The sequence below is a fragment of the Poecile atricapillus genome, chromosome 3 (assembly GCF_030490865.1).
Source record: "Poecile atricapillus isolate bPoeAtr1 chromosome 3, bPoeAtr1.hap1, whole genome shotgun sequence".
NCBI lineage: Eukaryota > Metazoa > Chordata > Aves > Passeriformes > Paridae > Poecile > Poecile atricapillus.
The window spans coordinates 50,621,610-50,693,698 of NC_081251.1; positions in this window are offsets into that span (position 1 = coordinate 50,621,610).

Here is a 72,089-nt window from a genome sequence, read left to right on the forward strand (position 1 = left end):
CTTGTAGTACTGGTGGTGGATTCCTTATTTCCTTTATTTGGCACAGTCAATAAAACCTTTCTAATATTTAAAATCACTCAGAATTCCCAAAGACATACCTAAGCATGGAGAGTGGTTGAGGGATAGCTAAATTTTAAAACTCACTCTAAGTTGTGCAATTTAATATAATTTTTTTTATGTACTTTTAACATCTACTCCTTGAATTCTTCATTTTAGTAGCCACTGTGTTATTTTACAAAACACTGCTTCATAGATTCTCACAAAATTCCCTACATTAGTAATCCATCAAGAGAAGTAGGCTATGTATAAACTCAGCATACAATGCACAGCTTGTGTTTCATTGTGTATGCAAACAAGACCCTGTGGTGCCTGAAAGGCTTTAGGTGTAGAAGTGAAACCATACCTTTTTATGTTTTTTTGTAGGATCAATGCTTTCAAATTATTTAGGAGAAGAGCTCTGTCTTTGAAGACATGGAATACATCTGGGCTGGATCATCAGTCTGGGTAAGGAGGAAAAAAAGATGGTTGGTGGAACTATTTTTTCCTGTTTGATAGAATTTATCATGCTTTCTCATTACAAAGTCAAATGGAAGTAAACTATTATTAAATTTAAATGCTATTTTCCTATTTAATTTTCAGATAAAGTTTAATTCTTAAAAGAATATTTTATTGTATGGCAAAAAAATGCATATGTTTACAAGAACATTTGAGTATTTAACAGGCTTTAACAGTTAATCAATTTCATAATTAATTAATATATTTAAATATTTGCAAGTGGGCCTCGGGTTTTCATGGAATACTGAGTAAAGACTCTCTGCAAAAACAGTTTTGATAGAAACTATCAAAAGAAGAAGAGTGTAGACATCTATAAAGAATGTGCGTAGTTAAGGCACCTGGAAGAATTAGGGACGGAAGTAAGAATATTTCAGCTCCTCAGAGGACAAAAGTTTTGAAGAGCAAGAAAACACTCAAAATAAAAAAAGGCCGAGTCTTAGGTAGATTCAACATGTCAGGGAAATGACAACCTGAAGAAATAATACTGGAAGAGAAGGAAGAAAGAAGTTTCTGCTGGTGTATTTTGAGTAATGAAGGTGAGGGAAGTTAGAAGACAAGAAAATATGTGTGCATCTCTTTCTTGAATCATTTCCTAGTGTGTTTTTGAAGGTGAGTTTCTAACAGTGACTTTATAAAAGCCAAATGTAAAATTATTAAAGGAACAGATGATAAATGTAATCTAACTGGGTCAGCAAAAGCAAGGTTAGTTAATACACATTTTGTTTAAAAACTATTTAGGAGGAAAACTCTGCAAAAGTTTTCTAGAAAATAATTAAACTAAGGATATTTATTACAAGGGTTCCACCAGGACTGCTGATAAATGATTCAAAATGTCTGAGTGAACACCTCTGCCCTCAGGCCCTTAGGGTTAATGCTATCCCAACCCATAGACTTGTGGATGTCTGAGTGGTGCAGCAGGTTGCTGATCATTTCCCTTTGGATTATTGGGGCTTTATTCTGATCCACATCCCATCTTCCAATCCAGGGGCCTAAATACTCAGACAACTACTGGTCTTATGAAGGCACTAAGGCACTCTGCCTTTTCATTATCCTTTGCCACTCTGTTTCTCCATGAATCCAACAAACCACTGAGAACCTCCTTTTATTGCTAATGCATTTATAAAAATGGTTTCATTATCTTTTGCAGCAGTAACCAGACTAAGTTTAAGTCAGTCTTTAGTCTTCTTTTTTTTCGCTGCATAACTTCCCAATATCCTAAATTACCTCCCCCTCTTCCAAAGATCATAACTCTCCTTTTTTCCTCTGAGATCCAGTAAAATCTTTCTGGTCAGCCTGGCAGTTTTCTTCCTTGATGCATTGTCTTTCGCAACATGAGGACAGATGCTCCTGCTCCTTCAGGATTTCCTTCTTGAGGAACATCCAGACTTCCTGGATACCTTAGGAGTCCATAGAATTTAGTCCCTAGCAGATAGTTTTGCTTTGCATGGGTGGTGGGAAAGGGCAATCAGTCCAACTACTGGTTTTAGCAACTTCCGACTGTACATTTTCAATATGAAAAACATTAAGATTTCAACATGTTCAAATCCTTCCCAGGACTCTACAAACCATGGGCACAAAACAGGAATGTCTTCCTCTGAGAGTGTTTGAACTACTGAACTATCAGAGAATAGCGGCAAATATCACCAATTGCTACTTTTAACAAACCGACTTTGAACGCATGCCTCTCACTTGATAGGACTGGGTGAAATTCAAGTAAAACTTGAAAAATGTTTGAGATGACAGAAGCCAAATTTCTTCTGAAATTTCCATTCTTTAAAATTCTTTGCCCAGTTAAAGGATAGCTGGAGGAGGTTAATTAAAAATTGACAGAAGAGTTGCATATGCAATTTACAAAATATTAGATCTCTCAACATTGCATATTGTCAGAAATCAGGATACAAAACATTTTAAAGTATGGAAAATTTTATTGTTTTGTTTTTTTTTTAAATTTTGGTAAGCATGGTTTTGGTGTTTTTTCCATGTTTCAAGGTCTGGTAGGTACTTTGCCTATCAAAATTTTGAAAAGCTAGGATTGACTGACAGTTGGGTAGCTAAAAAAAAAATATTCACTTGGAAGGAAACAGTGCAGTTAAGTCAGGTTTATGTGATTTGGATTAATTTAGAATTATGGGTTTTTTTAACAAAAATTGTGTATTCCTGACATGCCTTGCTTGTACTGGGCAAAATTCTTTCAAGATTAACAAGCTACTGTTTTGCTTGCTTACGGTCTTCCATTTCCTCCCAGGTTTCTCTACATTTATGAAGTGTCAAGTTAGCTAATTTTATTTAACAATTTAAATAGACTCTTTCCTCTTGACATATTCACACACTTCAATTCCTAAAAAGGAAAATAATAGCAACTATAGCACCTGGACAGTGATTGCTTACAGGTGGTATTGTATGATGACCTTTTTGAAGAAGGACACAGTAAGTCTATATAGTGAAACAATGAAGTTTGTGGGCCTAAAACTCAGGAGAAATAAGTGCTGCCTTTATTACAGTCATTCTGGGCTCCTAGGAAACAATTAGCAAGCAAGTAACAGATCCAAATAGGGAGAAAGCAGCAGCTAGTAAAGTAGCACAAATTTCTGAATTCATTTTGGAAATAAAAGACTTTCTACAATGACTCACTGCCTCTTCTAAATAGTTAGTATTTTTTTTTTTTTTTTGACAAACACTTTGCAGGAGATAGAGACTCTTGAAATAGAGGGTTTTCATACATAACTTAGCTGACAGATAGGAAGAAAGACACAAAGTAGATGAAAGCAAGTAAGGACAGCCCAGTAGAGAGTTACAGGTGTGGCAGACTGAACCACAATCTGTGGGGGACCTGGATGCTGGACTTTGTTTAAGGACTGGAAAGAGCTTTTACTATGTTGCTTTCCAGTTCCCTTCTCTTTCCTGAGACCACTTCTTTTTGGCACCAGCTCTTCTTTCTGGGTCCCCAAGTCTCCCATTTTTCCAGTCTAAATACCTTATTTGTGTAAGAGCCACACATGATTGTCCTTCTAATTGGTGATTCTGCCTCATAATTTCTTATTAACTGGAGGATTCAGGATATGTCACTTTGTTCAGTCTGAATATCATCAAAATTTGCAACTAGCCACATGAGCTGCATCTACCAAGTAGCAGTTGTCTGCTTGAAACTTGAAGAGTTTCAAAAATTCAGTTTCAGACACCCCAGCAGGCATACACACAAGTAGGTGCTGCTAATTAGCATTCAAAATTAAAGCTGGTTTTTTTCACATACAAATAAATAGTTTGTTTTCTAGTTGTACCTTAAAGAACCTTGAATATTGCTATTATCTATCCCTGGTGGGGATTTTTATCTCTAGGCATTAGAGATGATGAGAATGCTGAAATATCATTGAATATCTCAGGCTAGTTGGATACAAAATGAGAACAAATGCACAAAACCTTGAATCCCCAAATAGAATTTTGATTGTTTTTTTTTCTTTAGTCCATGCAGAGATCTCTGAAAGACAGCCTGTTTTCCTATAACAAATTCTGAAAAATGAAAGCACTTAATATTGAGAAAGTAAGCTTCCATCAGTTTGGATGACTTGGAAGGCGTGCCAGTGTTTCCTTCTCTCCTTCTAGTGAGTACACTCAAATAGAAGTGAAGACAGCTAAGTGTGAATTCATGGTCAGCCAAAGCAATCTGCACAAAGACTGAGGACACTGAAGGCATACTGCATTTTGTTATGCTCTGATTGAGATGGACTGCCTGGGTATGTTACAGGCAAGAAAAGAAATTGCAAAATGATCCTATGGATTAGATTGCCATCAGCTTTTGACTGACAACAAACCTCTCACATGACCAAAAAATAACAAGAATATGTTCTAGTGAGAAGTCAGATGATTTTTATACAATTGGTAGGCAATGCATGATTATGGAAGAGCCTTGGCTCAGTAATTGCTTGTACCTTGTCTAGACACTCTCTGAATACTATCATTATTTCAGATTCACTTTACAGAAATGTCCAGAAACAATGACTGGAAAAGTATAAATAAGCAGTCTGTTCCAGAGAGCTTGAAATATAAAAGAAGCAAAGGCAGCTCTTGAGTACAATGAGAGACAGAGAAGAAATGTGGGTGATAATGAAGATGAGCTCCTGCAGTGATATTAGAGAGCTGTGTGCATTGGTTCAGCTGCACATGTGTACTTATGAAATAACTCTACTGGAGTCTTTGTAACTACAATAAAGTGAAATTGATACAAGGTCAAAATTAGAATTCTATTGTTTCAGGTGTGACACATAGATCAGCGAGCCAGTCCACTTAACTGTGCAGAGGGCACATATTTGTAAAGTGATAGAGGATTTTGTAAATTCTGAGAGACTTTTCCAACTCTCAGTGATGTACTGCTTAGCCTTCTGGGTCACTGACCATTTATGACTTCCTGGGCACTCACTGTTGGCATTCCACACTGAAATTTATCTTTTTAATGTACTTAAATATTTTCTATTAATGGGAAAAGAAAAAAAGAAAGAATTAATTTCGCACAGGTTTTTTTATTCATTTGTTAGAAAAAAGATAAATGTAGCCTAGTGATAGTGTCAGCTAGACTAAGGATGCGTTCATGCACAGTACAGAACTGTTTTCACATCTCATTTCCTTAACAGCTGAGATGTAAAATTAATTTAGAAACAAAATCAAATAAAAATATAGGCTTATTTTCTGTGTTAAAAAAAAAAAAAGAAAAGAAAAAATAAAAAAGAGAAATAAAGAAAATAAGTACTGACATTGCTGGTAAACTAAAGGTTTTATGGCCTAGGCCATATCACCAATCAACATTCCTGGTTAGGTAAGTGTAGTGTTCATTTTAGCCTATCCTACTCTATTATTTTAAGACTAACTAGAATATAATTAGTAACAGGTCTGTTTGTTATTTGCCATGAAGAAGTCTATAAGGAATATAATTGCCCTGAGTGATTTACTTACAATTTGATTTCTTTTGTACTAGGAACTATGGCACAAAGTCTTATATCTAGATGAGCAAAGACATTTGGGAAAAACATTTAAAAACTCTTATCAACAAAACTGTGTTTTAACACGAGTAAAAGAACAATTATGCAGAGCTGAGGTTTCTGTTAAGGCACAGTTTTTTGTCTCCTGATTTAAAAAATCTGTTTTTCACTTGATCATAGGCTATTAAACAGCAGCATATGTGCCACAGGTGGTGTGTTAATCCCCCTGAAGTGATCAGACACACTGATGGGGTCTGCCTCCACCAGCAGCATTACCTGCTGCTTACACTGTTCATGTTCACGGGCCTGTAGTACTTATCTCTGCTAGATCCCTCTTTGTCACGGATTCCTGCATCCGGTGATAAGACCCAATCTAGGTTTTAAAGAGTATTAGAAATTATTTTAATATAAACTGTAGTGGAACTATAGTCAAATGTATTTTTCACGTTATATTTATTTTCTCTAAGAAATAATTGGTGATAGACTGTGACTTTACTTCTCCTTTCAGCCCATCAGCCTCTGCTCTTCTCCTAGATTACTTTGTCCTCTCAGATATTCAAAAGGTCTCTTGCCTGCTTTCCTCTTCTAAGGTCCCCACCCTCTCTCTTTGCAATGGCACCAATTCCTGTACTTGGACAGATCATATCTTGTACAGGCAGATGTCACACTTTTAACTCCATACAGAGATGTTAATTAAGCTGGAGAACAGGTAATCTTCAAAATAAATTATTTTTATGAAAGCCTTCAGTTATACATGCAAGTTTATCAGCAAGGAGCCTTTGGAAGAGTTCATGAAAAATCCACAAAACCTAGAAAACATATGAAGAAATAGTGCTGATTAAGTTTGGAAATAAGATATCTAATTTTGAAATAAAATCAGAATTTTCTCATGTGAATTTCAATTATTCAAGTATTCAAGCATTTAAGTGCTACTGCATGATGGAACTTCTGTCACCTTGTCATAGGTTGTTTCTCTTCAGCATGGGAGCCCAAAGCAGGCCACTGACTGAGAAGTCAAAGAGATTAGGCAGGTACTTGGATCTTTCCAGAACTGAATTTTCTGGATCCAGCCCACTGCATCTACTGGAGCTGGTGTGACCCAATGTAGCTTGTGCATAGCTTGTCCCGGAAACTGGAAGACAGGAAGGATGTATTCCCCTCTTGTTCAAAGATCTCAATTTAAAACTAAACCTAAAGAAAATGGGAAATGCAAAGCTGGAAATGGCTGGAAACAAGAAGACAAAGCTATTAAAATCAATGCATCTGGTTTCAGTCTGTGGTTCATTAAATCCCCTAGGTCTTTGATTGCTGGAAGGCAACAGGATACACTAGGGGATATAACACTCTGTACCTTTCCTGTTTTTCAAATGCTTTCCCTAAACATTTTCTATTTCCCATTGCCTTAGACAAGCTATTGGACTGGCTCAATCCTATGGTTACATTTACCAAGTTTAAAAACAGCAACAAAAACCCAATCCAGGACAGTTCTTTGTGTCCAGCTGGCATTATATGGACCATGTCCAAACCACTAATGCTCTTCCCCACCTAAAAAGGATGGCATTATTCAGGCAGCCTGTTGGAAACAGCCCATACAAACCCTTGACGTCCAGGATTTGTTTGAGAAATCTCTAGTTGAAACGTGGTTCCTAGTAACAGTTTCATGTTTAGGCAGTCCTCAGGCAGGAGACTGTGTGCTTTTTATTGTGCTACGATAGAGGTAGGCAATGCGTCACTATAAATGGAGGGGGGATGAGGGACGGGGGAAGCTCTTCTCCTTCTCTGTTGGCTTTTAAAGCTCTCCAGTTGCTTGTTTATATCTTTTTCACGACCCTTGAAAATCATCTAAAAGGATTCCTATCAGTGTGTTAGATGGGAAATATCCCAAGAGCCTTCTGCCTTTGCATCACAAAGTTTGGGACATTTATTGCAGGACTGGACTTCTTTACCAGGGAACAAATCTGCTTTGAGCAATCAAAATAGACAAACACATGGCACAGAGCAATGAGGGGCAGTCAACCTCTTCATGCTCTGTCGATACGTTACAGTATCCACTTGCACTGCTATTTATATGTTGGCATATGCATGGCAGTTCCCCTGACCTCACTGTCATTTTCATCTGTCAGTGTCACATTTTCCTTCTGGTCTTTTTCTGCTAGATGTATGGTCCTTTTCATTTTCATTTCCTTGCAGTACTTTCGAATAAAATACATGACTTCTGGTTTTGCAATAGAAGTAGGTCAAATCTCTAAAGACTGGGATTGTCAGTGATCCATGTTTACTTAAAGTTAGTAGGAAAATATTGCCTATGTTGCTTGGAATTAGAAAAATAAGTTATTCTACATAAGGATTAACATGACCAGGTGTCTTGTAACCTTTCCAAGAGAGATTGAAATCTCCATATATTAGATGGGGTTTTCACAGAAATGCAATTTCTGTTGCTAACTGATCTATTTCAGTAAAGATCAAGGAATGATTCAAAAGTCACTCACACCAGGTGCAGCCTTAAAAATAATTCAGATTGGTATACAAAATCATCAGTATACTCAATCCTGTTGACCTTTAAAATGGCTGTAGACATTAATTTTGAGAACCTGTAAAGGTGAAGTCTAAATAAAAATATAAATTGGTGCTACACATATTCCATCATACAGGAGCTGTGACTCTTACATAAACCCTGACTCATTAGTTTTTCACATTTTCAGCTCTTTGACTGATTAATTATTTAGTTTTCAGCTTTTGTAAATGCCTGATTATCTAGTGAAAAATAATGAAAGGAATCTGGACTGAATCATTCTTTAGAGGAGGTGTCAAGTTAACCTTCCCTTGAACAGCCGTGCAATGAAATGAGGCAAAGCTGACCCATAACTAAATTGTCAATCAGAAGAAACCTCTGAAGATACTTTAATAACTAGTGAAACTTTGAGAATAGATGATTCCCAGAATTGAAATTAACTACAGAATAGCAAATAAAGAAGTTTTTCAGTTTAGGCTGAAAATAAGTTTTTATTTTTTTCATCTGATATACATAAGCCACTTGTTTCTTGGTATTTAGGGCATGTTGCTTGAATTTTGCACATTAAAATAAAAATGTCTAACTTGCACCTTTCATTTATGCATGTCAATAATGAATATATATGAGTGCCTAGTTTTTATCCTATGTTTCCACATCATCTTTTGTCGCATAAATTGCATTCACAGCATGTGATGTCAGTGGGCTGACCTTAAGCTGCATAATAGGTCTGAAATTTATTTTTTAAATCCCAATATTATATTTTCCCAATTTTCTCTGATCATTAGTTAAATTTTCTATTTTTAATTTCATTTTCATTAATGAAAATCAGAAACTATTTTCTCAAAGTGTAAAATAAAAACTGGTTTTTTATGGCACAGGAATGCACACTCTGCTAGGAATTATCTTGTCTGGTGGCAAAGGGGAAATATGGTGTATTTGGGCATAGAGGTCTCAATTTCTAAAAGTGAAAAGTACCTTAAAAACTAGCCACAGTGCTGTGTAAGAAACATCATGACTCCCAAGTTTTAGGATACAGTTCTGTGCCAGTAATTTTCCACTTTGCACTTGTATAGCACACCTTTTCCTGTGTTAAATGGTATTAAAGGAAAATTCTGTCAATGCTTGTAGCACTAGCCTGTTCTCAAGTGGGAGTACATGGCTTCAGGGGCATGAATGAATACACGTCGTGGAAAATCCTTAGAGAATTTATTTAAAGAGTAGTTAGACTGTCTTTGATAAATACGTAGTTCATGTCACCATATGATAATCTAAAATACTGATATATTGTATTTTTGTCTGCTGAGACAAAATTATTTTTCTGTATCTTTTGGTTCTAAATTTGTTTTGTTTTGTTTTCTCACAGCTGGTTAGTTTTTCCTCACAGCCAGTTACTGAAGTGATAATCTATAGAACTGTCAATTTTTTTGAATGCTGAACTCGGTAGTCCATTATGTGTTTATTCTGATAGTTGAAGAGTCTTATCTCACCTATTTGTACTGTGTAATTTATAGTAATGTGTTTTCCAGAAAATTAGAGAATCTTTTAGTACCTACATCATCATTTCAAGACTTTTACTTCTGAGTTATCTGTAAATGTATGTATCCATGACTAAAATACATACAAGAGAGTTTTGTGAGATTTTAAAAATAAGTGTATGAAGCTCCAAAGGTAGATACCTGGACTTTGGGATCTAGAAATTCTAGGTGACAGTCATCCTACCTACCATAGTTGTCTGGGATTTAGGTATTTAAACTAATTATCTTGCTTTTCTCCATAGTGTATAAGAGGTAATAGAATCTTTTGAAATCCTGTTCAACTAGACTATTTCTGACGCTTTTTACTTTGGAATAAACTGCTCCTGGGAAATGCATATATTCCAATAAGTGAGGAGTTTATTTGCCAACTTTTTGACTAACTGTTAATTATCTTTTGTTTGGTAAGTGGCAGAGCCTGTATATTACCTTTGCTTTTTTCCACTGCACTATCTTGTATCACATAATGTACTTCAGTGTATCACGCATTTCTTACAAGTTTTAATTTGATAGAATGCTGAGGAAAAAATAGGGTCTGAAAAGGTTTCACTTTTGACAATAATTACACTGTTCAATCAAGCAAGATTTTTCTTATATAATTTATTAATGGAGATGTTAAATTCCAATCATTTCTACAAAATTATTTGAAGTGATCACCTTGAAAGACTTTAATGAATGCACAGTAAATATGTAATAGTTGCACACATTTTTTCTAGGTAAGTTTTTTGATACCATTAGTTATTCATTAAAATTCTCCTGAACTTTGAATCTTTCACATAGTGTTGAATTTCTTTTAATATTTCAAGAAAGGCTCAAAGAAATCAAAAGCAAGTAAAAGTATGGCACCCATTTATGTGTGCTTCTTCCCTTAATTTCTCCATAATGATAGCAACACCTTTTATGTGTGCAATTGCCAAATAATTAAGGTGCTGTAGAAAACAATGTTAAAAGTGTTAAAAGACCAGCCCTAAGGATTTTAGAAGCAAAAAATATTATCTGCAGGTTGAACTGGATAAGCTGTACACATCTGATGCAAATGGACTCAGTTTCCCTGCATCTCAGAAAGATGGATTAATTCAGGGCACGGTGCTCAGCAGTGTTGAATGAGGCATTGGCCATAAGGAAAGGCCTTTCAGGATCTTGCAATAAAAATGGATTTTAGATGGGTGGCTCTTGTCTTGGGAGTATAGAGGTACATTCTGACCAGTAGACTTCCTGAGTCTTTTCCATCCTATTATCCTATCCTATATCCTATTATAATATCCTATGGATATTCCTGCTGTCAGTGAGCTTAACACTGCAGGATGTGTTGCTCTCTGGCAATAACCCTTTATGGAGATTTACTTGGCTTCTCCCAAAGCTGCCAAAGCATGGGCTGAGCCACAGTCCAGGCGCGAGATGTGGGGGAGTGATGTTTTTCTTTAACACAAACTGCAGCTTCTTCTTCCCCCTCTCTTGCTCTCAGAGCCAGTCTTAAAGGTGCAGAACTTAATATATAACATAAACCAGACGATTGGGGATACCAGTATCATAAAGTCACCCCAGGACAGTGTCCCATAAGGCAGAATGAGAGAGTCACAACTCGCTGAGTGTCCTGCAGCTTCATCCACAAGGTGAATAGTAAGAATAAATTGTTTAGTGGAATAATTTGTTGGGTTTTTTTTTTTTTTTTGATAAAGCAGGATGAAGCACTGTTTCTCAACAGCTGAAAAGCATCAAAGCTGGCTCAAATGTGTGTGTATCAGCAATGACTTATTTGGAGTAATCCCAGAATTTTGTAATTCTTCCATTGTTCATTTGTTTTTGTTTTAGTTTTTGTTTTGCTTCTGGAAATCTTTATTTATATATATAGGAGAGGTTACTTAATCATTACTTTGTGTTCAGATACAGCATGATTTCTATAAAAAAGTCATTCTTATCTGGATCCTGTAACAGGACTGTGCACATCCTTGATATTTTCTATGAATGGTATATATCTTTTCATTCAAGTAAACAACCAAATTTCACACCTTTGGTACACATAAAATCACAGAGATTGTTCTCTGATAGATATTTGACATAGTCTTGGAGGATCAAGTTCAGCAAACTGGGTAACAGATGAAACAAACAAAAGGAAGGTGCCTGAGGAGGTTGCAGGAGGAAGCTTCAGGTTGCTAAGAATGATGACAGTGTTTTCTTTTTGAAGACAAAGCCAGAGTATCAGCATGGAAGAAATATTTTTAGTTTAGGAGAGGAAGAAGAGAAAGAGTTATATCTCAAAGCATGTTCAAAGTGAACTGAAAGCAGGAAAAATATCCTAATTAGTTGAGTATTCCTGGAAAACTGAAGAGTTGGACTTTGAATCTGGAGTGTATGGACAAGGGCAGTTACTTGACTCATTTAGGATCAGGGAGAGCTGCAGTCATTGCATTGCTCTGTTTTCTGCTGTGCATGATGTTGGGCTTTTGCCTATCTGCACCTGTTCTAAACAGAATAATAGAACTTGTTAGACTCTTCACTGCAAAACAAGTGAGCTGTCCATCTTCCAGGATAATTAGGATTTGCTGCATGCTGCAGATAATGATGCTTCCAATAGATTAACTATTTTCTGTCTGGAAATGTCCCAGGTAGAGGAAGGTATTTCAACAGCCTGGCTTGTTCTGAAAGACAACATCTGTATTTTCCTGAACCATGTTGGAATTGTGTAACTTAATATAAAATACCATTACACTCACTTTAACATAACAATGAGATGTTTCTGAAACCATAGAAAAATCCATATTTGTGTGTGCATGTGTGTGTGCACTTCTGTGTTTGATGTTGTAAAAATGTTAGATTTCTTATGGATTGCTAAAGCAAGGAACTGTATTTAAAACTGGATTAGTAAATTCTTGCAGAGGCCAAGTACTGATTCTGAAGAAATGATGCAAGAGGCAAAATAGACTACTATTGATTATACAATTTCCAATGGCCAGAAAGAGTACATGTGAAAAATATTTCTGTAATATAAGTACTGTATGTTGTTTGCTGCTTGAAAGCATCTGAGGATGTTGTCTAAGATTACAGCCTGTAATTTCTGATCTTTAGTTTCTCAGAATAAATTCAGGATTAAAGACTCGATCCCACTGCAGTTTAAGCCAAAGGTGAAAGAATACATAAAAGAAAAAAGAAACATAGCTGGAAATAAAACCCTCTCTTAATAGTTCTCTTAATAGGTTACTGAAATATACTTCAAATATATGTAACAGGGCAAAAATGCCCCTGAAACTCCATACAGCATATCTTATGTTGAGCCAAAAGCTCCGGGAGACTGATTTCTAAAATATTTGTTACAATCTAGATTTGATTTGCTAGATCAAATTACTAGATTCAGTAAAAACATTGGATAGGTCACAACACAGAGAAAAGAATAGCAGCAATAATAATAAATCCTCCTAGGGCTTTATATTTAGATCAGAGGGTTTGAATATAAACTTACATATAAAGCAATATTTGGAGGAGAAAAGTAATAAGAATATGCTGGGAGGAAGTATTAAGTGAATTAATGAAACAACCTTTTGACTGAATAACAATTACTCAGCTAGAAGAAACAACTTTCAAATGCCAAATGAAGGTAATGTGACTAATAACAAAAAAGAAAATGATCACACTTCTTATCAGCCTAAAGGCAATGTAAATGTAAGAGTGCACTGGTTGCTGTGATGATGTGGTAAACTGTTTATCTTGGCTTGCAGTAAGAATCCAGCACAGAGAAATTTATGCACAAACTCTGCAATGAAATGGAAAGGGAAGAACAGTAGCTTTGAGGTTTATTCAATGCTCCTTTTAGTAATCAAGTTCCTTGTTCAGTGTTTGAAGAATAGAAATATTTCATTGAATCTCTTCCAATTCCAGGAGACAGATGGCAAATCTAGAGGTGTAAATAAGGAAGAGCACATGACAATCATCTCTTGTGATACACACACCTGGCCACAATATTGTTGTATAGACTCTCCCAAAGTCTAAAATCATCCAACATGAAATTAAAGAAAAAATAATAAGTTAGGCAAGGGAAATGGACTATAAATGCCTGAGAATGACATTTAGTTGTGTGAGTGCAGTTCTTTCATTGAAAAAGCGTTGTTTTCCACCCTGCTTCAGGGTAGTTACCGGTGGCTGCCATTTTGAGATTCAGGAACAAATTCCTACAGGCGAGTAAAATCTGTCTTGGTAGTTCTATATTATTCCTTCACTATGTCTTTCCTGAATAAAACCCCTCTTTGAGGGCTGAGAAAGATCAGATGTTTGGAACATGAGAATCAAATTTTACCTTATTTTAAAAGGGATTTCATTTCAGGAAAGATTGAATTTTTCAGTGAAGATATGTCATAGGCAGAAGAGAATGTACCAAATATTCTATTATAATGAAAAATTAAAGGAAAGCTTGAGTTCTTGCTTTAATATAGTTCTAATGTGTGGGGTGGTAGATGAAATTTAGCTTTCCTATTCTTAATTAAATTATTGCATATTTTAAGACTGACACAAATGTCTTTAATATATTTTTGAGCTGTATCCTCTCTGCTGTCTTGATGGTCTTGAAACTTACCTAAAATTTTCATAGAGTTAAAGATCCATGTTTTGTTCTGAGCACATAGATGAAAATCAGTATAGCCAAGAGAAAAACATCAATAAATAATTTATTTCTTCACTATCATGGGTTTTTTTTTCAGTGTAATTTCCAGATCCCTATCTCAAATATTGCCAGACTGATTTTTTTTTTTTTCTTTAAACAAAGCTGTCATTGCACTGAACACTTTAAATATACAGTATTAAATGACCTTTGGACTCAGTCATTCTCTGTTGGACCTATATTTTATCCAGGTTTTTGAAAAGTGCAGATGTTGATAGGAGCACTACAAATTTGTTGCATTCATGAGCTGTAGGGATGAATGAAAATAGGTCCAATTTCCTCATTAACAGTACTTGCTTCTCTCACTGTTTGTAAACCACAGAGTAAGCCAACCTTTTTAAAAGGCTCTTATCGCTCACCATATCTACTTTTCTGCATTCAGATTGCAGCCATGGAGCTCAGTTTCCTCTTCAGTTTCCTCTTTGCAGCGATAAGTACTCAACAGACCTGTGAAAGTGATTTGACTCTGTCAGTGCCATTTTCCAAATGGCAGCACCATTTCATTTTCACAAACATCTGCCAGACTGTGTTGTATGTCACCCTCATAGGGGTAATTGCAGTTCCCAGCCTGTGTGTATGGACTCACATACTGGTGACTCACAAATGCACATGAGTTTCCAGCTCTTCTGTACATCAAATTTACTGCAATTGTTTAGGTCATTGGTGCAGCACATTTTCAGGATGTCCAATACATCCAGGAAAACTAAAATGTACTTTTCCCTCTTTACATCTCCCTTCTGTCTGCTGTGTCCATCCTACAAACTTGGAAATGAGGCAATATCATGCATATTGCACACTGGGTGCTTCATCCATGATCATGCCTGGGCACCACAAATTGCAGTGCAGGGTTTTTAGATTCCACCTGGGCAATATTTCTTATCATTAAAAAAACAAGCCCAGAAAAACCAACATGCCTGGCAGCCTCAGCTCTATTAGGAATTGCCATTTTCTATATTGAAAATAGGGACAGAATGCACTGTGCACAACTTCTAGCACGGGACAGTGCTTAGTGGGCATGAATAAGCCTTACTGACATATGTGTTTGAGTCCAAGGAAGCTTGAATTATTCAGCATGTGCCGGTGTAATTAGTGTCATACACATGAGTTAAACGCGGCACACGCTGTGAGGGACAATCCCTAGCCAGCAGCTGAAGCTGTTGTGAATTAGTAACGCTGACTCACGAGCTTGGTAATGGGTGTGTGGCTGGCTAGTTAGAGAAGATTCATTAATTACCTCTATATCGATCCTGTAGAACTGAGTACAGCATGGGACATAAAATGGTTCATTGACACCTTTCTGGGGAATATTTCCATATATCTGCTATACAATAAGAATTAGTTTACTTAAATTAGTAACTATCCTGTGGTTTTTGTTATTCCTGGAACCTAACCTTATGAACACTACACATACTATGAAACTAGAATTTTCTGTGGCTGTTAATACTTTGATATTATGATGTCTACGTAACAGCCACACTTTTTATATGTAAAAACAATGCCCCTTCTGTGGTGTAGGAATGGTATTCTCCAATTTAGTGCTCCCACTTGAAACTACTCCAAACCATGTGTCACTTGTTCACTTCTCCTCTACCTCCCCTGCAGTGGGTTGGAGAGGATGGAGGCACAAAAGGTTAAGATTATGGATTGAGACAAGGACAATTTTCTAGAAACAGCAATGTGATAAGAAAATTAACAGTAACAGTGATACTACTAATGGCAGGGGATACAAGAAAAGAAACATTATTGCTCACCCCGTGGAAAACACTTGAGAATAACCCACTCCTTCCTCTACCACACCTATCCTGACCTGGAAGGGAGCCCTTCCCATATCCCCAGAAAATGTGAGGTGATGTAGAATAACCTCTGAGTCCTGACATGCCCCCTCCTGTCCACTGCAAAAATTAACCCTATCCTGACTGGAAAAGGGAAAGCCTCTTATTTGTAATATCATTTGAATGTACGTCCAAAACTCAAAACACTCAGCTGTGCCAGAAGTAATTTTTATCTCAAATTTTTGGAGATAAATGATTATTTACAACCACTTACTGCAACCCTGTAGTTACTGCAACCCTGTAGTTATACAGTAGGCTGTCTGACCCCAACCCAGTGCTACTGTTTGAATGTCTATACTCTCATGCTCTATTAAAACAAGCAGGAACTGATCCAGATGGTTTTCACTAAGGCTGAAAAGTCTCTAGGAAGCAGGAACAGTCATGGAGGCTTGACTCATTCAATTGTGTTCATGAGGGACAAGACAGAGTTGAGTATGGAAGGTCAAATATCATAAAATGACTGATATTTGAATTCCAGAACAGCCACTGCACAGCTGCGACACAGGCCTGAGACAAGGACGGCTCCTGGGACAAGGTGCAGAAGCTCCAGACAAAGCTTTTCACATCTTCTTCTTCCATCTTGGAGGTTTACACATGGTCTGAGGATTCACCACTGTGCCACATCAGAGCTGTCCCTGGAAACAGACAATCAGCACCCAGTGGAGGCACTGAAGGAGAGGCTGCAGAGCCCATAGGGTTGGACAGAGACAGCAAATCTCACTGAGATCTCTGGCTCAGCAAACAGCTCCCTGCAGTATCTTCTGGTTTCTTGTAATGGTTCACTGACTTTGGGAGCATCATGCCTGTAGCACATGCCTTTCCCTTGCTCTATGCTCCCAACAGGGTACATTTTTAAACCTTGTATATCTGAAATGGAATGTCTAATATGGGTTTTAACTCAATCCTTGTAGACAATATTTTGTCCTGGACATCCTCTAACGTTGCTTGGAGACACAGGAAATTGCTACTGTCATGGTCAGGGTTAACAGGAGAAAAACATGTTGTTGCCTGTGGTATTTTATGAATATAAGCCTATGTACCTGTGGGCCAATGGTAATTAATTAATATTATTTAACACCTATGCAAATTCAGTTTATTTTCATAGAGTTAAAGGCAGTGTGGAGTGTATGTAGAGCTATGACTTTAAAAAAAGTTTATTGTGACTCTGGATTTGTGTCATGGAGATTTTAAGTATTTTACAACTTTGCATTAAGGAAAAAAAGGCTTTAATGGGATAAAATAAATCAATAGGAAAGCACTCAACTAAGTATGTTTTTCAGGCTTTCATCTTCTTGTTGGTGAAAAAACAAATTGGAGAAAGCATCTTTAAATTATATCAGTGTGATTAATTGCCAGGAAAAGCACACACTGGTCAAGGTTCTATAATTTACTGTGCAAGACAATGCATATAATTGTCTTCCATGACAATGTGTGAATTATGTAGTTATGTGGTCATTTTCAGATTAAGAATCAAGAGGAAAATGCGGCTGACAGTGCAGTTTTGTTTCAATCGCTTTTACTTTTCTGCCCTTCGTTGATGGCTTGTCCTGACTTTTGAAGCATAAAACCTGACTCCCAGCATTCTCAATGTGTGAGGAAAATACAACTGTTTAGTCCCTGTAAAGCTAAGCTGCGTGTTCATGTTGATGAGGATCCACTCTAATTAAAGTAAAAACAAGACATATATCTAATATCTGAATCTGAAATATACACCCTCCCACAGAATCATACAATGGCCTGACTTGGGAGGGACCCTAAAAATCCAACCACTTTGCCCTGAATAGGGATGTCACCCACTAGACCAGGTTGCTCAAAGCCCCATCCAACCCGGCTTGGAACACTGCCAGAGATGGAACATCCCCAACTTTTCTGAGCAACCTGTTCCAGTCCCTCACTACAGGAAAGAATTTCTTCTTAACACCCAGGCTAAATTTCTCTTTTAGTTTGAAACTGTTCCCCTTGACTTATCACTATCTGCTCATGTAATATATTTCTCAGTCTTTTTTTATAAGACCTCTTTAGACACTGGAAGTGTGTAATGAGATGTCCCTGTAACATTCTTTTATCCAGGCTGAACATCTCCTGTGTAGGAAAGGTGTTCCAGCCCTCTGATCATCTTGGTGACCTGCCTCAGGACCTGCTTCAACAGGTACACATCTTTCTTGTGCTGAGAAGTTCAGAGCTGGATGCAGTTACTCCAGGGGGAGCCTTATGAAGGCAGAGTGGAGGGGCAAAATCAACTCCCCTCACCTGCTGGCCACTCCTCTTTTGATGCAGCCCAGGATCCAGTTAGCTGCTTGGGATGCAAGCACACTTTGGTGGGTAATGTCTGACTTTTTATCCATGAGAACCTTCAAGTCTTCTCCTCAAGGCTGCTTGATATGTGTTCTCCCAGTTAATATTCATGTCTGGGATTGCCCTTTCCCAGGTGCAGCACCTTGGCCTTGCACCTTCTCAATTTCTTGAGGTTTCTGTGGGCTTACTTCTCAAGTTTGTCCAGGTCCCAGGATGAAGGTGGCATCCCATCCTTCAGGTGTGTCAGCTGCACTGTTCAGGTCTATATCTGCCAGCTTGCTGAGTGTGCACTCGATCTCACTGTCCATGTCATTGATGAAGATATTGAAGAGCACCCCTCCCAAGACAGTTTTCTCACCAGCCTCTAGCTGGACACTGACTACAACTCTCTGGCAGTACCCATCCTGATAATTTCATATTCACTGAATAGTCCACCCTTCAAATCCATATCTTTCCAACTGGAGGTAAAGATGTTGTGTGGGACTATGTTGAAGATCTTGCAAGATATTTGTATTATTATAGGACAAACACAAAAAATGGATTTTTGTTTGTTTCATTGTAGCGAGCTTGTTTTGGTTTATTTTGTTTTGTTTTGCTTTACTTTGTTTTCTCTCCCACAGCTGAATTTCCCTTGTTTGACTTTCACATAGATTGAGTTTTGCTCTTGTCTGGGACCAATTGAATAATAACTAGGCAGCAATATGACATTAAATTCAAATAGAAGACATTCAGTGTCAACATTCTAGTGTTGTCTCAAACAGGACAATGTGGACATTAGGTCTGGAAAGAAGGACAGAATGATAGGGTATGATGATAATTTTCTGCTGTGGGTGAAAACCACCAAATGGCAGCTTTTAATGGAAATCTAATGATAAGCAAAAAGAGAGTTTAAAAGAATACTTCTTTCATTTAGTGGCTGAATATTGGGAGTGAAGATGTTGAGATTCAGGAAAAACCTCTGTTTTTTAACAGATGGGAGGACAAATTGTGGTTACTGCATCAGTCCACAGCTCACTTTTACAATTATCAATACCATAATATTACAACTGTCCTCTATTATATAGGACAGGTATGGTGCAGTTTCTTCACTTAGAAAAACCCATCTTCTATTACAGAAAGGAAACTAAATGGCAAAGAGGAACCTGAGATGGCAATGTAAGCAGGTGTTAGTATCAATCGGCACTGATATCTCACTAATACATCACAGACCCATGTCAAATGTCTGCGGAGAAATCCCACTGAAAAGGCCTGTTGGATTGTCCAGCTCTTGGCAGATTGTGCCACTGGTCATTGTCTCCTCCTGTTTCCCTGACTCAGGCAGCTTCCCTGCAGCATCTAACAGAGCTGTATCTGAGAATCTCACAGCCTTCTTCCTCTCAAGTTATACATAGCAGCAAACGTTAGAATATAATTTAAGCATAACTCTGCTAAACTGCTTTGTATTTAGTACCTCAAACTGGCAGAACCAGAGAAAATCCTTTCAAAGAATGTTTCAGTTTTATAAAAAACCCCCAACAATCTAAGTCTTTATTTCCTTTTGCCTCCTGCAAAGAACACGAATGTTTCAATGCCTGCACTTGAATAAATCCTGAAATATGCTCCCTGCATATGCCACTTCATGTACTAAGCCAAGTGCAGTAAAATATTATAACTAATTTGTCAACCATTATACAGTGAGTTGGTTGTTACAGCAAACCATTATAGGCTTCTCAACATATGTTCAAGAGCACAGTAATCAGGGCAGAGTGGGGATCTGAATCCCATTCATCTTGAGATCCTTCCAGTCTGAACTGCTGGTTAAAAACAATCTTACAGTAGGTGGCAAAGAAAGGTGCAAAACCTTTGTAATGGTCTCAAGTTGGATTAAATACCTTTGTGTAAAAGAGAAGCTAGGCTGAGGTCACCATCAGTGAAACTTAAAAGATCAATGCAGATAAAGCCTGACTGTGGAGATGATATGAGAACTGCCACTGTGGCTTCAGTGATGTGATGTCATCTTTAGACTGTGAATGTCACTCCAAACTTTATGCCTTTTTTCCACAACTCCTTCCACTCTGTGAAGGGCTTTTTGTCACCTGCTGCTGAATCTGATGTTATGGTTTAGAAATCCCCTGTTTGAATTGCCGACAAGTTAGCCAAAACCCAGCCAACTGCCCAGCCTCACAGACATTAGTTGCACCAGCAGTTCAAGTTATACAGCAAGTATGATCTAGTAAGACATCTCAATGAATCACAAAGCCCATAACAAGCTGCTATCCATGTAAATTGTTTATAGCAATAAACAGAATTCAGCGGAGGAATCCATTTCTTCTCCTCGTGCTGACTGTGTACTTAGTCAGCATCTATTATGAAGTCTGGCTGTGCTTTGGGGAATAGTCCTGGTGAGGTTGATTGCTGCTGTATCCCTGGGTGACTTCAGATAAATCATACAGCTCCATCTGTGCCTCAGTGAAATAGCACTCTGGAAAGCTTACATTTCTTGTATGCGCCTGAATACCTGTGATCATCTGGGCCACAAGAAATGATATTTAAAGTCCCCTGAAGCAATAACTGAATGTTGGAGGAATAAACTGCTCTCAGCAGAGCAGCTCTCAGCATGTCTATACCATCAGTTAAGTACATGTTCTTGAGACAGATTTCCTCACAACTGCACATTATAAATCCCCCAACTTCCACTTATTATTGCTCATCCGAGGCAAAGCTTGGAGTTTTCTGCACATGGGGCCCAAAATTATAGGTGTAGGTTTCCACTGCAGTGTCCTGGATAGACTGAGGTGGTGTGGGGCAATCTGCTACAGTGCAGCTTTCCCAAGTCAAGCACGGATGATTTGGTTCAAGGCTCCAGCCATCAGAGTAGACCCCTGTGTTCTCCTCTGTCAAGAGGAGACAGAGTCCAGAGTGCCCAGCAACCTGAGCCTTGCTGAACCTTGCTGCTGCAAACTTGGTGCTAGTAAGAGGAGAATGAAAGATATTTGGAAAATGGCAGGAAAATATTTAAGTGGGGGAAAAAAAGAAATTTCAATATTTTGAATGTTCTGTAATTCAGTCTTTTGCAGAAGTGCAGCTGTGCATAGTTTTAAGGCTTCACCACATACCTCATTCCAAAATTTGAGATTCTGGGACATGTGCTAAATGCTGAGTATTTATTACTGCTTTTGCATGTATAATCTACAACTGTTTAAAAGGAACAACAAAGAAAATAAGTTGTTAGGCTGTTATCCAGAATTTTGAAGTAGCAGGCAGTGGATAACTGCCACCTCCCTGCGTGTTCCCACTCTTGCAGAGATCTAGACAGAGAAAGTGATCTGACTTGAGTAAAAAAAAGTTTAAAAATCCACGGGATTATTTCCAGCTTTATCAACTCCTTGGTCTGGTTCACCGCAAAGCCTCTCGGGCAGCTGTGCCAACACTACTGAGGAGATAATGTGCTGTGACAGGAGTCGCTGGTGCTGAAGGCTTTGTTTTATGAAATCGGTCTCAAGCCTGTCTACAATTTGAGCAAAAATGAGCTCTAAAAATGTCTGGCCTCTTAAATGATCACTGAATGAAGTCCCCTTCATAGGGAATAGGGTATCAAAAAGAGGAACTGTGAGCAAAGGATTTATTTGTTTAACTTTTAACTCTTGTTTGATTAACTGTTATTTGATTGATTATCTGTGAAGTTTTGGTCAATTAGTGATCAATTTTACATTTGTAACTGATTTCTATCAACACCCAGTCCTGTTTCCAGCTTTACTTAGCAGTAGTAAAGTGCAATTTTACCATCTGTTTAGAATGTTTAGTTGCAATTGCATAAGATGTTCTTATAATTTAATTTCATAATGACACTAAAAGTTTATAATTACATCCCATTTTGACTTTTGGTGTAGATTTTGAGTTAGAGTGGTAATTTTAAAATCAAATAGTGACAACTCATATTTAAAAGTGAAGAGAAAATAAAATAAAACAAATATAAATAAAAATGAAATGGTTAGGATTTCTTGCGCCCTCAGCAAGTTTGCTGATGACACCAAGCTGTGTGGTGCAGTTAACACACTGGAGGGAAGGGATGTCATCCTCAGGGACTTTGACAGGCTCAAGTGGCTCCATATAAACCTCAAAAGTTCAACAAGGCCAAGAGGAAGTTCCTGCACTTGGGCCAAGATGACACCAAGGACAAATACAAGCTGGATGGACAAGGATTTAGAAGAGCCCAAAGGAGGAGGATGTGGGGGTATTGGTGGATGAAAAGCTCCACGTGACTTGGTGTGCTCACAGCCCAGAAAGCCAAACATGTCCTGGGCTGAATCAAGAGCAGTGTGACCAGCAGGGAAAGGGAGGGGATTCTCCCTCTGAAACCCCACCACGAGCACTGCATCCAGCCTGAAATTCCCGAGCACAGGAAGGGTATAAGCCTGTTAGAGTGAGTCCAGAGAAGAGCCACCAAGATGATCAGAGGGTTGGATCAACTCTCCTTTGGAGACAGGCTGAAAAAGCTGGGAATGATCAGCCTTGAGAAGAGAAAGCTCTGCTGAGACCTTATAGAAACCTTTCAGTAACTAAAGGAGGCCTGCAAGAGAGCTAGAGAGGGACATTTGAGAAGTGTATGCAGTGGTAGGGGAAGGGTGACTAATTTTAAACTGAAAGAGAATATGTTTAGATTAGATTTAGGAAGAAAATCCCACACTGTGGGAGAGGGGAGACATTGGAACAAGTTGCTGAGAGAAGTTGTGGATGTGTCATCCCTGGAATATTCAAAGTTAAGCTGTATGGGGATTTCAACACCTTGATCTAGTGTCTGGCATCCCTGCCCATGGCAGAGGGGTCCTTTTCAACCCAAATCCTTCTATCCTTCTATGTTTCTATGAAAAGAAAAGACAGTGGATGCTGAACCTGAAGGCTGGATTACTGCTGAACAAAAGCCTTTGTGGTTTTTTTCCTGCCAGGTGTCATCTGAATGATACTTGAATGTAGTTCAGTTTAGCTAAGAGTAAACAGTATAGGGAGCTCACTCTCCACCCTTCAGGGCTGCAGCACAAGGAATGTTGCTGATGAGAAACAGAGAGCTTTTTGTGTGAGTGATGGATGATGTGTTTTGTCCTCAGCCACTGGATTGAAGAGTAGTGGCAAGTGGTTGCTTTTGCAGAAGCAGCTGCCAAAAATCATCCAGCAGACACAGAAGTTCCAACCTGTGATGTACCTTTTTTTTTTTGGTCAGTTATACTTTGTGTCTGAACTGTCTCATCTAATGCTTAATCCCCTTTGAAATGCTCCACTTTTTCAAAGACAGTAGAAGTGAGCTGTATTTCTTTCTCTTTCTCCTTCCTTCTTTCCTTGTTTCTTTCTCTTTTGCCTTTTTTCTAAATCACAGAGCTTCAGCAGAAGTTCTTCAGGCACTTCACTGTGTGAAACTTTAACAGTGGTTGGTAGTGGAGACTTTTGTAAAAAAGAAGCAGTGCTAAAAGCTTTTATTTTCATTCAGGGCTCCAAAGAGAGTGTGCAAAAGATTTAAAGGGGCCTCAGAACAGATGAATTTCTAGGTCAGACTCTCAGGTGCCTTGCACTATCTGTGTGCATGTACACCAGTACAGAGGCCTCACAAGCACTAACATCGGATTCTTCTTACATTGTAGGGCAATAGTTGATCATCTATTGAAACAGAAAAGTTAGGGTATTTATTATATCTGTGATATAATAATATATGCTATTCTAATATGTGTAATATAATATAATATAATAATTCTCATATAATAATACAGCAACTTAGGCCCTGGGGCAGTACCCTTACCTTTCTGCACTGGATGGCCTGCATGTTACTGAACATGGAAACCATTCAGGAAGAGAAAAGGTAATATTTGGTCTGCTCAATACAGTTTTTATTCTCCCTGCACATTTTTATTTCATTCCTTAGATATCATTTTTGCTATGAACTACTTGGAGAATGAGAACTGTCATGTATGCATTTACTCATGTTTTCTGGTTCAGACCTGTGCTACAAGTGGAGGCAACGAGGGATGTTTAATACAGAAGTATTGACATGATGGGCTCTAAGCGTATTCTTTGGGCATACCATATGGTGAAGTTGCCCTACAGCTTCCTAAATGATCTATTTTTTTTATAAGTCCTGCTGAAAATGCCTACCTGAGCAGGAAATTGTTTGCAGAAGAACAGGAGGGCAATAAGATAAAATTGGGGCAGGTGTGTGTATGTGTGCGTGTGTGTGCTTCTTCATTAAGGAATATTCTTGTAGAAGTGTGTGTGGTTTTGCTTCATTTATTTGTAAAATTCCCAAATTAATTTTTTTCAAGTGAAAAAAATCAAGCTAAAAAAATTGCTGATGATATATAGCAGGCAGCAGAAGGAAAGGAAAAGTAAAAAGTGCACTAAGGAAATAATAAGTATAATAAGCACTTGGCTGCACATTCTGAGCCCAAGGCCTAAACTATTTGCATTAGTACAGATTCTTGAGTTCAGCTTAATTAAGTTTGCATAAGCAATAAACAGTTCTCTACAGATCTTCTTTACTTCTATAGTGCTTTGCAGAAGATATGAAAATAATTTTTGATTGTTTGGTTATTCAACTAAATGGTCTTGCAACCGTTATCTGATCTTATATAAAGTTCTCTCTCAGCTATGAAGTTGGAAAACTCCACAATTAAGCTTCTGTAAATTACTAAAACAGGCAAAGTCTATGCCTTGCATTCCCTTTACCTCTTCCAATAATTTCCATAGTTTTCTGATTCTTTGTTATATAACATTGAGGCTGTGTCATAGGTTTTGTTATGGCACACTTCCTGATTTTTTGTTGTATTCAAATGGTCCTGATCCACTGACATCGATGTAGTTCAAGCATTTTTGTAATGAATTTTGGAATTCTCACAGTTTTAAAATTTACACCTAATGCTGGTTTCTGATCTTTTTGGGTCATGTTCCCACTATTCTTGGTAACAGTATTCCCATCCAAATCCATCTGTCTCCTCATTGTTCTCAACCATGCTGTAAACCTGGCTCTGAGCAAAGAGTGGGGCTAATCAGAGCATGTGAAATGGGTTTGGGAGTGAGCTGTATAGAAATTCTTCTAAGTCCTGACATCCTTTCAGGGCATTGGTCTTAGTAAGGAAAGGTCCCAGCTGCTTTTTCAGGCTGAAAGTTCTCTCCTCAGCAGAATCAGCTGCCTGTTGCCTAAAAGCTCTTATTATTACTTGTCAAGATCCTAATTCTCACCTCATCCTACATTATTTGCACATGACAGGCCTTATTCTTCATTCTTCTGCAGCCCTTTTTTTTTTTTTTGCCATAAAAATGTACTATTAAGTCAGCCTATTTCCCCAGCTGAAAGTGCTCCTGACAAGAGGCTCTGATTTATGCCTGTGTCAGAGAGACTCTGGAAATCTTAGAATTTGGCCAGGCAGAGGCGACATACAGACCCACCTTCTTTCTATCTTCTCCTTTCCTATGGTGAGCAGTATTCTGTCTGGACAAAGAACCAACGTTATTCATGGTTACTGATGCAATTCTGAGGAGGAAATCCATTACTAAGTAATGGATTTTTTACAGCTTCTATGTTTGTTTTTCTACTTGATTTAGGCCTCAGATTTACTGATACAGCACCAACTCCCCTCTTTGTATCTCTTGCTACAAGTTTTCCACACATAACATCATTAGGTCTTAAATTTCCTGGTGTGTTTGTTTCCATAGCAGGATAACTTGTACTGACCTCATGTCACTCTGATATTGATTTGCAATAACAGTGTCACAAATGCTGTCATTATTCTGGCATTGAAATATCATCTTTGAAGCTTTCCAGGTCTTTTTGAAGTTGTTTTTCATTCAAAGAAAATGAAAACTCGTAGGAATGTTTCTGACCCCATTTCCCTTCCCTATGTGTTCCACATTAGTTGTTTTGGAGCATGAAGATCTGTAAATACACACAACCCAGAAACCCACACAAAAATGTTCTGGAGCATTCATGTCCGATGGGGTTTTCCTTTGTTTCTTCAATTTTGTCAAAAGCCTTCTTGATTCACATATACATTAGCCAAAGTGTTCCAAATTAGAGTTTTCATGTTTGTATTACCAAAAAATTTAGGATGTGCAGCTGAATTAAAGCACAGTATAGATAACACAGGGAGGCAGAAGGCCAAAAGATGCCTTACTTTATTAGCCTCTTTCATTACATTGGCTTTGTCTCTTGCTACTCCCCAATGCTATTAACATGAAATTTTAACCATGACTTACTTGTATAGAAAGAGCAATAACTTGTTGCAAATGTAAGAATGTTTTACATAATCACATCTGCCCTTCTTTCCAGCAAAACCATTTTATTCCTAGGAGTGCGGAATGTGCCAAACAGTGCAGAATCATAACATTTTTAACTTCTGTTATGGATGTAGGCACTAAAGTGAAGGTGGCATGGTCTCAAAAAAAAAAAAAAAGTGAGCCCCAGACTCACATTCTTAAGCTGATGAGTCACAATTCCTTTGAGAGGGTCTGAAGAGCTACCAGAGGCACTGGGAAGCACTGAAAGTTTTATTACAAGTCTAAAACAAAGAACATTTCATTCTCTGTTCCTTTGCACGCTGTTAGCTTTTACAGCCAAGTGTTCTCTGTCAGCTTCCTGATTTGGTGATATATATATTTTTTTTTAACTTTGTCTGTGGTATAAGTTCACCTATATTTTTACAAAAAAAAAAAAGTGAAGTGTTTGGCTAGAGTATGAGATAAGGAGATTTAGTTTCCTTATACACTAAGGGGAATTTAGTTACTTTGCATGCTTTTTCCCAAAATCCTAAGGCGCAGATAAGTCATGATTGTTCCCAAGTCATTACCTCATGACAAACTGTACAATGCCACTATCTGCAGGATTAGCAAGTAGACTCCATGGGTAGTGGCTCACAAAGTGTCCCAAAGCATTCTTCCTTCTAATCTGGAGAGTTTGTTTTTCTGGGGATAAGGACACATTTCTTCAAGTGTCATAACTTCAACAAGGAGGTGTGACAACAACCTCCTCCAAGTTATCCTGTATTCTGATGGAGTCAAGGAAGAGGCTGATGCTCAGACCCTCTCTGTGAGCCTATTCCTTTCTCTAAAATTTGTGATGTAATATCAATTTTCAAATAAATTGAAAATAATTGAAATTTTCTTCTCAACAAGTTCAGTATTTATGGCCAAGAATTAATAAAATGAAAATGAGGGAAACTTTATTGTAAAATAGTTGTTAAATATAAGATGGACAAACATTAAGCCACTTGCTTTCCATTCTGATGAGACTCCACCTGGAGTACTGAATCCAGCTCTGGAGTTCCCAGCACAAGAAAAACATGGGCCTGTTGGAAAGAGTCCAGAGGGACACCAAGATGGAACACCTCTTGTCTGAGGAAAGGCTGAGAGAATTGAATTTGTTCAGCCTGGAAAAGATCGGTCTTAGGACTGACCTAACTGCAGCCTTCCGGTACCTGAAGGGAGCCTACAGGAAAGACAGAGAGTGACTTTTTGTAAGAGCATGTAGTGACAGGAAAAAGGGGAATGGATTCAAGCTAAAAAAGAGTAAATTCAGACTAGATATTAAGAGGAAGTTATTAGCAGTGAGGCACTGGAGCATCTCTGGTTTCCCAGAGATGATGTGGATGCCCCATCCCTGGAAGGGTTCAGGACCAGGTTAGATGGGATCCTGAGCAACCTGGTCTAGTAGGAGGTGTCCTGCCCATGGATGATCTTAAAGGTTCCTTCTACTACAAATCATTCTATGATTCTAAAAGGGTTTTATAAGATGTAGCATTTTGAGTCTTAAGTCTAGCAAATAATCTGAAACACAGTCCAAATTGTTCCAATGACCTTGCCAACTGATTGAAATGCTTTGGCATGCTCAGAGGACCTCATTTGTTTCAAACAATTGAATGTTTATCAGTGTGGCAAGAAGGAAGGACAACTTACTTTTGCTTTCTTTCAACAAGGGAGGACTTAAGTTGGTCATAAATATGTGGTTACTGTCCCCTACTACAGAAATCAAAGATGTCTATACTGCAGATGGGAAAGAATAAACCTAATTCTAATTAACAGAGAGTTCATTTAAATGCAACTGATTTTTCTAAATTTAAATAGCTTAAAACTTTGTCAAATGCTTTTAAATATGATAATATCATATTGTGTCAGACTGGAGGCTCTGGGAATTAAATTCAAGATCCTGATAGCTGGAATTAAGTACTGTGGAAACTCATGGTTTCCATCACTGATAGTATGAACTGAAACGGGGATGAGTTAAAGCAACCAAGAGTAATTCCTGAAAAGGGAAAATTTGGTTTCATGTTTACTGCTAAGTCTTTGTAAATTTTCAGCATTTAGGGTTATGTCTAATGACCCTGAGCAATGCGTGAGATTATCTAAGCTACTGAGGAAGGCCAGCTGTAGTGGCAGTGACTTAGGCTAACTGTAACTTTTCCAGATCTGACTGTCTCACCAAAATAAGGAGAGTGACAAAAATGCTTGGAGGAGGCAGCCTACCTCTACCAAAAGACTTCAAATGAACTTTTGAAGGAAGCAGTATTATAGGAAGCATAAGTTTAACTACTGAAATTGTTAGAGCAAAGGTATTGAGAAAATACTTTACATGAAAGATGTAAAGATCAATAGTTCCTTTCTGAGCTCTCAGGCACCTAAGCAGTTGCTTAAAGAAGACTCAAAAATTACCTAGTCCCACATTTCATCACTTATGCTTTATTTATTTAGACTGCTAAAATATTCACTGATACATCTCTTCTTCCATTTCCAACAATTCTTAAAAAAGCTGGGCTTTTTATAAATAAAATATGAAACTTATTTTTGATGCCTTACTGTAGATGCTGAGTACTGGACTAGGAGATCAAGATGAAACCATCTTGTTCCAGTGTAGCCTGTTATTCTCCAGTTAGAAATAGATTCTATTTATTATAAGCGTATTACCATATTATAAAGATATGTTGTTATTATTATCATTGCTCTTGCAAGCTGTTGCTCAGTGAAGTGCCAGACTGAGTGATTTAGCAACCCAAGCTGTCATCAAGCTTAGGAAAGCCAAGGACAGATATTCAGATGCACGTGGCTTCTATCTTGACACATGAATGTGGGGTCGCTGACAGGCACATTCCTGCAAAGTGTTGGGATGTGCTAATTGATAGCAGCCAGAAGCAGGCCAATTTCTGTAAGCAAGGAAATGAGAACAAGCTGTCATTACAAGTATTGAAATGTTTACACTGCTGGATAACTTTAATGGCTAAAACAACTCACTTTCTCTGTGGTTTAGAGGTGCATATTTATATCCGCAGCTCGTAATTACAGCTTGTTCTTACTGTAAACATAACACCCCCTCTCTCCAGACCTGAGCTGTCACAGGAAGTTCCACAAATGAAACAAAGATTTCAAGTAATATATTGGTAATTGAATGGGTTTATCACTTAAATATTAGAGGAGATGCAGTGGTGCTCTACAGATGGAAGGCTTGTGGGAAAAAAGGTGTTCTCAAAGCTAAAGTTTGATATGTCTGTAGCATCTTATCAAAATGAGCACTACAGTGAGAGAAAATGTTTTAGAGGGATCAAAATACTGGTAGCTACTAAAGGAAAAAAGATAAACATTAAATCAAAATTAAATTATGCTGATTTATTACTAGCAGCAGCTAGTACTCCCATGTAATGTAGTACAAAGCAGCTGCAGCTGCTGGTTACTAGTTTATACTGGCCAGGGGACAGCTAACAACCTCTAATTGCAGCAATGGCTTAGCTCCCATGTGATGGGTGAAAAATGAACTAAGTTCTTCCCTATAATTACGTCTGATTCTCTCTTCCTTACTCCCTAGGAGAGGAGTTGCTAGCATCAGTCAAAAGTGGTAGCTTTTCCTCTCTTTGGGGACAAGGAGTTTTACAAAGATAATGAAACCCAGAAAAGGTCAGGCTTGCAGGGAGCTTGAGAAAATCTGACTTACAATCAAGAGGTTCCTTCAGTGGATAAGTCAGAGCACCTGTGTTTCAGAGTCTGATCTTAAATGTACTTCTGAGACCATGTGTTCCTTCTACAGGGACTACTCTGAATATTTGCATTCCTGGGCTAAAGAAAGCCTCTTTAAATAACCCTATGTCACACTGAGTTCACTACTGTGACACCTTGATTAATGTTTGGTTTTATTATTTTTGAGTCTTAATGAAAAAAAAAACAGATTTCTTCTAAGAACGCAAATTTACCTCTTTTCCAGGCAGAGAAATTGTTTCATTTTTGAAAGCGTAACACTGATAACAAATGGCTCAGTAGGCTGGAAAGGAACAGGTCTCTGGGCTTCATTGCTTCAGCAAGCTGCCTTGCACTTTGGGTGATGAGCTGATGCAGAAATTATAGAACTACTCTGACACTTTTTCACCCTAATGATGGAGTAAGCAGCCTTGGCTCGTGGCTCATTAGTCAAAGGCTGCATGCTCTGTTACTGATCCCCTGCGTGCTGTGTTGCATCATACTGTGTGTGAAGGGCTGCAGTAGTATTGTGTTCTTGCTTCATAAGTGAGTGGCAATTACACTGTGCTAGATCAAGAGTGATACTGTGCTCTGTGCTGGAAAACATGTAAGCCAGCAGATTCAATGATAGTTTGGCTTCCAAATGTGCAGAGACATCTTCAAACTTCTCTCTGCAAGTTAAATACATTCCTTAAATTTAAAGATGAAACAGCAAAGTATATTAGGTAATTAGTTGTCATTTCTTTTTATTGTTTTTTGTTTGTTTATTTGTTTTTGTTTGGTTTTTTTTTTCTTTTTTTTTTTTTCATTTTTGGGCACTAGGTTTCCAGGAAATCTTATTATAATGCTAGGAAATAGTGTCCCAGTCAAAATACTAAGAAAAAAGTTTTGTCTTAGTTATTTTCATTACTTGCCAATGCTATAAGATCCCTTGATGTTTACAGAAAAGGAATAGACATTTAGCCAGGTCATCTGAAACCTAGAAAGGGAAAAACTTTTCTACATGAGCACACAGCACCTAAATCTGTGAAATCTTCATTGTAGATCCTAGATTCTAAAAAGCTAAATATATTGTCAAAGTAACAACGTATCTTCTTGAACTGTTAAAACAACACAGGTGAAAAATGTTGACTTCCAAAAGAGAATACTTATTGACAGTAGTCAACTCTGAATATCAAGTATTTGTAAATAAAAGCTATATTTTTAAATACATCTTTTTTTTCATTGCAAGGAAAGTATTCTTGGTTCCATATCTCTCTGAACAATTTAACAAGTATTTGGATTTTGTTTGATTATTTTTTTCTTTTTCTGTAAACCCATGATTTTGGAAGGTCTTTGGAAAAAAATTTACTGGAAGCCAATGAAAAGGTGCGTCCTCTTCAGGGTATTGCAGCCTGCCTCATTATGAAGTGAATTCTTACAGAATTTCTAAAATTGAGGGCTTGGAGCACTGGGATGTAAAAATTGAGGATGGCACTGCCAGAGAGATTGAGAGGGTTGACAGCATCTGTGTAAGGAGTAGTTGATGATTTGGAGTAGATGTTTTTTCACTAGCTTTAAAGATTACAAGTGCTTTCACCACTGTTGTTTGTGAAGGACTGTTAAGTGACTGACTGGTGTCTTATCAGAGTAGGATGAAACTATTCTTCAATATCTGCTTTCTTCCTTTTAGGCAGATTTCAGGAGATGAGTATGGACAATTTTTTTCCCTGAAACATCATTCTAGTGAGGATAGGGCTGGTCACTGGTTAGGTTTTCAAACAGAAAAGGAGCCATTTGGGTGTTAGTGTGGGATCTAACTTTGGGGTCAAAAAAATCTGACCAAATCTGAGCTAGACACTTTGACTATCCTCAGTCAGTGAAAATGAAGTGAGAGAGAGAGAGAGAAACAGGCTTTGAAAGCAGAAGTTTGAAGTCTAAACTAGGTCTAATACCTTGTCTTCTGAATATGCTTATTACTTTTTAAAATTTTTTTAAATTTTTTTTTTTTTTTGTGGCGGTATGGGAAACCAGATTGGGCTTCAGGTGGATAAAAGTTAAATTAGATGAATCCCACCCTTAGGAAGTGTGTGATCTTTTAATTTTTAATCTATTTATAAAGAAAATGTATAAAAATCTCTATCTTCCAGTTATAATGGATGATGCAACACCTCGGTTCACAAAGAAGAGCAAAGCAGAGATATTAATTAGCTATCTGAAGATCAACTCAGATTAACTGAGATTGTGATGATAGGTTGGGAAAGTAGCCAGAGGAGACAAAGTAATTTTAGCTCCTCTGTAGGAAAAATGTATCCACCATTAATTAAGAGTACCCGCAGCTAAGATGTGATTGTAAACTCCCAGGCACTAATTTGACAACTATGTCAGAGCAGAAATCCACACAGGCTTGAATTATTGGTGTTTGGCTAAGGACTTGTGACCTTCCTTGTGGATACAGACATTGGCAGTGTCATCCAAGTCCTAACCTCTTAAACATTAAATTATTGTTAAACATGTGACATTTATAGAGGGATGCCAAAGAGGATTCTGGCATTTTTATTATGAGGAGAGTAATTTGATGGGAACATACTTCTTCCCAGGATTTTACAGAGTTCCTGCAGATCACAGAGTGAATAGAAATAATAGCTGAGGATCAGCCTAGCTCCTGTTTTTTGCTGTAGTTGATATTTCTTTCCATCTGAGACAGTATCAGTACTCAGGAATTTGGTACCTCCAATCTGACATTGTCAAAATTTGGTGATATCCTTACCTTGATGAAAAAGTCTTTTCAACACTCTTGTGTATCAAAAGGTGACCAAGGAGATGGGTAATTCTTTGGAGCAAGTCAACTTCTTGGATAATCCGTTTTGGAACTATCTAAATTTAATTGTTTTTAAATAATGATTAGTTATGTAAGGTTGATTCTAGGAGTGTGTGTTAAATTCTATAATTGAGTGAATCTGTTGTTCTAAATACATTTGAGGGTTTGTTCTTTTAAATGACACTTTAAATCTGAATTTAAACTTAGGTAATGTTTATTCTGAGTCTAAGCAGAGCGCAAAAGCTGTGTTCCTCATTGTAGACAGGACCCATTCTCAGATAAAAATTGAACACTTCTGTCTACCCTTAACTGCTGCTATCAGATCCCTGGCAACAATTCTGCATCTCTGTAGAAGACACAAACTTCTGCTGCCACAGTTTACAGATGCCATGCTGACTTTTGTTATACAGACCTCACAAAAGTCAAGAAATATCACTTGAATGGTACAATGAGTACTCCCTGGCAAGCAGTAGCTGCTGCACAATCTGTGCATTTACAGGTAGGATGAAACTGGGATGTTTGCCATAGGAAACCTCTGTGTTGACGGACAGGAATTTTGCCAGCAAAACACTAATGCATAATGGTAACTGCTGACATTGGGTGGTTGCTTTAGAGGAAGGGTAGCAGTTTTCATGTGAATATGGTGGAAAACAGCAAAATATACTCTTAACACTATGTCATTATCTTTTATTCTCAGGAAATGGAAGCAGTTCAGATGTAGCAGGTTAGAAGTTCCCTCCTCTCTTCTGCTCTCCTATCTTTTTTCAGAATACCACTGAAACTATAAAATGTTTGAAGAAATGAAAGGAAGGGTGAAGATGGAAACGGGTGCAGCATAATGGTGTTTGGAACATTGTACTTTACCTCATTACAGGAAGCACAATAGAGATCAGGAACAGTATGGGGCTTCATTAGCTCTGGGAATATTGGAACTGGACTGTGGGGGGCTTTGTTAGGTTATTTTCAAAAGATCTTTCTTTAGGTCCACAGCTATTAAGCACCCTCAAATTTAAACAGCTGGTAATGTGAAAAATTTGGCAACATCATCTGCATTGTATATGAAGCATTGCCTCTGGTTAGCAGCAGTAAAATGTTAATTTAGTCTTTGATAGGACATATTAGCATGATAACTCACAAAACACTTCTGGTATGCTAATTCTGAAATAAAAAATGTGTTCTGATTAATGCCCAAATCAATATAAAAACTACTGTCTGCCTGAAATGACAAAGCTGATCAAAGTTGCCAAAATTGTGTGACAAATATATTAACTGCACTAGAGGCTATTTGGTTTTTTCCCTCCTGTCAGAAACAGTGTGAAATTTAATTATAAATGGAACCTATTTAAACACATAAGTCTGCAGAGTTAAACCTGTGTGTTCTGTCCTTACCTTAATCCACAAATCATCATATTTTGCTATCATAGACTTTGCAGCTATTTCTAAGAAGTTGTCACATGTGTTAAGGTCCTCTGAACTGACATTAAGGATCTTCCTAAGAATTTTGCTAGTCATTATTTCAGTATTTCTTTATGCTGTTGTTTGAGAAAGTAAATTACTGCATTACAGTATGGATGGTTCACAGGATGTGCAAGGTACTGCTGTGTGAAGATCCCCACAGAGCATGTGTTAGGCACCCCATTTTGGCATGCTCCCTGTTTTGTTTATAGTACGTATTTCTTAGTATTACTCTAGCTTAAGTAGCAGAATCATGCTACTTAACCATGTTATGTAGCATGGTTTCCATGCTCCTTAATGGCTTCCAGTTGCACATGCCTTGAAAAACACTGTGTCTTACAGCAGCATTAGAGCAAGAACAGTGAAGCACATGAGAAAATCTGTGGTACAAATTAAAGCACTATAGGAAGATGAAATACTTAAATTTAATTTACTAATTTAGAGACCAATGAAAGTTTTTTCAGATGTTTCTAAGACTGTAGAGTTCTCAAGATTAAGCCTAGGTTGTACAATATATTATACAGGCTTGTAGAGTGATATTCACAGACGTGGAGCGTTTCAGGCCTGGTACAGAGAAACTTCTGCTTTAAGCCAGAACTTTAGAGCAAATTCATTTCAGCAGTGTCTGTTAGTCTTGAATAAGCAACAGTGGCAGTGCATGTTCCCTCCTTAACAAACCCTTGGGGTATTGCATTAGGCAGCATAATAGTGGTTGTACAAAAGCTCTAGCCCTCCCATTCACATTTTCCAAAAAATTATGACACCACATCATTACCATGTTATAATCATTTCTCGTAATTTACTTGGAAGAATGTGTGATAAATCTTATTAATGACGTGCTAACACATTTGCATGCAATTAATTCTGTGCTGTGTAATTACGGTATAGAATATAAAAGTATAACACTATGAAGTACAGTAATATAATTACATTGCAGCTTATTCAAGCCCACAGTCAGCAAAAATTCTGTCATTGTTATCAGTGATGAAGTGGAAGGTAAATGAGAATATTTTTGTATGGTGTAGTGCTCTCAGGAGGGAGAAGGATTTAATTAATCTGCAGGTCAGACCAGCAATTAACACCCAGGTGTCTACTCTCCTCTGCTCTAAAGAGGGGAGGGGTCTCTCTGACAGAGTGGGCATTTAGGAAGTCCATAAAAATGAAGCTGGTCAATGCAGGGCAGCTCAAAAAAAAAATCTCCTGTGCTCAGAGTAGCAACTCCTTTAAGGGATGGATTTGGGTGCTGGGGCTGAAAATGCCCACACAATGGTCTTGTGAGTAATTGATTAGTGATATTAAGTAGTAGAATTGCTCTACCAGGAAACATTTATCTTCTTTAATTTTGTGGTTACACTGGAAACAAAAGTGTTTCAGAAAGGTGTGTTTAACCCTTTTTCCTCTTTTTTTCTTTTTTTTTTTATTCCAAAGGGGTTAGACAATTTTACTCAGCTAAAAAATCTTGCGTATGTATAATGTAACTCACTTTCTCGGAAGAAGTAGGAGCAAGGATTCAACAGTAGGTCCTTTTGAAAATGTCACCCTTGCTCCTGAAGGAATTTCTGGGACTATGGATGCTATTGCAAACAGGAGAAGTATCAATATTTGAGTTGGTTTTCAAGCATATATTCTTGCTTTGCTTCTTAGGGCATCAAAGCAGATCTATCTTTCTGGTAAAAAGAAGGAGTCCTCTTTGGCCCACAGGCAATAGATGAGGAAGGCTACTTTAAAAAAAAACAATTACTTGATAACTACTGCTATCTGGTGCCAGAGGAAGGGAGAGACCTCTACATGTCTTGTATGAACCCTATATTTTCTATATTTTACCTTTTTTTCATCATGCTTAGTGATTTTACAGATGGAGAATCACAGAATGGTTTGGGTTGGAAGGGGTCTTAATGACTATCTAGTTCCAACACCCCACTACACACACACACACACACACTGGTCAGGGCACTTTCTACTAAACTGGGTTCAAAATGCCATCCAAACTCTCAACCTTCCCCCATAGGAGAGGTGTTTTGTCCCTCTTTGTCCCTGTAATCATCTTCATGTCCCTTCTCTGAACTTGTTCCAACAGGTCCATGTCCCTCCTGTGCTGGTGACTCTAAAGCTGGATGCAGTACCTCAGATGGGAGGTTGCCCCAAACCAGGTGTAACACCTTGCACTTGGCCTTGTTAAATCTCATGAGATTTCCATGGGCTCTCTTCTCGAGCTTGTCCAGGCCCCTCTGAATGGTATCCTATCCTTCAGATGTGTCAGCTGCATCACTCTGTTATCATTTACAAATTTGCTGAGGATGTGCTTAATCCTTCCACCTCTATCATTGATGCAGACATTGAATAGCACTACTCCCTAAACAGACCCCTGAGGCTCCTGCCAAGAGTCTGAGCAATTGATCATTCCCCTCTGGATGCGACCATCCAAGCAATTCCTCATGCAAACATTCCATCCATCAAATCCTTCTCTTCCCAATTTAAAGAAAAGGATGTTTAAGACCTTTCAGAGATCCAGGTAGGAGACAGCTGCAGGCCTTCCCTTGTCCACTGATGTTGCCACTCCATCATAGAAGGCCACCAGGTTGAAGAGGTAAGGCTAATCCTTGGTGAAGCCATGATGGCTGTCCCAAATCACCTCCCTGGTCTCCATGTGCCTTAACACAGCTTCTAGGAAAATCTGTTCCATGATTTTTTGGGCACAGAGGGGAGGCTGACTGGCCTGTAGTTCCCAGGGTCCTCTTATATACCCTTTTTAAAGATGGGTACTATGTTTTGGGATTTTTTTGTTTGTTTATTTGTTCTTTGTTTTGTTTTTTGTTTGTTTGTGTGTTTTGTTTTGTTTTTGTCATCTAGGACTTCTTCTGACTGCTATGACATTTCAAACACGATGGAGAATAGCTTGGCAATGACATCTGTCTATTCCCTCAGGATTCTGGCATGCATCCCACCATGTCTCATGGACTTATGTATGGACTATGACAATCAGATTCTTCAAGTGCTCACAAAACTGTTCTTCACTCAGTGGGAAGCACTTTGCTCCCCCAATCCTTTCCTTGCATTCCACTGACTTAAGAAAAAGATGTTGCCATAGAAAACTGAGACAAAAATATTGTTGAGTACCTCATCCAGTTCCTCATCCATTTTTTTGCAGTTTGCCATCAATTTTTTTACTGGGAAGGGGCAGGGGGAAGAGCCAACAGGTGCCTCCTTTGACCTTCCTCTTCTGTCTGGAATACCAGCCCTTCTTGTTATTTTTTTGCATCCTTTGCCAAATTCAGCATCAGGTGCACCTTGGCCTTCCTCACCCCACCCCTACCCAACCAGGCTGTATCCCTATACCCTTCTGTACCGTGCTTCCATTGCCTGTGCATTCGCTTCTTGCCCTTTAATTTGACTAGCAGGTCCCTACTCAGCCATGCTGAACTCTTGCCTTCCTTGCCACATTTCTTGTGTTGAGGACGATGAAGGGCATGAGCAGAAAAACAAGAGATCGAGAGGCAAGTGACAAAATATGCAGAGAAGTGATCAGAACTTGGGTTCTAGGAAGACAATAACAATTGAGAGAAAAAGGAGAAATAGAGAATCAAGGGAGGGAGATGGAAATTAAGCACAAGTCTAAAGGGAAAGAGTTAAGGAAATGAAGGGAAAATAGGGTAACAAAAAGGAAAAAAAAGTACAACACAGAATAAAAAATGTATCAAAATTTGTCACTTTCTTAAATCTGGGGGAGGGATAAATAGTACTGTTGAGTAATATGGGGGAGAGATGAAATAGGAAGAGAAGAACATAATAAAAGAAGTGAGAGCTTAAGTAGAAACTGCGAAACTGTTTCTTTTGTAGAACGGAATTGCTAAGGGAGGCAAATAATTATACCTTTCAGTACCTTCAGTCATAGATTAAAAACACTTCACTTTTCTTTTAAAGATATGACACCTTTTTTTTTTTTACATTCAAAAGCATCCCGAAGTTAAAAACTAATATTCTAATTCTTCCTGACATGATTTTAGTGCTTAAGACCCCCCAACAAAACAGTTACTAACACTCCTAATTTTTTTCATTTCTTCTCCCTTTCCTATTTTCTTTATCTTGCAGTAATAATATGAACAATTGGTGTTCAAAAAAAGCCTCCTGGGCAAGTTGTGTCACCCTTGGCAATGGAACTCTTCTTTTCAGTGTGGGATGTAGAATGTAGAATTTATTTCTTTATTTAGCATCTCTCTTGGATTGTCAGTGTAGATTCCACTAGCAAAAACTGTAGTAGCATCAAAACTCCTCATCCCAGCTTCAACTTTATTTTATATGTCATTTCTGGCAGTGCATGAAATTCAGCTATTCATGAACCTGAGTCAAGTAAGGCTTCTTCCCTTACCCTTCTCACAGAGAAGTACTTCATTTGGGAGATACAGGGAACACTCAGTGCTGTGGCATTGCTGGGACAGGAGCCCTTGTCCCAGACTAGGGATAGTTATATATCAGCTCTTTTCAGCATCTGATAGGGCACAAATGCTATAATGCTTGTAGTAAACTTAGCTGACATTCTCCTGGACATTTTAAAATAATTGTTTGTATAGAAATGAAAAACGTGTCCTTTTTTCATCTGTGTCCTCTCCATAAAAACTCACATGAAAGACGAACTATGTAACAAGATCTCTAGTTGGAAAAGTTACCTTCATAATACCTGCATGAAAAAAAGTTATTCAAGACACGTTACAGAATCTCTCTTCTTGGCCTAAAAACTGCTGACAGATTAAAGAAGGAATTTTTCTTGCTGGAGATGTATTTTATAGTAAGCATACAGTTTTATACTTTTATCTATTTTCTTAAGAAGTGAAAAGGGAGGAAGACAAGGGAGAGAGTACTGGATTTAGCAAATGTGAAACTAAACAGAGACAATGGCAGACTAAGGAAAAATATAATGGTTGTGAATTAATTCTAGTGGAATGTCCAGTGAAAAACTTTTATGCAGTATCACTGGGTCATAGGCACTCAGCACAGGAATTGAAATCATCTAAATTGAGCAAGTAACAAAACTCTGCTGCAGCACCTTCCTTAGATTGAGGTGCTTCAGTCCACTGGCATACACCTTGAGCTGTATCCTGGTCTCCCAGTGTTAGGGTCACATCATTTCACTTCATAGTACCAGTCTCTATAAACTATGCTTCTGCATGAAAGAGGAAATTAGGTCATGGCTCTGATGGCAAGAAAGAGTTAAATGGCTAATACTGTAGCTAACATACTGTTCTGTGTTTCTAGTTGCCTAAACTTCATTTCAAGCATCTGCTCCCTGGCATTCATTCACTTCCAAACACTATTATGCTGATAGCTGTTTGTCAAAGCACAAAGGGAGGAAGTATGAAACACAGTTAAAAATACAGAATAAGAAAAATTATGAATAAACAGATCATACATAAAACCGGAACATCAAGATATTCCCTGTCAGTAAGCAGGGGGAGGTTAGGGAAATAGAAGTAGTTCTAATTTTCTCTAGAGATGTAAATTAATTGTGTATATATATATATTAAGCAAGATTCTTTTCCACTTTATTTTTGACACTTTAGTCCTATTCTCTCATCTGTTATTATTTTAAAGATAAATATTAATTAATGAAGTATAATGACACCATAAAAATGTGTGTTCTTCTTCACAAAAAAAGATATTTTTGGCCAGTTACTCTCATACATATAAAATAACTGTCAAACAATTGTCAGTTTGGATCCTCTTTCTCTGAAACAGTGGCATATTTGAGATTAATTATAGATTAAAAACAATGTTACCCCACAGTTCCTCCAGTTGACAAGGGGCTTTTCTGAAGTGACTGTGTGAAGTACATGGATGAATTAATGAAATGATCTTATCTGTTTTCCCAATATATTCTTTCAATTCAGTGTCACCCTTTCTTTTCTTTTTTTCTTTTTCACAGTTAATGGAGGCCTCATAGAATGGAGAAGTACTGTACTGCCTGTGGGATTGCTAAGGAATGGGAAAAAGGAAATGTGTTTTGCTGAATCAGTGCGGAAATGTTCTTAATATTTTTCCATTGGAAAATGGAAGAATCATGCAGTGGAAAATTTTTAGAGGATCCAAATGTACTGTTCTGATTCTTAAACCCCAAGGATGATCTTTACACAGGCCATGAAGAAATAGATCATTCTACTGTTTTTGAGCATCCCAACTGATGCTTACTATTGGGTAACAGATTTTGGCAGATGTTGATGAAACTGTTTGTGAATAGCTGATATGAAGCTTTTCTAAAAACACACATTCTGTTATAATTCTGTTGTTTAAACATTAATTTTCCTTGGACAGCCTCTCTTTATGTCTATTCTGAGTTCTATATTAGACCCTCAACTTGTTTCCTATCCCTGTAGTTTTAGACAATGGCATATTTCTCCCCTGTTTAGTATAACCTTTTGTATATCATCCCTTTCCTAGTCTTCTCTCCTTTTTTTTTTTTTCTTTTAACTTTTCCACACAGATCTTGTTTGCCAAGACTCTTATTCTTGCATTTTACGTTTTTCTCCAATTATTCTAGATATGACCTTTCATGAGAAGTTTTAGCAATGTTGGATGAAAAGGTGTAATTCCCTGCCTTTTGTGGTGTACACAGAACTCATTCTAAAGAATGCTTCTTAAAATGTCATTTGCCTTATTTCCAGTAACACATATTTTTGTGATGTGTGTATTCTACTGTGTCAGAATCTTTTCTGCACTGCAGTTTTCGAGATAGCTGTTTCCCAACATAAATTTTTATATGAGACTTTTTCCTACTTACACTAGTTCTTTACTCTTGTAATCATGTAACAATCTACTCGTAATTTCTTCAATTTATAAGCATAATTTGAATTCCTATCCCACTTCCAAAGTCTTTGTTTTCTGGTTTGGTGTCATGCCCAGTTTTAAGATACGTACTTTCCTGTTCCATTGTTTATATAATTGTCATAAATAGTAATTGGATAATAAATATCAGATAGGTGAGAACACTGTGTGAGCCAAAATGCTCTCTTTGAGACTAAACTCAATAACTAAACTCAGTTTTTCGAGTTGTTTTTGTTATTTTTCTATGCTTACAGGACTACTTGAACTACTATCAAACTAACATTAGTTTGGCAGCAAACATAAGAGTTACTAAAGTCAAAAGAAATCACATCTACTTTTCCTATGTCTTCTAGGAAATTTGTCCTACTAGTAGGTAACAAAACCATCTTGCATAAAACCTGGCAATGACTAACAAATGTTGGCTGTTCATTATTACTTGATTATTCTTGATGTTCTTGAAAATTGATTAATAACATGATTCCTATAATTTTTTCAGGCATCAGGGCTTCTACCTCCTTTAAGCTTTCTTCTCCCTACTCCTTTCCTTTTCCCTAATAGATATTCATTGTTTACCTTTTTTCAGTCCACTGAGTCTTTATGGGTCATCGGAGAAAACTGCCTAAACTGGTTGTCTTAAGTGATTCTCATCAGGGAATAACTTGAAAAATCTAAGTTATCTTCATATAATTGGTCTGGATTTTTTACTGCAATATCGCTTCTTTTCTTCATCCTTGTTATCAATATTAACCATGCTAAGTGAACTAAATGTGAACTAAACTGTCTGTATAGAATAAAGCAACCAAACAGAAGCAAGTGCACTCTGGCTTTCTCTGTCCCCTGCAATAGCTTGCCCTCTCCCTTTAACTAACAAGCCCTTCTTTCTCTCATCCCGTTATTACATTTAAAGCATTTCAGAGCATTTCCTGATTGCCTTTTATGTTTTCTTCCAGCAGTATATCATTTTGTGCTGTAGGCTTTTGTGCCTATCGCTGCATCATATGCTATTCTTCTACATTGTTTTTTTGGCAATGAGTCCTTGTTTCAATTGTGCACAACTTCTTCCCTTCCTCTCCTTCCACTTCAACCACTGAAGAGCTTCCGCTGGAATTGGTGTCTTACCATGTCAACCAGTCATTTTCTGTAATAGCATAGGTTATCCTCAGAATTTGCAGTCTTATTATAATCAGCTAGTCTATTGCACTAAAGAAAATCTACAAAAATCTATTATTAAAACAAATGATTACATGAACTAAAGTCAATACTTCCTAAGGCTGTATCAGAAAATTATTTTAGATGATTACTCATAGTTGCATATAAAAACAGCTATTAAAACATAGTATGATAGACACATCAGTGTAGATTCCATAAATTAGTGCCTCTACTATAAATAAATATGATATTAATGATATCAGTTCTCATGAATGAAAGTAGCCTTGCTCATGGCTCAAGCCCTGCAGTGTGCACATTCCATGTAATGAAAAGGGTGAAAAAATAGTTAAAAGAATAGAGTTGAACACTAAAACTCTGAACATGATCTTTGACTAAGATTGTGAGACAGGTCACTGACTCAGGTGGTTCTGTGGGGCTATTCAATTTGTGTTTTCCCATGAGAAGCTTTGAAATCTCAGAGGGTTGTAAATGATTAAGGGTGAAGGGTGATCCTTCAACCTTCACTGGTGAGCAAATCCTTTTTTTGAGTTCATAGGGAAGTATTTCAACCCAAGAACAAATGGGTGTTACACAAAGAAGCAACTGAGATTTTTCAACGCAAATCCAATGCTGAAATAATGTGGGAAGTTTTGTATTTGTAAAGTAAACAGACAAAATTAGAAATTAGAAGTGCCTTAGGTCTCGATGGAAAGAAATACTTATAAGTGAACAGAACCCAAGTCTTTTCTACCATTTAAAGGAAAATAAAGCAGATTCTAGTTCCAGATTCTAGTTCCAGATCAGAAAAGAGACACTCATTCATATGTGCCTTAATTTATATGTGTCTTAATTTATATGTGTAATGATGTCATACTTGATCAGAAAAATTGCTATTTTCATTACCTCGTATTTGAAGGTGTAAAGCGAAAGTGTGTGGAAAACTTAGCTGGCTGATATTTGTTGAGTGTAGAATAAAAAATTATAGGAAATATTTAACTCTGTTTATACACAGACACAGACACTCTGTGTGCATCAATTCTCAATTTTGAGTTCAGTAAGTAACTTCAGGCTCCTGTCTTTCAAATACAGATGACCTCCCATAACGGCGTAAGTCCCTTATGGCACAGCACAATGTCTTGTGTGGGAGCAGCGTTGCTGATACTGTGCAGGAAAAATACTGAAATTTGGAAATATGTATAAGATGGATCATTTCCTTCCAAAGGAGGATGCAGTCATTGAAGTTTATGGACTCAAGACATAAGCAGGCATTAGTGGGTTTTGATTAATTGTTCTTGTTTCTTGGCTTATCAGTTGCCACCAAGATTCAGATGAGAGCAATGAATTACAGAAGATCCACCCTTATTTTTAAAATACATTTTAAAACAGTTTCAGGCTGTGTGTTGGTCTAAAAATGTGTTTGTTACCCTACCTCAGTCAACAGTGCAACCATAGCTTCTGAGTAAATGCAGTAATTAGCGATCCTTACTCAAGTGCTGGGCAAGCCAAGAAAAAGATGAATGCACAAGACTGCTAGACAAGATGAAAGAGCTGCAATATGACTGCAATGCAAAGGGCTGGTGAAAAATTTGAGTTTGTCTTCTGGTGCTGCTGCTCCTGAGCAGAACTGGGTGCCCTACCACATAAAGTCACCAGAGGTTTCATTTTCTATACTGGAAAATTGTCATGGTTTTGCTGATAACTCGGTTTGAATAGCTATAAAATCTCAGCTGCTTCAGAAGCCCAGGGGCACCACTCCTCTCTCTGTAGCTGGTCAATGATTGCCTTCATCACCTGGCAATTCTCATTTTATATTGCAGCAGACTTTCTCATTTTCCTGGCTCAGTGGTCAGCCACTGCAATATTTGCTGTAGCTCTGCCAAAGAAGAAGAAACAAGAGTTCTTTTTAGATCTGACAGAAGAATTACACCAACACTGCAGCATCTGCGCTTGTAGCCATTTCCAGCAGAGAGACTGGTAAACATGGAGGATCAGAGCATGGACGTTACAAGGGGGATTACTGGAAATTAATAGCTGCAAAAATGGAAATTTTCGGTAAAAGAGTCTTTTGCTTGAAATTGAAAATAAAATTGGCAGCTGTCACCCCACAAGGCACTGTAGAAATATTTTACAAAGAATCACCTGTTCAACACTGATGTGGGACAGTCTGGTACATGTAGTGCATCTTTTGTCACTGAAGATGACATGCCCATAGCGCACCAACCAAAGATGCTCATAACTTTGCCATGTGAGATGACATCTGTTTCAATACTTCAGCTACTGAAAAAATCTCTGACAATAGACATGGCTTTTTCACCTACTCCCTCTTTTCTGAATTGATTAATGAACATTTTCAATTAGGAAGAAAAAGACGCAGAAAATGCATTTATTTTTTTAAATATTTTTTGTTTTGTTTTGTTTTGTTTTGTTTTGAATAATAAATCAGTTTTAGCAACAGTCCTTATCCAAACAACAGTACAAAATAAAGCATTGCTCATATGCTTAGAGATGTAACCAGAAGAGGACATGAGCATGGCTGAAGAGTAGCTCCACCCAGAGTACGAGTTTTTGGACCCCTACTCCACCCAACCATCCTTTTGTGCTAAGTATTGTTAGGATGCATGACAAGAATCTTGTTCCCACACAGAATGAAGCACAGAGGAACAATGACAGGTAGGGGAATCCCAAAAACCCAGCCAGAGACAGGAGTCCCTGGCCTGACCCGCCAGGGCATCCCAGAAGGACATCAGCCTCATGGGTGGAAGTAACTCCTACCACTATAGATCTCTGGGAGATCTGCTGGGTAGATTTTCTAAGCCAACTATCTACATTTTGTATGTTTTTAATGGGAAAGAAAATAAAGAATGTAGAAAAAGTATGAGATATTTGCTGCTTATATTTACCTAGATGAAAAAGAAAATGTAAGAAAGAAAAATATATTTTCACCAAAAAAAAAAAAAAGGTGTCTAAATATATCCATAAAAGACAAAATAATCCTTGGAATTTACAGTTTTGGTCAACCTGAGGCAATAATGTGTTATTAATATCATAGATTTTTAACTCCTGTTTTATTAGTGTTGAGATTAAATTACTACATTTAAAAGGAAATTTTAAAAATTGGTTTATTTTCTTTAGAAAATAAATCTTAAAAGAAAAGGTTTGGATGTATGTTTTTAATTTGGAAATAATAAATTCATATATTATTTTTTTGTCAGGCAACCATAATGCTTTAAGTTCTTATTTTTAGACTCATTAATGTTCACATTGATTTTTTTTTTTTTTTTTTTGGTTGGTTTGGCTTGATTTTGGGTTTGGATTTTTCTACTAAGTTTCAGCCATCTAAAAATTTATTTGTGTTTGTGGATGCATTCAAAATTGACAAGTGTCAAAGATAGTATTTTAAATCACAGGGATAATTTTTTCATACAGAAGAAAGCAGGACTAACTGGGCTTCCAAAAAACACTTCCCAAAACACTTTTTACTGTGCAAGGGAAGGGCCAGAAGGTGGAAAAGTGAGAAGCGGGAAAAATTTCTGCTTCACTGCCCTGGTATAATAAAGCAAAGAAAGGATCAAATTTTTGGTTTTATTTTAGATAAAAATATTTTTTAAATTTTTAATTATTTTAATTATTAATTTTTAAATAATTTTTTGCCAGCCTTTAGCAGCTAAAAGCACTAGACTAATATCTTGGTTGGATCCACAATCAAAGACATCCAGCCTAACATTTTCTGAGCAGTAGGAATGGCTACTATTACAGTCAATTTTACTGTCATATGGTAAATTTATCATTCTTATTGCTCACGCAGGGATTTGCTGATCCCTATTTGAAGCAAAGGCTGGTCCTTGATGATGTGGGAGAAGTGCTATGCTCTTATACTTCTCTCTGTTTTTTCCTCTTTTCATGAATTCTGTCCTCTCAAAAAACCAACTCGCACCATGCCCCGAGGCCTGACTTATGCTGGCATGTGCATCTTAGAAAATATCTTGAGCAGGAGTATTTTTTGTTCCTAGAAAATGTTCAGCTTTACTGTGAAGTCATACAAAAGACAGCTCATCTTTGCAGAAGGAGGTAGTGTGAGGTTGGGCATACGCAAGTATGGTAGAGAGTTTTCCACTCCTGCTTCCTGGAGCTGCTGCACCCTTTAGTGACACTGAAAAGAGTTGAGAGAAAAGTCATGATCCTCTTATAACTGATGATAAGACATTTGTCATAACAAAGATGTTATTCTATATAAGCAAATTGCTCCATTTTAATTAGTATTTCATCAAAAGACAGAACGTATGTCAATGAAATCTGCTGGGGTGTACTCTTATTTCATCATGATAGAAGGTGTGTGGTATACTTACAGATGGTTTGGTTTAAAAGTACAGCTTTTGAATCATGCTTTTCATTTTTGTAGATCTTAAATTGCTAGAATATTTCCATTTTCCAAGGAGCTGGATATATGGTGTGAGGGAGCCTGTGTTTCAGCAGTTTATTTAAGTGGTAGCCAGTTGTGTTTAGACTTGTCATTTTAAGAACTTTTAAGTATAAGGTTTTTCTTGTTTTGGGTTTTTTTTTTTTTTGTTTTTGTTTTTTTTTTTTTTTAAATACCATTGGGGAAAATGCTACTGATCTCCTTTTCCTGTGAGTCTAATAAATACCAGCATTTGTTTACTATTTTCTTACTCTGAACAAGTTGAGGAACTGCTGTTGATCAACAGACAATTAGAATAAGTCAGCAGAAGGCTGAAATTTCAATAAGAGTTGGTTCAGAGGTGAGAGGCAAAGACCACACTTCACATGCAGGAACAGGAGAACTATAGCAGCAGCACAATTGCCAGTGCTGCACCATGATAGAGATGAGGGTACATGGAGACACAGGTGTTAACAGGTGGAAAGAACTGGTTGTAATTTCAAGAATTACATTGACATAACTGGACCAAGATTTGCCAGCAGCTCCCTGACTCTGCAGATAGATCTTCCTTAGTCCTAATGTTATTGTGGTGAATACCATAAAATTCTTTAAGTTCAATTATTCACATTAAAAATTCAGATCTTCTGCCTAATGTTTCTGGTGGCATGATGATATATAGGTATTTTTGTTTTAACAGTTTTCCTCAAAAATCTGTTGTTTCGGGGCTTGGAGGGTTCTGCATAGCTTTCTTAGTAAAGCAGGGGGCCTTCACATAATAAAAAGAGAAGTAGTGGAGTGAGGGATGCTTGCCTGCTCTTCCCAAACACTGAGTGGAGAAATTTAAATCTTTGAAATAACTGAAGGAACACTACAAGTCAAACAAAGACTTAGAAACCTTCCCTGGTTACATTCAGATAAACTAAAAACTGTGTTAGAGGAAGGAAGTACTTTCAGAGGAATTTCTTTCTCTTGAGGTCAGTGCTGGAGTCTGGGACACAGAGTGTGTGCCCTTGTTTCTGATACTTAGTTCTAAGATCCAGAAAAGCACTGAATTTCATGTAACATGAAATTCATGAGCATGTTTTCATGGCGATACATGAAAACAACTGTTAAAGTTAGATAGAAAAAGCTAAAAGTGTGTGTAGATTAGAAAGTTTTCTTAAATCACTGGGTGAAAAAGTTAGTTTACAGAGCAGAAGGCAAGATGGAGGATTTAAGATGTTGTCTCTTGTCTTTCTTCTTCTTCATGTTCTTCTTCTAGAGGTTTTTGGGTAATAGTAGGTGATTGGACAAAAAATGCCGCAGTGCAGCACAGAGGTGATGGGTCATTAGGTCATTAAGAAAAATAATATACGTGTCTATTGTTAATTTGGTAAAAATAAGTATAAAGATAAAAGAGCAGTGTAATTCGGGGCCATTTTGTGCTTTCAAGCACAGGGTGATCCACAAGGCCTTGTTTGTACCATCAGAAGAAAGAAATGTACCAGATTGCAAAGAATTAACCTTATGCAGTTAGTTAAACCTGCCAAGTTTTGTGATGACCTTCTAATAAACACAAGAAACAAGATTCTAACAAGCTCGGGAGTTTTCTTCAAATCATAAGAACTGAGATAAACAGAGCTCCCCATGAGGGAGAATCCCAAAAGAATTCAGTCCAAAGGAGGCTGAGAAATCCAGGAAGAGAAAGAAAAATACAGAAGAAATGCAGCAGAATCAGAGAAAGAGAAAAAGGACTTTTTGGAGAAAAGTTACAGTCAGAGGAAGTTTTCTTCCCATGCAATTCCCAGCTCACACCAGGCACTCTGTGGCTCTGTCTATTATCTTGAATAAAAACAGGGACTTAAGGTATTTTTGAATGATGTAATTCCCACTAAGGTGAGTTTTAGCTGAAGTAATGTTTACAAAGTAAAAGGCAGCTTTCTCCTAGATCAGAGAAAACCCTAGACAAAAAAGTGACTTCTGAAGGTCTCTCATATAAAGTGACGGCAAACCAGTTTAGAGAGGGTTTGACTTATTCACAGGGCAAAATCTTTCCTGGCTTTGGATAGGACTGTGCTAGCTCCTCATGTTGGCAAGATCCACAGCAAAAAAAAAAAAAAAAAAAAAAAAAGAAAAAATAATTTCAGAGCCCATATTTTATAGATGCTGTTTTGGAGTTAGATCACACAGAATTAAGACATTGGACACTTCTCCCTGGCTCACTCTTATCAGCTGTTTAGTAAGGTGGGTGCCTAGACATCACAACATACTCTGGGACCTGTAGCAGTTAAACATATTGACTGAGGGTTTTCCTAACAAAATAATCTGTCCTAAATCTAAGTCTGTTTACAAATAAATATTGACAGGATACCTATTGCACATGACATTTCTGTTTTCATCCAGCACATCTGGTACCACTGTGTTTATTTCAGCCAGCTTAGAGAAACTTGAACCAGTCTCAGGACCCAGATGAAACATGAAAAAATAGCCCCACTCATACTATTAGGAGCTGAGGACAAACTCTGGCTTCCCTAGATTCAGAGCTCTTTTCATATTGAACTGTAGCAAAAGTCACAGTTTAAAGCTATTTATGGAACTGACCTCTTGAGATTTCTTTCCCGGTTTTCTCTGGTATGTAATGTGAGCTCTAGTTGAGAGAAATTATGCAGATTCTGCTGTAGCTCTGGACAGCACTACTGGTGTAATATCCACTACAAGAACACAAGGTAGCTATAGTCTCAGCCCTGTCAGGAAATCCAAAGAAAATTTTGTTCCACAGCAGCAGACAGTGACAGACTGTCCCTGCCTCTTTCTACCTATAGGGAACAAATGGTTCAGAAATTAATAAAACTGTTATAAGAGTAAGTATTGCAATTTCAACAGTGATCTACTGCATCATTATTTATTGTTTTGATTTAGTGAAAAACAAGCCTATCCAAAATCAAAGAATGTATGTGAAGTGAAACACAGTCAAAAACAGTGGAATAATATAAAAGCCTTATGAAAGTATTGAAAATGAGGTTTTGCTCACCACCCAATGCAACCCACTCATCCCGGTTTCCCAGAAGAGCCTTGTAGAAAAAGGTGTCTTTTTTAGCATGACCTAGAGGTCAACTAATTCTAGCTCTGTGGAAGGATGGGAAAAGCAAGTTCTGGAGTTCAGAACCTTATGGCAGAACACTCTGTCTCAGCCCCTCACAATTATATCAGGGCTCTGTTAATATCTCAGGCAATTACCACTGCCATGCTATTCACCTGAAAAAGAATGTCTGTGATAAAGAGAGACTTCCAGGAAGCATGAAATAACTGTTTATGGGTACAAACAAAATTCTTTTTTCTATGGCTAATATTGGTTTATCACCCTGCTATTGCTTGTTATGAAAAATGATGGTTATTAATTAAATACTAACACAAAACCTTTGTGCTTGAAAAATGTATGGTTATCCCAAAACAGAGATTTTGTTTATTCTTTATATTATGGTAACACCTAGAGGCCAGAGCTCCACTGTGCAAGGCACTGCACAAATACACACAAGGGGCTGACTCTTGCTTTGAGGAATAGATTGTAAATGTAAGCAGCAAGTGAGTAATGCAGTGAAGTGCAGTACAAGAGCAAGCAACATGTGGTCAATAGGAAAAAAGTGATGATAATGACTCAGTTGTTGAACTGTAGTTGGGTTTTGTAAAGCCCTACACTGGAGAAGACTTCCCAGGATTTATTTGGAAGAAGCCTTTGGACCCTAGACAGGTTTTGTGAGGAATTACATTGAATGTGTGTTGTGTTGGATGCATACACTAACATCCTCTACTAGCTTCACTCTTAAAATATTTTTATAGGATTTTCATTATCTTTTCATCAGTGGCTAATAGTCCATGAGTTAAAAATGGGCTTGAAGATGTTTTTTATATAAAAAGAAGAAGTCTTTTATATAAACAGTCCAACATGAGACTTACATATGTCCTGAAAATGAGAACTTTCGGGTTTCAAGTTTTTCTTTTCCATGTTACCTAACATGTCTGAAGAAAAGTTACTGACAGTGTATATATAGCCTCAGAACTACATTGTCACTGTCTTCTGCCTTTGTGTACTGAGTTGGTGACAGAAAAAGTCAAGAACTATTATGGTTTCAAAAGATGCCATGAACTCATGGAGAACATTACTACTGGTATCTGTTTAAACTTTACAGAAAATGCTCTCCTATTCTCAGCTGGAGAATGTTATCAAACCTGACAGTGACTTAAGACATGGGGTCAGGTTGGGGGGCCGAGTGTTGATATTGGATTTGGTTCAAGTACTGAACCAGTTGTAGAGGGAGTTTATTAATGTCAGTGACTATCTTTTTCTATTTTTATAAAACAGCTGTGAAAGCCTTCTTGGAACTGGGTGGCATTTGGCTGGTGATCTAGCTCAGCCTAAGAAATTCAAAAAGATGTAAGTTTTGTGATATTTATCACATGCCAACATTTTGCTCTGGCAGCAAGTCTTCCATGGAGCATTATTCTTTTCATTATCAATGGCACTGGACAGCTTTCTAATGTCTTCCCTGAACAATTTCCAAAGCTATCTGGCTGGCTGGGAAATACTCAGTGATACACAAAGCTCACATATGCCAGCTGTTGACCCATCTGTGGTGCCTGGCACAGGTTCTTCTTACATGGATTGGCATGAGATGGAAACTTCAGCCCATAGTCTGGGAGGACAGTCAGATCCATGTCCAACAGCCCTGAAACAGGACTGGCTTGTCATGTATCACCTGTAAGTCCCACCTCACTTTGCTTGTTGCAATGAAATGGTTAAAGAGCAGAAGGGTTAAAAAAATCTCAACTTTACAATGTAAACATGAAGTCACACACACAAAATAGATGACAGAGAGCTTTGCAGTGTATGTTCAGCCCCTTTTTTGTCCAGCAATGCTGTCTAATCTCATTAATCTCTTTTAACTCATCCCTTATCTCTTCTAAATTACATTTTTCTATTTCTTATAATTATATTTTCACTATAGATAATTGTTGAAATCTTCCTCCTAAATCCTCACAAACTGATTTCAATAGTGGACTCGCTGTGAAACAGGCAATCACAAATCTTGAGAAATCTTGAGCTGATCCTGGTAGCCATTGGCAGAGATATCTTTCCAGATTCACTACTTCAGACCTATCCTTACTTCAGTAGCACGTTTTTCTGATAGTTTATTTTTAAACATTTTCTTCTATGTGCAAAGTCAGGAAGAACTGTCAGATGAAGAGATGAGACAATATGTTAGTTTGATGAGAGTATGAATACTACAAGCCATATTTTTACCACAGATAATTGAGGGTTATTAACTGTACAAGTGTTTCTGGTTTCAAGCCTGATGAGGTCTGGAGAAGACCAATACAGCAGTAAATACTATATTTCAGGCAGGAAAACAGTGGTGCACCGTGAAGACAGCTGGGTATATAATTTTCTTCAATGGCATATTATTGCTAGTGAAAAGTTAAAGTTTTTCCCCTCCCTTCAGCTTTCCTCTGAATACAAAAACAGTGTCAGCAGACATTTGACAGCAAAGGCTCTGTATCTGGGTGCTGTTTTTTCCACTTCCCTGCTGTTTCACAGTCTTCATTTTCCTTCCAGCATTACCAAGCAGAAGCAGTGAGGAGGGGAATAAGACTATACCATCAACCTTTAGTGAAAGCAAGAAGTCTCCTTTACCCTCATGTTTTTTTGTACTCACTCCAAATGTGAGTTCATGATACTTGTAGATTAACACCCACGCTAGCACAAAGACCGAACGCTGTTCTTCTGGTAGATTTATGGATGCAAGTGGATGTCTTTTCATATTGTATTGCATGGTGCAAAGGCCTTTATGTTTAGCCTGGCAAAATTCCATCACAGATATTGCAGACCTAAGAGTGAAGCTTTTTGATTTCTTGTTCTGGGCTCCCCTCGATCTCATGCACTGTCAAACAGATTTCATTGTCCAAATCTCACTTTGTTTTCAAGCCTTAGTTTATGTGTCATGTTGTGTATTCATTTAGGGCACAGAGGCACCTCCTTCAAAAGCTGCAGATTGGCTTTTACTATTAGGGACCAGGAACAAAATCTCTACTTTGAAGACAATAGCTTGATTCCTTCTTCCTGTTGTGGCACTGGGGAAGCAGTAGGGAATCACTCTCAGGAAATGTCATTTCATGGTGCTTTTTGTTCTCCCAGGCTTGAGAATCAAAGGCCCAGGGAAAGAATAGAGTGACCTGGCTCTTTTGTGAATAGAGCAGCACAGTGTATCACCAAGCTATTACTGAAGTGACTAAAAGAGGCAATTTAATCAAATGTGATTTGTTCTGAAGCCCACTTGCCTAGTGCTGGCATCTTCCTAATATTCCTGTGAGTACAGTTCAAATCCTGATTGCAAAGGGAAAAATGTTTTATTTCCACTGGATGATAACTTATATATCAAAATATACTTTTATGATCCAATCGAACCCATTTTCAGTGACTACACAAACAAAAGAGGTAAATTTTACTAAATGGATATAACAATTTTTTTATTAAGCATATATTTCATAGCTCTCATTCTTTACTATCACTCTTATAAACTGCTTTTCTCAGCTTTTCTCAGTAAAAGATATTGTCTGCAGTCACCAGTCTTTAACCATTTAATTAAGTAATTCTTTCCGTACTTCTATCAATAATGTCTAAAATTTTGTTTTGTTTTCTATTTAGCAAATGTCTGACAGAAGCCATTTCCTGGTACACAAAGATTGAAGGCAATACTCCTCCCAAACACAGCCATTCAATATTTAAAACATGTTTTGCTGCTGTTAAATCAAAACTGCTTTGTTTTGGACTTGTTCATAAATGTGGAGCATTGTGCAAATTTGACAGTCCTGGGAAAAACTCTTGAGTTATTCATTGGCAAAAGCACAATTGTTTTCATCCCTATGGTGAAGAAATCCAGGTGGTCAGGACATTGATGAAACACATGGACTTCTCATTCCCCATAGAGAGGGGACACAGAGTCACAGCAAACTCCTCTGTGACAGGGCCTCTGAGGTTTTCTGCTCAGCAAGACTTCAGATTGTAGCTTAATATTTGCCATGACACAACAAGTAAATAAATACCTTGGCACAAAGCCTGGAGCCTGTCAGCACTGCCCCTGATACAACCTCCTGTTCAAAATACAGAGCTCTATGATCTTTCACATAAAGCCTGCTCAGAAGAAATGACCTAGGATACGTTTAATTTCCTTCTTTGACTTCTCAATGATGTCACCTAGATAACCCCCAAATCCAGAGACCTTCACTGAGAGCATTAGGACAAAGTAGCTGTGAGGGCTGTTACTTGTCAAAGTCATTTAATTTATAATGAAGTGCTTCATAGTTGGTCTGTGCAAAATCAGCTTAAGCAAAAGGCTTCTATCTGTGTTATTTCCCCTAAATGCTAAAGTGGAACTGTTACAGCAGCTGTTTAATGGAACATTTCACAACCATGAGGATTTTCACTCCAGATAGGAGCCCCAGTGCTGACTCTTTTTATCCCTTCAGTACATATTCCTGAGCATTCAAAAAATGTACTGGGAATAAGAAAGTAGTTTTTATCATTACTTTTTCTCCTAGCAATAATTATGGTGTTCAAGTATTATAGTGGTGGAATTGGGTATGTTTCTGATGGGGGTGGGGAAGAAGAACAGAGGTGAAACCAAAAATATTGTTTAGTATATATATTGAAATCAGAGAGCAGAAGAAGAGTGGTATTCATGGAAAGATACTGATGGGAGTTACCAAACCAAGTGTGATCTATGGATGGAGAAAAAAAAAAAAAATAGAGAAAGAAACAACTGATTTTGGATAATTACCTGTAGTCGTATCATGGAAAAGCAATATGTACTGTTGGAAATCTATGGTTCTAGAGGTGCCTCCCCCTTGAAACCTTGGAGTTAGCTACTTTGAGAGGAGGCTTTCAGGATACAGAAATTTTGCACAGCCTCGACTTGCTGTAGATGATGAGGTCCCCAGGGTGCACACCAGCGACCGTCTGCCTCTCAGTCTATACTCTCTGGGATGTGAAACATATATTAAGGAATCTGACAAGGAAGACGAAAAGCAATAGTACATGAATAGAAAGGTGTCCTTGGACTATTCTTCTGGCCCTAAATCTCTGAGTCTTGAACACCTCCCAGGAAAAGAAAAGGGTTCTCTGGTACCCTGTTTTTGAAAAGTATTTAATTTTTTCACAAGATGAAAAAGGGATTTTTCTTCTTTCATTCAGAATGATAACCTTTCAAAATCAACAGGAAACACAATGTAACCCAGTATGTCAATTCTGTTTCACCTCTGATGGCTATTTATAATTGCCTCTCAAATAGGAAATCCGCTTCTGACCTTTGGTGCTGGAATATACTTGAAATTCATGCCTCACTGTGCTGTCAGCTCCTTTTCATGCATGCATTTATATGTGGGCTAATAAATATGAGTTTGGGAGCAAAAGCTCTAGCAGTGAAATCCAGCTTGTGATTTTGCAGTGAGGCATGCTTGAAAAAAGCTTGTATAGAAACTGAAGGAGAATGATTTGTCACTTAGAGTAGCTTTGAATATGACATCACTGTTTATAACTGACATTAGCAAGAAACTTTAATGTCAGAGTCACGCATATGACAGCATCACTAAAGTTTAAGTAATGTAGAGATGCATATTTTAATTAGTGCTCTTTATTGAAACTTATTTTGCCTGAATCTGTGATATAACAGTTTATTTTAATATTATCCAGGCTACACTTTTGTTATTACAATGCATTTCATTTCAGTCTGTGTACACTGAAACAAACCAGTGGCCTGTATATTCCAAACAGTACATTAAAATGAAATGAACTCAGCTATCTCAGGCTACATGTTTTTTTCTCCACATCTCTGAAACAGCATACCAATCAAAGAGAAATTATTTATACAGGTGATGCTTGGCAGACACTGCGAGATAATGGGGTGCATTAAATCCTTTTGTCCTCACAACTAAGGCTAGGGCTATTAGAGTCTTAGGCAGTGGATATCTAAGGATTCTAAAGCAGGTAGGAACAGCAATTTCTGCTGAGCAGTAGTTGCTAACAGTATATCTCAACCTTATGTCTTTGGCATACCATAGATAAAAATCTTCTGTATATCAATCACATTGTAATATGATAACTGAATTTTAAGGCTGAAATAAATTCAGAAAAGAGTGTCAATTAAAATAAGGCAATAAAGTAACCATTGGTTTGTAACATAGTGTTATGCTCCTAGATTTTGAGAAACAGAGAAGGTTATTTAATGATGAAAATTGTATGAGAATAGGCAAGGGTTTGAGGAGAGAATCTCTTTGTCTTACCTAGAGCTACCAGTGAAATTGCTGCAGGAATCTATCCATTATCACAGAATAATATTTGGCCATTTACAACCCCTCTAGAACTTTGGGCACATAAGGACAAAATTATCCACAGTTCTGGTCTGAATGCAAAACTTCAGGAGTGAGGATGTTCTTATTTTCACTTTTCTGTGTCTTCATGCCAGATTCAAATGAAAGCCAGTCTTTCAGGGCCAAATCATGTTTTAAAAACTAGGTACACTGTCTTTCCCTTTTATAAACTCACATGAACTTGTATGAAAATGCTTAAGTAGAAAATAACACAAATTACATTTAAAATTACTGTTGTGATAAAGAATTAATTTTAAGCACATTTTCCTGTAGCAACTTGCTATTACTTCCTATAACAACTTCCAGCAACAGTTGAAATAGCTGTAATGCAAACAACAAAATCACTGCCTTTTACAGAAATATCTAAGCATCCACATATGGTTTGGTGTAAGGACAATGGCGACTGAATTGTTCCTGCAACTTTAACAGCAAAGAATACTGAGCATTGGAGTTAAGAGAAAAACCTGTCATTTGGAAATGGTTTCTGCTTGATTTGGTTCGGTATAATGTCAAAATCACTATTTTTCACTCTGAAGTATTTGTATTTTACTTATTTGGCTTTGGAAAAGAAAACCTCAAAATCAAATATTTTTTTCCCCCTAAACATTTTCTTTTTTGAATCCAAATGACAGCTGTCTTTGCATTGAATTCAACAGGCTTTGGATCAAGCTCTGATTTCTCTAGGGCTATAGCAGCTGGCTGGGGCTGGCTGGGGCTTGTACTAAATGTTGCCGGGTTCTCAGTTCAGCTGCAATCAGACAGGGGTGCAGACACATGAGCTGATACAGGGGGCAGGGCAGGCACTTGGGGAACAGCGGTGTTGCCAACAACTGAACTCTTGCCTCTAGGGAAGGGTGCTCAGTACAAAGATAAGGCAGAAATTATCTGGTAGTTTGAGAAATAGAAGATCTTTTTTGTTTTATCTTGAGAGCAAACCCAGAGTGTTTCTGGTTGTATCAGCCAAGACTCTTCTATATGCCTTCTATTTTACTTTCAGTTCCTTGGGGAGTAATGGTCTAGTTGAAGTGCCCTCACTGTCCCATTGATCCTATTCCACTGTGCATCAAGCACTGACATTCATATGCAAAACTGGCTGAAATTAATATCAATGACTCCACAAACTGGTAGCTAGGACACCTGTGAAAGAGACACTGACTCAGATTTGCTCATAGCTGATTGTGAGCAGGTAATTTAAAAAAATCCCAAACCCCTAGGAAAGGTTCACAGTTATGTATTCCTAGGGTCATATGAGCTGGGCTTCCTTGATCTCACTTACTGGAGCTATTTGATTTTGAATAAAATATTTTAAATATTCATCAGCTCAGAGAGTCCCTGGGAAAGGTGCCTCATCCTGGCAGGTAGAGCACTTTCTTGAGAGCTGGGATATCTGTGTGCAATGAATTTTTAATAATTGTATCTGCAGTTGAAGAGACACAGAGAAGTAAGACAGTTTGAGAAGCCATGATCATTCTGCCCTAGAGTGCCAGCAGTCAGGTCATTGTGATAGCATTTCCCAGGCAGGAGGCAACTATACCGACCTTTGTCCTGGCTGCTGTGCATGATCTGCTGGCTAATTAGATAAAACAGGCTGACAAATTTCCTCCCTTGTTATCCTGAGAGAATCAGCAGAAAGCATTGTACGTACGGTGAATTAGAATCAAACATTTTTTCTAGTTTTTATTAATCTCTTTTGTTTACAAAAGAAAAAAAGAGTACTGAAGCATGGAAAAAAGATTGACAGATGAGCCTAAGCCCCCCTTGTGTATTAATAAAACTATATTTAGAATATTTTTCACTTGACCCATTCGTTTTTTACCAAAAGAGTAAAACACACATCCTTTATGAGAGTGACAAAGCCATATGTTTTATATTTCAGTGCTTGTTTTGGGATCTTGACAGAAAATACTTGATCTTGAAGGTTAAGGATGTGCAGCTAAAAGTGAAAAAAAAATTAATTCTAAATTGGAATGTATTTTTGAGTGCTGTAGAACGATTTTGATTCTTTTTTATGACCTCTTATCCTTCATATCCTCTGGGTGAAAACAATTATACCTGATACAATTTTTCATTCTTTTCCTGTGGCTTGTTTTATCCATTTTCTTGCAAGTTTAACTATCCTATTCTTAGTAGCCTTTTCCTGGTCTTTTATTATATGGAGGACGTAATTTCTTCTCTTTCCTTAATTCTTCAGCTGCCCTCATCCAGATACTCTGACCTAGACCCTGTGTTCTAAATAAGGAAACAACTGGTTTTGAACAGCATCCCATAATTTCATCATGGGTGTTTTCCATTTCTGTGTACATTCTACTACTTTAGATTTTGTGACAAGTGTATACTGAGTCAAGATTTTTACTGAGAAGCCTGTAAGGGTACTTCTTTTTCGATTCAAGAAGGTAATTTAGGTTTCTCTGTTGTTCCCATTTAGTATTGTTTGACATACCTGAGTATACTTGTGTAGTTCTGTGCAAGAAAAAATATTTACAAATCCATCATCTGAGGCTGTAGAAATGCTATTGTGTAATTCCCTAATAATGCTTGAAAACTTTTTTTGGCTAATTTACAAACAACAAACTTGTGATGACTGATGAGAAAATAACATAAATTAGGAGGGAGAGGTAGGTTAAATGTCAGTGCACTTGTCTGCTTATAAGTACCAAGAAATTTGCATAAGATTGTTTTTGTATTATGTCTGTCCCTCTGTCTGCTTAGCACTTCTTATTTTCCAAGTTCTTTGTCTGAGGAGACTGCAAACTGACAAGGTAGAAACAATAGTTTATAAAGCATTTGTACAAAAATCATGGTTCAAGGAGAATTCAGTCCTGATGTGAATTTCAAGAGACTATAGTAATGCAACTAGGAGTAATGTGGCAGCCAAGGAGGAGCAGGATTTCTGTAATGTAGCCCATGAAGTAATATTGAGATGAAACTGGACAAAAGCTATTTAAGCCTCACTGCTGATATATTTTCTAATGGTGACATCTATCAGAGTGATACAATCTCTAGAGGGACACAGTAGAAACTCCAGCAGTGAATCATTTAAAAATTAGTCTGCTAAACCACTTGAAAATGTATTAAATTGAAGAGGTCTGTGTTGTTAGAGGACAGCTAAAAAACCAAACCATGTTCTCAGTTTTCAGTACTGTGAGTCTGGGACAGCTACAGCACTCTTGCCTTTCACTTATCCAATATATCTAACCAAACTGGCTTATTTTGTAACACTTGGGAGAGGGAGCAATGTACTGTATTAAATACTTCAACTTATGATCTTCATATATGTCATGAAATTTATGGCAGTTCCTTTCTTTGCAGTAGAAGAATTTCTTCTTACAGTATTTTCCATCAAAACAAATATTTCAATTGGATCCAGGTGCCAAAATAAAATGTGAAAAGGTACAGTTCCTCAAAATAGTCAAAGCCAATGGTAAAAGGTGATATACTTCAATGTCTGTAAACTGTTTTTTTTCCAAAATCAGGTTTGGAATACCCTGTATAGTGGAAACTAATCTCAACTTCATTTTCTAGCAACAGCATGTAAGCTACAACAAGATAAAAAAAATCCTTAAATTAATTTTCACACTGTTTTAAGTTTTCTATGCCTTTGTACTGAAGCAGTATTTTCCTTGTATTCAAATTGGATTATTCTCCAAATAAAATGGAAAGTTAAATTATAGGTAATGGTTTAGGGATTTTGCAAATAACTAATCACACTTAATTATTGCAGAAAGAAGTAGAACTAAGAGTCGGATGGATATAGTGCTTGTGTCATTACCAATGAAGCATTATCAAAACACTCAGCCATAAGTATGATCCACTCTGACACCAACTGAAGTATAAGCTCTTGCCATCTGTACCATGAAAAGCTGGTAGTAGTTTTTTAACTGTGGGTTCACCTGTGGCACAAATCATGAAAGGTAAGTTGCAATAATCCTTTAATTTGTTTAAAGACAGAACCATTGCAAACATTAATTCTGTTATTTCTTTTATTTTTTTCCTACAGCAGTTATGTACAGCTGAAGAAGGTGTACCTATTGTAGAGGATTAACCCTAATACCCTCCAACCCTGCATACAGGTTAAAGAAATTTACATTTATTTAATTCAGCTAGGACTTTTATTCCAAGGTCCACAGAGAGAGATGCACTCCTGCCTCTGCAGTGAGTATTCATTATCCAGGATACCAGCTCCTGAAGGTCTCATTGGAGCTGGAGAAACTACAGACACAGACATTGCTCTAATCTCTTCTTTAAGAGCTTTTGCAGCCTACTGAAAAGTTCATGTGCAGGTACAATGAAAAAATGGACATGATCAAAAAGCACAGTGATGCAAGAGCACTATGGCTTATCTTTCCTGTGCAGAACTGGATAGGTCTGATGTACTTTAACTTGTTAAGTAGGTTTAATGAAAGACTCCAAACCTGCTGCCTCTGTGCTTTAGCTCTTCACATCTTTACATGCTCCCCTTAAACTTGCCTTTACCTCTACCATTCCCTTTGCCTTAAATAGCTTATTCATGCATTTTCTCCATGAGATCTTTTGGCATCTCTCCAGGGCACAGGATGCTGCAGAGAAGGCAAATGTTTCATGGCAGAGCTGCAGAGAAGATAGTCTTCTTTTTATGGGGCTGATGAGGGTCAACTACTCCCCCATGGAGGCTGACAAAATGATGTGAAGCCTGACCATTTCCTAGGCTATACACTAGTTCACAAAATCTGAGGTCTCAGTTCAAAGACAGGAGAGCTCCAATGTCAAAGCAGGGTGAAGAGGCAAAAGGCTTTCTTGTTCTTGATTTGATCTTGACTGTTCATTGGTAAGGTCTGAACCAGATATTGATGTTGGTGCTGTGCTGAAAAACTGGACTTAGAGTAGTATGTTTTGCTCAGAAAAGAGCCCATGGGCTAGGTAAAACAAAAAAGTATTTTAAGATACCTTAAGGAATCACCAGCAAAGGAAAACAGATTTAACATAAAGGCAACAGTGTCATAGAGTTCATTGGCAAGATTCACTCTATCACTTACTAGATGGTTAAAGCACACCTAGGAAAAACAACAAATAAAAAGCTGGAGTCAATCAAATGAAACCAAAATAAGCTAAAAAATATCTGTGTGGAGGTGAGGAGGTCAGGGACAGTGTCTGTGGGGGTGAAGGGGGGATGAGTGGTTGGATATGTGTGGGGAATAAAAGGATAGAAAGGGTAAGGATAAGAAGGAATACAGCCTGAAGGCCCAACAGCCCTTAATTTGACATCATTTAAACTTAACAGTACTTAAACTTAACAGCACCTTAAACTTAACAGCCTTTAATTTAACAGCTTACAACTTAACAGCGTACTATACCATTACAGGCCAAACTTAGCAGTCTCAAATAGAGCATTTCTCCCACATTTGCTCTATCATAGGCACACTTGCATACTCCTAGACATAAAGAGTCTGTACAAGATACCTGTGAAAAATCACCCTTGAAGGTAGTAAAATATTACAGCTGTTTGGCTTGGAAACATCTTTTTAGTGAGTTAAAGGTTGAGCATCGAGGAATGGGGGTACCAGCCCAGGATCTGACCTTGTTTGGCCATCCTCTGAGAACAGCAGACCTAGGAGCTCGCTGGCTCTGAGAGGCCTCACTCAGAGGGAGGCTGCTGGTCACAGCCCACTGAGGTCCAGGAGAGCTCAAAGGGTCTCATTTTGGACCACTGTTTATAGGCCTGAAAGTGAGTATGCGATAGTCATAACAGTGTTTCCTCCTGGATACTGTTGGAAACTTTCTTCACAATTGTAAGAACAAAATGTTATGACATTTGAACCAAAAAAAAAAAAAAAAAAAAAGGAGAAGCTCATTAGACAGCCTAAGTTCCTGGCAGCAGACAAGGTTTTTAATAAGCTCAAGAGCCCAGTTGTTTTTGGCTAACTCTGAGGCCTGACAAGCAATTCTGAGATCATGGTGCAGCCTGGAGGCGGAGGAGTATGCATCACCACACTGAGACCTTTACTCTGCTTTTAGTTACATTTTCTGGTTATCCTCCTGAGCTATTGCCCATGTCCTGCAAAGGTCTCACAATTTGCTGGGCTGGAATTGCTGCAGCATGGCATCTTTGTGTGCAGTCAACACACAAATGTAGTTTATGTTTTCTTGTTTCCTAGGGAATGTATTCCCCAAAACAGGGGGAAGACTGGTGTGCCACATTGCTTAACTAAAAAAGATATATGATGATCAAGACTTAGTGGGCTTTTTGGTATATAGTTTTGAAAGGTCTCTCCACTAAAACAGCTCCTAGGGAATCAACAATACTACTGGACTACACATAGTGAGGTCTCTGGTATTATTTGTTCTTTGAAGGAAGAAATAGGGAAGAAAAACTTAACGGACAGAAAAATAAAAATATTTGGAGCAAAACAGGTTTTAGGAAACATAGTGGGTTTATTAGTAAGGCAGTTTTGCAGAAACTGGAAACCGAGTATGTTGGGTAATTGTAAATATGTACTTCATTCAGAGAGAAACAGGATTCCTGTAACAAATCTTCCCTTTGACAGAATAGAAAAGAAGGGAATCCTGGATCGTTTTGAAATATTTCTGCAGAAGAGCACATTAGACCTAATGACTGCATGCTGGGTGATGGAAGACACTTCACTTATCTGGGAAAAAAATGCTTTTTAATGACTTCATTTTTTCATTTTTAAAAAACAGTAAAAGTGGCATGTTATAATCTGCCAGAGATGCTCCCAGGTGAGTTGTTGAATGGTAATTTCAGCACACCTAGGGCTTCATACTCTAATATAACCCATTGTGCTTTACAGTTTAATCACACTGTGGCATTTAGAAATCATTCATTGTGGCTGGCAAAAACGTCTTGCAATAACACCATTACTGCAACTTACATTTTTATAGCAATTTTTAATTCTTAGGCAAACACACTGTAGTAGCCTACAAAACATTTTAAGTTCATAACAGGCATTGAATCACTGAGCATTATGAATCCCTTATGACCTAGAAGCATCCCTTATATAATAAAAGTATATCACTTTTTCATCAGAAGTTATCATAGTTATAAAACATGTATATATTTTTAATTTAGATAAAACATCCTTTTCTAAGAGATCACACTGAGTATTGGATTCAGATACCAAAGTTTAAAATACAAGGGAATTCCTTATATCCACTTGGAGACTAGCAGTCTGATAGCAATCAAAGGTTTTAAAGAAATCCATAACATAAGCTGTGGTAAAAAGGGCTTCTTGCAGACTGCTAAGCTTAACTGGGGCTTACTAAGCTCAGGAGTGTACAACACACAGAATTCAGTATCTAATATTCTTATTGCTCAAGGAACATCTGTCAGCCACATTTGGGAAAAATTCAGCCATTGATATGTCACAGTGGAATATCAAAACGTCCCTTCACCAGTGTGAAATATTCAATTTGCTAAGATTTTTTTGTGACATCTATAAAGCTTTACATGTTCTGGGTACCACAACCACAGAGTTTACTATTGTTCACATTCCTCTGTGGCAACTGCATTAGACTTATCCACTGTCAGATGGCCCCCTCTAAACTGGCTGCCTTCTCCATGGATTCTTGGACTTAATTTCCCCACATGGCTGAGAGAGCACCCAGGGCATGGTGACAGACAACAGGCTTGTTCCAGGGCTTTGAGGTGCAGCAAACTGTTCTCAATTAAACTGAAAAAAATCACAGAATCAGTGACTGCAAGCCTCAGAGATCACCCAATGCAAAATATGACTTAAAGTTGTCACCTTTATCACTGCAATATTGCCTTGATAGACTCTGAATCAAGTCAGTCCTTATATAAATTTTTCTCAGGGAATGTTTTAAACTTACAGGAAAAAACCGAAACAACCTTCAAAATCAAATCTTTCCATGTGTACTCTGAACACGATAGAGGAAACCAGTGATCTGACAACCAAATGGAATTATATTATGGTAAATATGAGGAGGCTGCAGCAAGGACAGTGAGACAGCTAAATATTACTGATCAGCTCACCCAAGGCAGAGGCGTATGCATTGCATTTTTATATGCGATATCATATACCTGGAGTGGTCTGAAGTCAAACTGATTTTGAAATAAACACTGCTGGCTATTCACCTACAGCAAAATAAAATATGTCCCAGACCTTGGGCTGATGTTATCCTTGCAATTCTCAGCTAGTTTTTCCACTCTTGTGCCATTGCTTCCCTTTCAAGCAATTTTCTTTATTGGAAGAAAACAAGGAGAGATTTGTAAGCAGAAGAAGAAAGAGGGCAAGAATGCTTGCCCTCATGTGGCTCAGGCAGAAGCCATGGGCTTTTAGTAGTAATGAGTGATATAACTTTGGGGTTGTTTTGTATCTCAAATGCTCAGATGGAGCCTCTGTACTTTACAGAGGAGGCTGGAGGCAGGCCAGGAAGGGAGTGTTAGCTTAATACTGATTTTAATTTCGTATGTCACCTAATTGCAATTGAAATTGAACAATTATTGCACATTGCTCTATGAGAACCAACATCCTTCATTATTTTGGATATTAAGAGCAGATTTTTTAGAATTTTTGATATTTAAATATTTATCAACAGCTATCATGTATTTGGAGTATAATTTCTTTTAAGCCTGAGAGTGTCCAGAAGCTTCAGTTCTGAGCACAAGATTTTTGCAAACAGCACTGAAGTCTACATGATTCCTCAAAAATATTTGGGTCCAATTGCTGCCATTGTCTCATTACACCTATAAACAGAAAGCTCGGTTACAGAGGGATTATGACCAAGGTGTAGCCAAAACACAGATGTAGGCCAGGGATTTGGGATGAACATGTACCTAAAAGTCATGTCACTGGACACCAATTTTGCAGTCTCTTAGAAGTTTTAAAATATCAGGTGTTAGTTAATTAGGTGCTGAGTATTTTGATGATTTTTAAATGTTTTAGCAACCACCAAGAACAAGTCCAATGCAAGAATGAGAAAGAAGAAAGAGTGAATTAACTCTTTAATCATAATTTCATTAATACTGCGCTTTTAATAAACAAAAGGGAAAACTTTAAAAATATAAAGCTGGACTTTCATGTAAATTAAGATATAGAAGTGTGTTATGTTTCACAATATAGTAACTTTGGCTACATACAAAACTGTTTTGGCCAAAGGATTTGTGAATACTTTTGTAGCTAATGAAACCAGATGACTTTTCAAAGGAGAAGAGCCCTAGGTGAGAGCCTAAAGTTGTAGCACTGCTGCAATACATTTTCTAAAAAACTTTTCTAAAAAGTTCTGGGCATTGTCCAGAAGTAATAGAAGAACAAGGCTTTGGATTGAAAGCTGTGCAGCTATCTTAAGGACTATTTAGGCACCTGTGAGCCAGAAACTCCTTGTATACCCAATAGATACTTAAACAGTGAAGTTGCCTCAGGTTTGGGTTGTTGGTTGGTTGATTGGTTGGTTTACTGGAAGGCTGCCACTGTCTATATAAACACGCATTAGAAAAGCTTCATCCTTTTGTATTCCTGGACACATTTTTATCTTTCCCTCCAAATTGTCCAAACTGGAAGTTAAGTACCAAGACTGAGTACTGCACCAGGATCTGTACCAAATACAAGAATACTGGGTATTTTCCTACAGGCTGTCTAAAAAGAGAGAGAGAGACAGGCCACTTTCCATCAGCTATATGGGATTCATTGCATCAAAAAGAGGAACTGTGGCCTACTGTATGCAGGACCCTGACGATTTGCTCAAACATGAAACATATAACACATGGGGCCTGAGCCATTCTGGGGGGTGATCATAGTCACAGTGGAAATTCACATACTATCAATGAAATCTAAATGGAGCTCTCCACAACAAACATTTACTCATGTAAACCCATGGGATTACTCATGCGATTAAGCATCTGTCAGAACTGAGCCTTAAATATGTCACACATCCAATCTGACTGTGGGTGTGAATATATAATTATGCAAAAATATAAACACACAAATATGCTGTCTTCCTTGTAGCTGTCAGTGACTGATAGAATCACCTGCTTATCCAAAATGAATTCTTAATTAAAATAGGAGAGTCTTCTTAATGAATTTTTTTTTTTGTTTGTTTCTTTTTCTGGATGGCTGGAAAATAATTAGAACTCTAATTAAGCAATTTCACCTGATATAGTTATCTGAACATTAACTCATCAGCAGCACACTGAGGGATTTTATGTACTCAGGGAAACCTGCTCATATTCCTTCAAATCCCTTGAGTTTTGTGCCTATCAATTTTATGTGGCCTCCACATAGGCTTTTAACCACGGATTGCACAGACTTTGTTCTTTATTTTTCTGTTGTACATTAGTGTAAGACCTTAGTGGATTTCATTTTCTTATGGATGTTTAAAATTTTGGGCAGGTTTTTTTTTTGGTTGTCATTTCATATGTGAAGAAGGCACAAAGTATCTGATAGCAAGGGACAGGATCTGATGAGTTAGATGAGCTCTGCCTAGGTCTTCACTCCATTTTACACTTTTCTTGGTACTTCCACTGCACATGAGCTTTTATGAATCAGGCCATTTCACTGTACTGTATAATTGTGTGTGTTTTCTACATTAGCTGCACTATAAAAGCCTCACACAAATCTGCCTTCTAGCAATATTCGTTTCTTAGGATGTTGCTCAGCACAAACATTCAGCATTACTCTGGCAGATGAAGTTATACCCAGCTGGCTGTGCACTAGTGAGATAAACCACAGACCTCCACCACAGTGTCCTTTTAACTTCAAACTCTACACATGAAAAATGCACTGTGTCCTGCTATAGAAAGAAAAATGAATACCTGGGCACATGGGATTTTTTCTATTTAAATGCAGATTACACCTTTCCCCACAATCATTTGGTACCATTAATCCTTTTAGCAGATTTCTCTTACTAGGGCAGAGGGAGATGGACAAGGTTGCTGTTTCAACATGTTTTTTTGTTCCGTGAAAACCTTTAAGTTTTAGAAACTGGTGAATCTGGCACAGTTTTATTGAAAGAAGAAAAGGATCTTAATACGATTACCTCTAGCACTGGAAAAGATTCATTATTTCCAGGGTGTGCCTCCACACTGAATAAGATTTGGAACCTATATAAACTTAGTCTGGGAGACACTCAGGCTTCTGTAGTGACTCATACTTGCCATAAGATCAGTAACTACCGAGTAGTCAACAGGTAAAGAGAGATTTAAGCAAATTTCCCATTTACTGTTCACAGGCTTCAGGCTACCTGCAGGCTGCTGTAAACAAGCCATCCTAACAGATTAATTTGGGTTAATTGGAGTTGTGCCTGTTTCCACCTATGCTCAAAGGAGTAATGAAACCAACATTTAAGCCTCCTGTCTGTTGATATCTATTTGGAGCCAATTTAAATGGAAGCAAGTCTTCCTGATAGTCCCCAATGAGTCTTGAACTTGAGCAGTGGGATATGAAGCAAAACACTTTTTTTGCTGCCATGCCCTTGTGTTAATTATGTAAGTTATGATGTATCTGACAGTCAACTTAGTTTAGGGTTTTCTCTAATCCAAAAGATTCATTTACAGTCTAGTCATTTAACACCAAAATAACTGCTGCTGAACTCTTATCCTTTATTTTTTTTCAATGATCCAGTTCATAAAAATTTATGATGTAGCTTCAGGATAGCAAGTTTCTGACAGAATCCTGTTCTATTTCTGGATATGTCTCTTCTCAGAAAATTAATTTTATTTTTTGAGGGGTAGGGGCTCTGCACTTTTTGCATTAAACCAAATATGCAGGATGTCCAAGGCAGGCTGAAAGTCAGCCCATCCCTGGAGCCTAGGAAGCTCACTGAAATCCATATGATCTTACTCCTTTCCCAATGATTTTCACTTTCTTCTGCTAAAGCTGATGATTTTTATGTTCCATACAAAGGAAGCAGTTCAACTTGAGGTATTCTGATGAGGCAAGTGAAGCAATGGGATAGCTCAACAAAGGTACTAAACACTACCTTGAGGGCATTTTAAACTCATGTGCTTTGTCTTTCCTTCAGGTTTGTGTGCTGCACTGTTGAACATAACTGATGTAAGGATTCTATTCTGCAATTTAACCAGTAGTAAATGCAACTGGGAAAGTATGTAGTGTGAGGAAGAATATAAAATACCTATGGCTCTTAATGATTCATTTCCCCTTTTTCCCAACCATATAAAATTACATTAATATATTTAGTTGAGTCAGGAGACTGAAAAACTGGAATTGAAAAGTAATGCTTCACTGTGAGAAGATTAGAAAGCAGGGACATCTTTTGAAAGACTTTATTTAAAAAGACCAGAAAATTATATAGAGCTGTGGATCCTTTACCTCAGTTTACACAGGAGAGACAATTACCACTGAAGGGTTTCCTGCTTTTGTAACACTGTGAGGGCTGGTACATAACCTTAGCTGTGGCCAGCTTGGACCACAGAATTTATCTAATCTGACCTCTAGCAAAAACCAACCTGGAATCTACTTTAATTTCTGAGATTTCTTGGACAAATTCTCCCTTTCCAAGTGGATGTCATTTGGTTATCTGGTTTTGAATGTCCTTTTTTTTGTAATAGATCAGAAAACTTAGATGTAGCTGCTGCACACTTACAGCTCTGGGGCTTGAACCCAGTGTGCCCACAAGGGTGAACAGCAGCTTGCTCAGAAGCCAACAAAATTTGTACAAACTTTTAGAGGATAAGCAGTTGTGACTTACTGTGAATGTTCTACTGCAGAGACCTTCTGGCATAAGCTATTTATGCTTTACCATGATTTATTATCTACCTAGATGATCTTTAATATCCCTTCCAACACAAAGCATTCTGTGATTCTCTAATTTTAGACTTTTGGGTGGTTACATCAATAGTGGGATAATAACAACCAAGACATGTTGTTAATGAACCTTTTTGCCTACTTTTCCCCCGCTTCAAAGAAGAAAAAGGTGCAGCTGGGTACCAGTAATATTATTATATTCTTCCCAGCTGCCTAATGATATTGAAAGCTGTTGACACTAGTTCTAGTTAACAGCTGTTGAAATGTAACCCTTAGCAACAAAAAGGAGAACATAAAAACGGTCTTCCTAAATGAAAGGCCTGACAAGTGAGTGGAAGGCTTGATAAATAACAAGCACCAAACTCTTTCCTTTTATGAGATGGAGGTTTCTCATTTCCTGCTTCTTGTGATTTCTTACAATAGTACTTGGTGCTTATCCTATGCTTTTGTTCTCTAAAGCACTGTATAAACATTAACTAATTAATCCTCCAAACACTCCATGAATTAGGTGAGAAAGCAGTATTTCCATATGCATTCTGCACTGTAGGGGAAATATTAGAACAGACTTCAGAAGGAGCCTTTTGCTCGTTTATATATTTTAACCTCTGTCCAAACAAAAAGGTTTCCTTTAGGGGCACACTGTAAAGCAGTAACATTTATCAGCATTTATTTGATTTTTTTTTTTCATTAAATGACTGAAAATTAAGTACATATTTGCCTTCTACAACTTGACTTGATCTCTTTCTCAGTGTTTTATTCCTCAGTCATCTCTGAAGTAAAACTTAGCACATGAAGGCGATATGTTTAATAGATTTTGGACAGGGCCTTGTATCTCCTACTTCTAAAATTTAATCCCTGCTTACCAATCCTCAGTTTTCCTGTGATAATTGTGTTTGTGCTATTCTTGCTCATTTTTCTTCTGCCTCAAAACACAGGTTGTGTTATAAAATTAGACTGTAAGCACTGAGATGCTTGGAATTACATCGAGACTCTGGTACTAAGTTCATTTGTTCTAACATTATAATGTCTTAGGGTCTACCAGTCTATCTGCATCTTCTATCTGTGTGCAGCCCTAGTAGATAAATTTGAGCTCACTTTTCTTTTATCTTCCACATCCTGGTAGAAGTGCAGTTGTCCTTTCCTGCTCAGAATATGTCCAGGGGAGACAACAACCTTACAAGGCTGTGAACAAGCTGTTGGGTAGCTGTTACTGCCTGCAGCCACACTGCTTGAAAGAAATTAATATTTCATCATTTGCTTGAAGCCATCACTGCTTCCAGTACCCCTTATTATGTTAACTCTTGTTTCTCTGTTTGAATTTTCCTTATATTTTTTTCACACACTTCTTTCCTGAATCCTTGATGTCTAAGATCTCCATGTTCCCTATGATACATTATATGAGTGTCAGAAGATCGCAATGAGAATTTCACTGTAGCTGCTGTGCACCCTATCCCTGAAAAATTATATATAATTGGGATCTTACCCTGTAACCTTTTTACTCCTTAATTTACTCATCCACCACATCAGGGTTTCTGAGACTAATGAAAATTAGGAAAGTTTATTTTCAATGAAATAACTAAATAAATACTACTGAAGTATATTTAAATTAATACTCACAAAAATCTAATGTTCACTGTAGGGCATTACTGTTAAATCAGGTACTGAACCTAACATTAAATCATCTTTGACATGCACAGTCACTCTGTCTTCTAGAATAAACTATTAGACAGAAAACTGAATAATAATGATGCAAGAAAATGGTTTTCTACATACTCACTATATATAGGCTTATTTTGGGTCTTTATTTCCTTCATTACCAACACATGCTCTCCTACTTATCCTGGACCTCTGTTTTAACATATATAATGTGTCTTGATAGTGTCCAGGCTATTCAGTAGAGGCCAGAGTAAAATATTATTTTGTTGTGGTTTGATTATTGGATTTTTTTTTCCCTAAATTTGCATTCTTAAGCCTCTGTTGTATACTCTGTTATACATACTGCAGTCTTTTGTCTTTAATCAGAATTCCTTTTAGATTTGAGAGATTGCCCTTGGCTTGACCATAGTGCCTCTGAGTTTGAGCTTCCAACCTTCCTAAGTTAACAGACTAATTGTTTCCTCTCTTCTAAAATGTGGTTCCATCTACAGTTTATCCAACAATTTCTCTTTTTGTCAGACTTGATTGCACTTTTATCATGGAGAATGTGCTTGCTTGATTAACATTCTCCTGAACTTGTTTTTACTTGTAAACTGTAGATGTTTAACTAAAAACATAAGATTGTGTTCTTAGGACAGTTTGCCACTCTCCTGTGTTACTACTGGCAAGCTTTTTTTGGTTGTGTTTCGAACAGCCACATTCACTCAAAGGAACAGACAGAGCAGTTTTTATACCAGTCTGCTCAGTTTTATTTGGTTCCTTCTGTTGTATGTCTGCACGTCTACTTTTTAAAAAAAAATATTATTATTACTTTAATTTCAGTGCTAAAAGAAGAATGTACAACATACTGCTTGAATGACACCTCTTGTCTACAGGATTTTCATTTTTCTGTCTCAGGTCCTCAGGATAAGCTACCTTATCAGGCTTTCCAAACTCTTGCCTTCTCTGTAGCTGCCTTAAATTATCATTTGTAGCACATCGAATGATCCAGGCACTGGCATAATTTCAGTGCAGGAAAAATATCTTTTATGAAGATATATCTATAAGTTTTATTAAATATAGGAGAAATTGTTAGGTATCATCTTGTACTGTCTAGAACACAAATTTCAGAGGAGGTAAAAGTCCTGTGACAACACAGTGATTTATATGCCAACACCTAGACTGGGAGAAGTGCTGCTTCACTTGCATCCATGTGGGCTGTCAACTCAGCTTTTGTGGAATCACTGTCTACAGCTCTGTGAGGAGATCCTATATGCCATGATTATTGCCAGTATGCTAGCAGCACTCAGAAACCAAGAAATAATATTGTTCTTTTTATTCTACTCCATGTTCCCTATTTTCTAGGATTGCCTAAGACAGTGCTCTGGCAGAGAAATACCACATTGCATACTATTTTCTTCATCTTG